This window comes from Apium graveolens, unplaced genomic scaffold, assembly GCF_009905375.1.
Source record: "Apium graveolens cultivar Ventura unplaced genomic scaffold, ASM990537v1 ctg3009, whole genome shotgun sequence".
Taxonomy (NCBI): Eukaryota; Viridiplantae; Streptophyta; class Magnoliopsida; order Apiales; family Apiaceae; genus Apium; species Apium graveolens.
In genome coordinates this window covers 72,410-144,498 of record NW_027417900.1, presented here as the reverse complement: position 1 = coordinate 144,498, position 72,089 = coordinate 72,410, and the positions used below count along the sequence as shown (strand labels likewise).

At 34.4% G+C, this 72,089-nt stretch overlaps 1 protein-coding gene and 1 non-coding gene across 11 annotated transcripts; both read right to left on the bottom strand.

Moving 5' to 3' along the window:
- Positions 1 to 11,089: 11,089 nt before the first annotated feature.
- Positions 11,090 to 11,196, bottom strand: LOC141700872 (small nucleolar RNA R71). Its single transcript, XR_012566563.1, has one exon. It is a non-coding gene; the product is annotated as a small nucleolar RNA R71 (small nucleolar RNA).
- A 16,675-nt stretch (positions 11,197 to 27,871) lies between these two features.
- Positions 27,872 to 32,916, bottom strand: LOC141700871 (uncharacterized). Of its 10 annotated transcripts, none has more exons than XR_012566562.1 (7): positions 32,756 to 32,916; positions 32,546 to 32,611; positions 31,781 to 32,140; positions 31,210 to 31,670; positions 30,929 to 31,011; positions 30,264 to 30,465; positions 27,872 to 30,068 (listed from the first exon to the last, which is right to left on the bottom strand). XR_012566562.1 is itself a non-coding variant. In XM_074504547.1 (6 exons), the coding sequence occupies exons 4-6, from the start codon at positions 30,988 to 30,990 to the stop codon at positions 29,928 to 29,930; spliced, it is 405 nt and encodes a 134-aa protein (XP_074360648.1). In that variant the 5' UTR covers positions 30,991 to 31,002; positions 31,210 to 32,140; positions 32,546 to 32,611; positions 32,756 to 32,913; the 3' UTR covers positions 27,872 to 29,927. The 10 variants fall into 10 exon arrangements, 2 of the variants coding, with proteins under 2 accessions (XP_074360648.1, XP_074360647.1); XR_012566555.1 differs by having other exon boundaries at positions 27,872 to 28,230; positions 29,051 to 30,068; positions 31,210 to 32,140; positions 32,756 to 32,912; XR_012566556.1 differs by having other exon boundaries at positions 27,872 to 28,230; positions 29,394 to 30,068; positions 31,210 to 32,140; positions 32,756 to 32,912.
- Positions 32,917 to 72,089: the final 39,173 nt, after the last annotated feature.

Sequence of the window (72,089 nt, the reverse complement as noted above, 5' to 3'; positions counted from 1 at the left end):
TCAATCTCTCAATTTTCTATCTTTCTATTTCTTACTTCTAGTCCCAACCCTCACCCATTCCTGAAAATCTAGGCTTGTGTCAGTGACTTATAACTTATAACTCTGATACTAAACATGTGACATCCTCCAAACCCGGCTAGAAGTTTGGGGTTCATAACACACACACACAACATATAAACCTGCTTATGACACTAAAATATATGCAATGACCCTACTTACCATATTCCACGGATCACAACAAGTTAAAGTATGCACACAAGCCACAACTTACTTATATTATAAATGTTCCAAAACTTATCTAGTTTAACTTACATCTGAAAATAAAACATTTTTACAAACTTTCAAACTTAAATTATAACAAAAGTCTTCAGCTATCCTATTCCATCTCAACCTGGAATCCTAGCTCGCACACTTGGTTGGGGATCCTCTCTACCAGCGGCTCCTTCTTAACTGGAAAAGAACATAAACAGATTCACAAGAGTGAGCTAACTAGCTCAGCAGTAATAGTTAAATATTGAGATTAAACAATGATAAAATGAAATGATTTAGGGTAATAAGTTTCTTGTTAAGCAAATATTAGAATCGGATATTCAAATTTTTATTTTAAAAAACAAGGTTAGACTGCTGATCAGTCACGCACTAACCCCGAGCAAGGCACACAGCTCTGCTCTATATACTGGATCTAAGGCACACATTGGCCTAATACACCACGAGTCTGGTCTGACCACGAATCTTGTCCATATTTATAAGACAATCCAATTCTATAAAATATCAGAATAAATAATATAATCAATAAAAAGATTCATAAACAACATTTGTCTCCAAGTATAAGGTGATTACAATCAAACAGGATATAACAAGGTGAGTGCAAAGATTGGTTATTAGCTGGTAACAGAATCAGATATTATAAGAATCAAGATCTTGTGGTTATAAGGATTAACTTTTTATGTATAAGGTATGAAGGTTTGTATGTTAAATAATTCCAGTTCAGTGATCAGTGTATAGTTTGTATATATTTGTGGAGTAGTATCGTATAAATGTGGTTCGTATTAGGTTTCAATAATTAATGGTTTACAAAGAATAAGGCTTACAGCTCAAAATCAATAACTGGAATCATAGTTTAAGGTTAAATACTTTAAAGCACTTGCAATATAAAACAAACTATTCCAAACACATATCAAGATAGTTTAGGAATCACTTGCCTTTTCTCACTCTGTTTACGCTTCACTTGCTCTCGTTCACGACTCCTAATCCCTAACTATCTGCTTTCCCTTTCTATTCCTCGCTTCCTCTGCTAAATATCATAAGTATCTATCAATACTCATTCTTACTTTATTATATTCGATACAAGCTTCTAACTACCCTTCATTTTACCCAAATCTGACTTACGGACAGGAAGTTATGATTAAAATAGTTAAAAATATGCATATAAGCATATCGTACACCAATTGGATCATATATAGCACAGAGCACATAAGATATTCGATATAAATAGTTTTTCAAAGAAGATTCGGGGTTAAAATGATTTTTAGATATTTAATACGAATTTTTAAATATTTTTTGGAATTAAAACAGGTAGTTGAATCATTTATAAGCAACTGACAGGGTTCGAATACCCGAGTCTGAATTTAAAATCACTTTATAATAATTATCGAGCCTTGAAAACAATTTAAAATAATATTTTTTGGCTCGAAACTATTTTTCGGAATTTTTAAATCAAAAAAATAATTAAATCTAATTAAATAATCAATTAAAATTAATTAATAATCATTTAAATCAATTAATATTCAAATTAATTGATCAATTAAATAATTAATTATTAACTAAAATTAATTAAATAAATAATTCAGATTTATTTTTGAATTAAAAATAATTTTTAGAATTAAAATAATAATTTTTAGAATTTTTAATTATTAAAAATGAATTTCTGAAATTAAAATAAAGAAAATATGATTTTAAGTAATTTTAAAACAGAATCCTATTTTTGAAAGATTTTGAAACTACAGGGACCTAAATGTTTCTTTTCCTCGAAACTATAGAGACCAAAGTGCAATTTTTGCACCCTATCGCGGGAAAATACCCTGTCTCGCCGGAGAAGCGATTCAGTACGCTCAGGCCATGAAAGCTCCATATCACATCTTATAATCACCAGGAATTCAACCACGCAATCACTTTTAACCGATAACCCTGGAATTGGCCGAAAAAGCTTGAAGAAATCTCGTCGGCCGGTGAGATTTTCTTTGCTCCGGTCAGCCCAACTCCAGTATCGTTTGTTCACGAGACCACTACCAATCGATTCCTCTTTTCAAGCTCTACACATTCATACCAACCAATCATGCTAATAAACCTAGATCAAAAACCTCTAATTTCAATTGAAAACATTCATACGAATTAAGAACCCTAATTTTGAAATTCGAAGATTATACCTACTTTTGAGCATGTTATTGAACTCCAAATGACTATTAGACATACCAAAATGATTTGAATCAAATTATCTACAACATGCAATCATTAAATCATACAAACAACATCAAAACAAAAATTCATAATTAAACCCAAAAAAATTAAAATTAATAAAAATTATAGAAATATACAAATGAATTCTGCAGTATTATGGATGATAGATTTTGAAAGTACTCTTCAAGGCCTTTGTTTTGGTTAGTTGAATTCCAAAATCTGATATCGATAACACCTTCAAAGATAGGTTTGATTCTTTAGAACTATTATGAATATTATGATTTTCTCTGAAAATTATATATTTTACTCTTTGCAAATGATTATATGTACAAAATGAAATACGGTAAAGGCTATTTATATTTACGGAATATTGGTACCCCGGTGGATCATATCGGATATAAAATAGAATACTTAATTGAATAAACAGATTCATTTCGGTACCGATTTTGGGATAATTATCAAAATTAAGCTTTTTGTACATACGGTCTTCAACTCAGCGCTTTGGTTACACGAATTACGAGAAGATAATATAATATTTTATTCAAAATATCCTGTTTCTCGAAGATACGGGTTTTATCGATTTACCGAAACGAATATCGTATCGAAAATTTTGCACCGGACCGCAGGGGTAAAATCGTACTCCGGATCGAAAAAGTCAAAAAATGGATATTGCTTGGTATATTCCAATTAGGTCAGAATGGAGTTTTTTCGAGACTTCCGAATTGTACAAAAGTAAAAACAATTGAAGTCGGTCGATTCCCGATTATACAAAATAATTTATAAATACTCAGAAAAATAATTTATTAAATCCATAAATCATTTATAAGATCATATAACAACGTAAAAATTAATAGATAAATATCACAATTATCTATACTTTATTTTGGACATATAAAAATTAGAATACTCAAATTTTATCACATTTAAACATCCAAACACAGATACCACTTAACAAATAATTCACCAAAATTCATATATAGACATAAAATATTTATTTATTGATAAAAAAAATTACACGATATATCCCGGATATACAGTCCTTGAGGAACGATATATGGTATTTACTACTATATTACTTGTTTGCGATTGTGTACACTTGCACATCAATATTTTACGCAACAAGGTTTTAGTGTCACTGCCGGGGATTGTTATTTTGTTTATTACAAAGTTAATTATATTGCAGTTTGGTTTGATTTGTGTGCTAAAGTGACTATATCTTGTTGTTTATTGGGTTCAATAACATAGAGTTATGTATTCTTGATATGAGATGGATATGATGTATGAAAAAGAGAGTGACACTATGTACTTGATGGTTAATGAGTTATGCACGGGAACAAATCAATCTATGTGGCAACCATCGATTCCACCATGAAGCCAAGATGACAATATTTCATGTTTATTATTGTGGTGCTCATACATGTGACTACTGTCCTTCTAATCTAGATTCAATTTGCTTTGATGTCAATAAGCCATTGGTGCAACCTCCCAATTATTCATGGATCAATCAAGGAGTTTATCTTGGAACTTCACCAACGGACTCTAACTATTCATGTTTTCAACAATCTCAACAACAAGAGTTTGATGATGGGAGGGAAAATTTGAAACATGTGTTAGTTGAAAGCGAACAAGAGGTGGAGGTCTGTCGGATGACATCTAATCTTGAAGGATATGTTCATAAATTTTCAACAAACTCTATTGATGTTCTAGTTTATAATAAATTAGAGCATGTTTCAGATGAAGATCTATGGGAGCAACATATAAATATTCTCAATTCTAGACATGAAGATAAAAAAGAGGAGGAACATGTAATCTTGGTGGAGGTTGATTCACGAGGCACGAAAATAGTGCATTATTTTGAGTCATTGAAAGTGCTACCTACAGAAGTCAATCCTCCAAAAGCATCTATTAAAGAACCACGTGATTTGATATTGAAGATGCTTTCTTATTCTAAAGGGGTTTATTCGAGCTCTTCTCCGAATTTGTCTATCATCATCTCAGCTATTTTACCTCCTGATAAAGAAGAATTATTTTTGGAGGTTCTACCAAATCACAAGTCAGGCAATGGATGGATGATGACTTTTCGAGATATTCTTAATTCTTTGAGTATGCATGTATGGCGTGAGGATAATATCAAAGACTCTTTTGATAAACGGAGAAAGCTACCACTTGTTATTAAAGACGTGATCCCAAGGAAGATAATTAAATGGCCATTAGGAGATGCGATGCGGAATTTTACACCACGTTGTGAAATTGTCAAGTAAAGATTGGTTTTATGTCTAGCCAAAGACATTAAAGAAAAGTGCTTCTTGGGAGGCAACCCAATATTATATTATTAGTTAGAGTTTATTTTGTTTTACTTTCACAAGTTACCTTGATGTGTTTGTTTGAAGTGGTAGTTATAGGCGCTGAAGATGAAATATTCGCAGGAAATTTTTTGGTCGAGTTAGCTGCCTTATTTTTGCATTTTCCAGAGTTTCAACGGTCGGATCGTCCTCAATTTTGGAAAACATCTTCCTTACTCTAATATCTAACTTTTTAACGGTGGAGATCGGATTTGGAGGTCTAGAAGATCAATTTATTAAGTCCAGAACAGAAGACATGCACACCACGGTGAGGGTTAGACTCCCCATGCTGAGGCGACTTGGATTGGATGGACTACCCATGGGAAGAGTATGGCTACCCATGGTGCAAAAAATTGCTGTTTTGTACGCATTTGACTACTCAAAGCAGCATTCATCTTTAATATTGGGGAGTTCTCTGTCTTTTCTCTTAGTGTAGTTTTATGATGTGTTCACAATTGTGTATTATAGAGATAAATTTAGGAAAAAATAGAAATTTTAAAAAATTGATTGCCTTGTCAACATAGCATGTTAATAAGGATAAGTAAATACCTTGTAGACTTATTTTTCATGTGTCGTATGTATGTCTCCTTAGCGTAAAATACCTTATGCATGATGATATCTTGTACGTGCTTGCGAAAATTCAAAACTTGAATGTACGTCATTGTCAATTTTGACGAGTATAGCATGCTATTACCCTATGAGATCTTAAGCTTTATGTGATTGATTCATCCTTTTATCAATCTATTTTTTGTGGTGAGCTATTTGTCATTGTGAATGTTGCTCTAGAACTTGCTTAAAACCCGGTCGTGCACATATTGTTATTATGTATGTGTAAAAGTGTTAAAGGCACTAGGATTAACCATATTATCCTAAATAGTACCATGAAAAATAATCCTTAGTGAGCCCACTTGAGCCCATATCCTTTTTCTTCGCATATCACCAAATAAATCTTGAGCTTAAATGTTATTTATTTTCTTGATTGACTAGTAGAGCATGGTGATTTATATTTGGGATGGTAAAATTTTATGTGTAGGGATTTCTTTGTTCAAGTGGGATATTTTGGTGGCAATCAAGATAATGCATATACTTGATCTTTGAAAAGAAGAATGAAAAAAAACTTCAATGTATTGCAACAAAGTATTCAGTACTCCTTTGATATCAATGGTGGCAAGTGCAATGTCAAATGAAAAGGACGATCTATAGATTGTGTTGGTATTAAGTGCAATATCCTGGTGACTTTTCACTGCTCTTGATTACCGGAGAATGACTTGACTTTGAAAAAAATAAACAAGAAGAAGATTAAGTCAAGGTTTTGTTCATTAGTTTGTACAATGTGAAAGTGTGAAAGTGCACAATAATATGTACTTTCGTGTAAAATGCCTGTGAGAGTCTGGCCAACTTTTACATGATCTACTTTTCATGTTGGGTGCTATAATTAAAAGTGAACATTATGCTCTGCTAGTTAGCAAGTTTGGCCACTTGTTAGCCTATTTATTGATAACCTTCCCTTCACCTAAGCCTCATTATAACCTTTGACAAAAACCTTTTGATCTATACATGCGCGAAGTCTAGAGATTTTGGTAGACAAGCAACTTATGGTAGCACATGTGTATTTGACTGAACTTGAGTGATACAGTTAAACCTAAACACTTGTGTGATTTGAGTGTTTGTGAGGTTGTTTCTATCCAAAGCATGTTATTTCTTGTTGATTGAGACTTTGATGTTATTCATGATTATTTTAGTCTTTTTAGACTATGTGTGCATGCTTGAATAATTGTGTTGGTATGTAAAGTTGAGGAACTGTATTATATGGCACCTATGATCTATTACATCACTAAGTTTGCATGTGTAGAGTGCTATGATATGTTTCATATTTGAGACTTGGCAGTCAGAAAAAAAAAGGGAATTTTGTGAGTAGATTCACTATAGGCCCTCACGAGACCTTACTCGTCCACTGGGGCTAACTTGGGTTTTAAAGGGCTTGTTGCATATGCCAAATGCAACCGTGATCACCTACGGAAGTGGTACTAGGAGTTTAGGACTTAGACTTTTTCTTTATTCTTTGCCCGAGGACGTGCAAGATGCTAAGTGTGGGGATGTGATGAGCGTGCGCTTTATCTTAATATTATCTCTATATTTCAGTTATTTTGTATTGATTTGGATTTTTATGTAACAAATATTAATGTTTTATTTTAGGTATCAAGGAGTTATGATAAAGAAAGGCTTGGAGTTTATAAAATCATATTTGAAGTTTAATTTGATTTAAAATCGGATTTTATGTGCCATATGCGCAGTCTAAACTGTTTGGGCCATATCTGGAGTTCTAGAAGTTCGATTCTGATGATTGCACAGCCCACGGAAAGCTTATGAGAAGAGATTTATTTCAGAAGTGGTCTTGAATTAATTATGCAGCCGAATCATCAAAGAATAAGAGCCCAAAAGTAAACTACGAATTTCCACTTTCTCGAAATTCAATTCTAACCGGGAAATCTCCTTATATTTGCTTTAATTAATTAAAAAGAAATTTATTAGATATTAGGTTAGATTAGACCAGACCAGACCTAATACATAAAGAGGAGGAAAGAGACAAGGAGCCACAAAAGGAAGAAGGAGAAGAAGCCATCAACAGAGAAGAATTCAGCCACTGAAGACATTCAATTGGCTTTATTTTCTCTTATCTTTTTATATCTCTACTTATGAACATGTGTTGATTACCTTGGGATTATTTTGATACATTGATTGCGAACTAAATTTATATGAGTAAGGATTTTTATGGAACCCTAGTATGCGATTGTTGGTGTTTTGATAAGAAGTACTATATGTAGTTGCAGTTTATTCATTCAAGTAGATATCTTGATACATGCTTGCTATTTTATGATCAACTCTAGTAAATTAACGAGTTAATTATAATACTGAGAGAGTTATAGTTAATTGACACAATACTTGAATGGTGCATGCTTATATCTTTTGATTATAATATTGTTATGGTATAGACATATATTGTGACCATGGATAGCTTTGTGAATTGGTGCTTAGTTAAATTCTGAAGAGTAAATTGGTATAGACATATGTTAGTTTATTTTATAGGAATTATACCGTAGTGATTTCGAGAGGAACCTACGACCATTGCATTCTAGCTAGTTAGTTGTGATCTTGCTTTAGTATTATACTGCTTTATTGCCGACATGAACATATTAGGGGGAAGTAATATCCTGACTCAACTTTTCATATCTGAAACATATCCAAACCTCTTTGCTAGTATATTATTTGTTAATTAATTTAGTTATTAATTAGTTTAATTAGATAAATAAAAAACTCATTCTTGTGTTCTATAACTAAATTGTTTGATATTAATTGTAATTTACACAAAGATATAGTCTTTGAGGAACGATATCTTGTATTTACTACTATATTACTTGTTTGCAATTGTGTACACTTGCACATTAATATTTTATGCAACAATATCTCAAAGACACCATGAATCTTGGATTGTGGTATCCTAGAGATTTAGAATTAAGATAACTGGAAATTCAGATGTTGATTTTTCATGATGCAAAATAGAGAGGAAAAGCACCTTGGGAAGCTGTCAATTTATTGGTGGAAGATTGGTTTCTTGGTTTAGCAAGAAATTAAAGTCAATTTCCACATCAACTGTTGAAACTGAATACACATCTGCAGGAAGCTGTTGTGCTCAAATACTTTGGATGAAGAATCAGTTACTGGATTATGGGTTAGAGTATTCTAAAATTCCTATATATTGTGATAATCAAATATCTATTGCAATGACAGGAAATCCAGTACAGCATTTAATGACTAAATACATCAGTATAAGGTACCATTTCATGAGGGGACGTGTAATGAAATATACAGTGTAATTGCATTTTGTTTCAACAGATCAGCAATTAGCATATATCTTCACCAAACTACTCTGTGAAGCCACCTTTACCAGATTGGTGAAAGATTTGGGAATGATCTCAAGACAAATCTCAAACTCTGATGAAATATTGTGATCTATAATTAATAATTAGAGGGTTGGTATCTTTATCTTATGTATCAGTATTTGTTAAAATATAATAATAGTGTTAAACTCTGATGCCATGAAATCATGTTAATTATTGTGTACAAGTTGATCTGAGTTTAAATACTGATATTTAATCTCATCCAGTTGCTACATGATAAACTCTAATTATCTGAATAATCTGTGATATTGGTTGATAAGTGGCATTTTGTACCACTTAGAGTGTCTCATAACGGCTTGAATTGGTGTCTTGAACTCGAGTATTTTATGTATTTGACGCATTTTCGAGTATTTTTGCATTTCAGGGTATAACTTGCTTAGATAGGTGGATTTCATCAAAATAAGCTAAGGAAAGTGCTTGGGATCAGTCTCGGGGAGATGATTGAAGAATTCAGCAAAAACAGAAGCAAACCAAGGATTTTTCCAGAAGGGTTGCAGGCGCCCGCCTGATGGGAGCAGGCGACCGCCTGGTAGCAGGCGCCCGCCTGGAAGAAGGAGGCGGCCGCCTGGGTGCGGAAAATCAGAATCTGGAATTTGTAATTCGAGTGCGATTGGGCTTCTGTTAGCGCTGGTTCTTGTGGGTTGTTATATAAACAATCTTGGAAGACGTTTTCAACAACAAGTTAGTGGAGAGCGAAGGCAAGAAGATCGAGAAGACCGTTTTAGCACACAACAACGAAGAAGAGGAAGCATTCGTTTATCTTGTGATTCTTTAAATTCGTTGTAACTGTGGATACTAGTTTTCTTTATACTTTGAACCTTAATACTCTTGTGATGTACTTCATTATTTATTAAGTATTTTTATTAGTTTATATCATTGTGTTATTATCAGGCTTTTATATGAACCCATGGTGACAATAAGTTCTATTATGTGCTAATTATGATCATGGGATTCTAGCGGATTTACTATGGATTTCTTTAGTTAATTATTTAATACCTTGTTATGTGGTGATTGTATGATATCTAGCATAGGTTGTGCTTATTCGTCTTATGTGCGTCACGAACATGTAAGATAGCCTGTTAATCACTCGTGAAGCGACAGTGAATTTTGGGATTTAGAACTTGCCATGCTAGCATAGGTTCATGTATTGTATGCATGATTAGTGGGTAACTCTAACAGTTTTACTTGCCCTGTGTAATCATCATGAATAACTTGTGCTTAATTCGGTATGTTGTCAAATTCTATAGACATATAGGGTCTCAACATAATTGATACCTATTCAGCTTCTATCTTAATTGTGGATGCTTGGTAGAATGGTATTCGCACAACGAAAGTTGGCGTTTATCAGTTTCATGTTATTCGATTAATATCATCACCATTACATGCTAAGGGTAATAAAAATAACTATTGAATGAAGTAGTAATGAAGTTAGGATCTCATTTGTGTTTAATATTGTTAATTCAAGTGTTTAATTCTAGTAGTTAATATTAGTTAATCAACCTTAATTGTAATTGTCTTGATATTGAAGAATAATCATACATTGGTGAGTAAGTGTTAATTAAATATAATTAATCAGAGTCTCTGTGGGAACAAACTAGAAATCATTCTATATTACTTGCAAAGGCGTATACATGCGTGAATTATTAGCTTATGCTTTCTTCCTAACAAGTTTTTGGCGCCGCTGTCGGGGACTCGGTGTTAATTTGTTTAGTTTATATACTTGCCATCAGTGGTCATTAGGATTCAGTGATTAAAACTTGTTACTTACCACTTTCAGTTTTTTTTCAGGTACTGTAGCGAGCGTTTATGCAAACACGTTCTCGCACTTGCAAGAGAAATCTGGATAAAGCTGAGGAAACAGATAAAGCTCTTAATTCTCCGGAGAAGATAGTTTTTGAAGATTCGGATAAAGAGAGTGACAAGAAAGAACCTGAACCAATGGGTAATCCTCTAGCTCAAGCTGATCCAGCTCTTATGGACTTTTCTCGGCCTAAAATTGATGACATTCAGTCAAGCATCATCCATCCGGCTATTGAGGTCAATAATTTTGAAATCAAGCCGGGCACTATTCAGATGGTGCAGAATTCTGTTTCTTTCGAAGGGGCTGCGACTGAAGATCCCAATATGCATATCAGGAATTTTGTCGAGATCTGTAGTAATTTCAAATATAATGGTGTTACTGATGAGGCTATCAAGCTGAGGCTTTTCCGATTCTCTCTGAGGGACAAAACTAAGGACTGGTTACATTCTTTACCAGCTGGGTCCATCACTACTTAACAAGATCTTGCACAAAAGTTTCTGGTGAAGTTCTATCCAATGGAAAAAACTGCAGCTATGAGGAGTGCTCTTACTTAGTTTGCGCAGCAACCAGGAGAAACTATGTGCGAATCTTGGGAGCGCTATAAGGAGATGTTGAGAAAGTGTCCACATCATGATATGCCTGACTAGATGGTGATCACTTGTTTCTACAATGGTTTGGGGGTCTTGACCCATGCTCGATGCAGCTTCTGGAGGCGCCTTGTGGGCCAAAAGCTATACTGAGGCCTATAATCTCATTGAAACTATGGATGCAAATGAGTATCAAAACCCAACTCAAAGGATGATGCCTGGGAAGGTAGCAGGTATTTTGGAAGTCGATGCAGCTACAGCTATTGCAACGCAGCTCAAGGCGCTGTCTATGAAGGTCGATTCTTTGACCAACTATGGGGTAAATCAATTATCAATTGTCTATGAGCTATGTGCCGGCTCTCATGCTACGGATCAGTGTTCTCTTATTAATGAATCCGTTCAGTATGTGAAAAATTTTCAGCGACCGCAGCAGCCTGTGCCCGCTACTTATCATCCTAATAACAGAAATCATCCCAATTTTAGCTGGAGCAATAATCAGAATATTGTTCAGCAACCATATTAGGAAGATGCAAGTAAATAGTTTAATCCACCTGGATTCTAGCAACCTCAGCAATTTGCTCAAAGACAATCATATCCTCAACAAGGGGGTACTGCTCCACCTTCTAGTGCTAATTTTGAGGAGTTAAAGCTGTTGTGCAAAAGTCAGGCTGTTTCTATCAAGACCTTGGAAAATCAAATTGGACAAATAGCCAATATCTTGCTCAATCGTCAACCTGGCACACTTCCCTGCAATACTAAAGTGCCAGGCAGGAAGGAAGCTAAAAAGTAAGTCAAAGCTGTCACCTTAAGGTCTGGAAAAGTTGCCGATGCTGAAAAACAAAAGATGGAGAAGTTGAAGTTGTAGATGAAGAAGAAAAGCAAAAGGATAAAGAGGGGGAACCAAGGAAGACTACTGTTGAACACACTCTGCCTGAGGGTAATACAGGGGAGAAACATCTCTATCCTGCACCACCTTTTTCTAAGCGATTACAAAAACAAAAGATGGAAAAGCAATTTGGTAAGTTTCTGGAGGTGTTCAAGAAACTTCACATTAACATACCTTTCGCGATGGCTCTTGAGCAAATGCCTAGTTATGCAAAATTCATGAAAGGTATTCTTTCAAGGAAGGTGAAACTGGATGATCTTGATACCGTTGCTTTAACGGAAGAGTGGAGTACCGTGCTGCAACAAAAGTTACCTCCAAAGCTTAAGGATCCAGGTAGCTTCACCATTCCTTGCACCATTGGCAAGTTGTCATTCGACAAGTGCCTTTGTGCTTTGGGAGCAAGCATCAATCTGATGCCGTTGTCTATCTTCAAAAAGCTGAATTTTCCTAATCCGAAGCCCACCTACATGTCTCTACAATTGGCTGATCGTTCGATTACATACCCACGAGGGATCATGGAGGACGTGCTAGTAAAGGTGGACAAGCTCATCTTTCCTGCAGATTTTGTCATTTTAGATTTGGAGAAAGATAAGAAGATTCTCATAATCTTGGGAAGACCTTTCTTGGCTACAGGCCGTACCTTGATAGATATGCAAAAAGGTGAACTCACTATGAGGGTGCAAGATCAAGATGTGACATTCAATGTATTCAATGCAATGAAATTCCCTACGGAAGATGAGAAGTGCTTCAAGGTGGATTTGGTCGATTCTGTAGTTACTTCAGAACTTGATCATGTGCTAAGGTCTGACGCCTTAGAAAAATCCTTATTGGGGGATTTTGACAGTGAAGATGATGAAGGCAATGAGCAGTTACAATATCTGAATGCTTCTCCTTGGTAACGAAAGCTAGACATGCCATTTGAATCTCTTAGAAATACTGATCTCAAGAATGCTGAGGGAAAGCTCAAACCATCTATTGAGGAAGCACCTACTTTGGAGCTTAAGCCTTTTCCTGAACACTTGAGGTATACTTTTTAAGGTGAAGCATCTACTTTGTCTGTTATTATTTTAGATGACCTTTCAGGTAGTGATGAGGACAAGCTTTTGATAATTCTGAGAGAATTCAAATTGGCCATCAGATGGACTATAGCAGATATAAAAGGGATCAGCCCTTCGTATTGTATGCATAAAATTCTGCTAGAGGAAGGTAGCAAGCTGACTGTTGAGCAATAGCGAAGGCTTAATCCTATTATGAAAGAAGTGGTGAAGAAAGAAATTCTAAAGTGGCTGGATGCAGGAATCATATACCCTATCTCTGAAAGTTCTTGGGTGAGCCCCGTGCAATGTGTACCTAAGAAAGGAGGTATTACTGTGATAGAAAATGAGAAGAATGAGCTCATCCCCACTCGAATAGTCACAGGATGGAGGGTATGCATGGAATATAGAAATTTGAATAAAGCCACGAGGAAGGATCACTTCCCTCTTCCATTTATTGATCAGATGCTTGACAGGTTGGCTGGTCATGAGTATTATTGTCTTATGGTTGGCTATTCGGGCTACATTCAGATATGAATTGCACCAGAAGATCAAGAGAAGACTACTTTCACTTGTCCATTTGGCACGTCTGCTTTTCGTAGAGTTTTGTTTGGCTTATGTGGTGCACTTGCCACTTTTCATAGATGCATGATGGTCATATTCTTTGATATGATTGGAAATAATGTCGAAGTGTTCATGGATGACTTCTCCATCTTTGGACATTCTTATGACGAATGCTTGAATAATCTCCGTTTGGTGCTCAAAAAGTGTGTTGAGACCAATCTGGTGCTCAATTGGGAAAAATGTCACTTCATGGTGCGACAAGGCATCATTCTTGGGCATAAGGTCTCTAGTAAAGGTCTTGGGGTGGATAAAGCCAAGGTGGGCGTCATTAAAATTCTTCCGCCACCTATTTCTGTGAAAGGAATCGTAGTTTTCTTGGTCATGCGGGTTTTTATCGGCATTTCATTAAGGACTTCTCTAAGATATCTAAGTCGTTGTGCAACTTGCTCGAGAAAGATGTGCCTTTCAAATTTGATGATGAATGCTTGGCAGCATTCGAGACTCTCAAGAAGAGTTTAATCACCACACCAGTTATTACGACATCTGATTGGAGAGAACCTTTTGAGATGATGTGTGATGCAAGTGATTATGCAGTGGGAGCAGTTCTTGGGCAGCAAAAGACTAATATTTTTTAGGTGGTCTATTATGCTAGTAAGACGTTAAATGGGGCTCAACTGAACTACACCACTACTGAGAAAGAGCTCTTGGCTATAGTTTTTGGTTTCGAAAAATTTCGATCTTATCTACTTGGGACAAAGGTGACAGTGTTCACTGATCATGCTGCCATCCGCTATCTGGTCTCAAAGAAGGATTCGAAGCCTAGACTTATTCGTTAGGTTCTCTTGCTACAGGAATTCGAGTTAGAGATCAAGAATCGAAAAGGTACTGAAAATCAAGTAGTTGACCATCTCTCTAGATTGGAGAATCCCGATTCTATTTCACATGATAAGACATTGATCAACGAATCTTTTCCTGATGAGCAGTTGTTCGTAATTCAAGACGAAGAGCCATAGTTCGCAGACATTGTGAACTATCTTGTTAGCAATATAATGCCTCATAATATGAATGTGGCTCAAAAGAAGAAGTTTCTGTATGAGGTGAAGTGGTACATGTGGGATGAACCATATTTGTTTAGACAAGGAGCTGACCAGATCATCAGGAGATATATTCCATTCTGTAAGACGGAGGGGATATTACGAGACTATCATTCCACAGTTTATGGTGGACATTATGGTGGTGAAAAGACAGCAGCTCATATTCTTCAAGCAGGTTTTTTCTTGACTACGTTGTTTAAGGATTCTTATCAGTTCATTTTAAGGTGTGATCGTTGCCAAAGAGTTGGGAATCTTACCAGAAAGGATGAGATGCCTTTAAATGTGATGCTTGAATTGAGGTCTTCGATGTTTGGGGAATCGATTTCATGGGACCATTTATCTCATCCTGCAATAATCAGTACATCTTATTGGCAGTCGATTATGTCTCAAAATGGGTAGAAGTCAAGGCCCTACCGACTAATGATGTAAAGGTAGTGTTGAGTTTTCTTCATAAGCATATATTCACAAGGTTTCGAATGCTACGAGTTATCATAAGTGATGAAGGGTCGCATTTTTGCAATCGTAAGTTCACTTCTATGATGCAACGCCACAATGTGAATCATCGCATTGCTACTACCTATCATCCGCAAACTAATGGTCAAGCTAAAGTTTCTAATAGAGAGATTAAGTGCATTCTAGAGAATGTCAATTATCCGTCAAGGAAAGATTGGTCTTTGAAGTTCGATGAAGCTGTTTGGTCTTATAGAACAGCATACAAGACTCCACTTGGGATGTCCCCGTTTCAACTTGTCTATGGTAAGTGATGTCATTTACCTCCTGAGCTTGAGCATAAGGCTTATTGGGCATTGAAGAAGTTAAACCTTGATCTAGATGTAGCTGGGAAGAAACAACTGCTTCAGTTAAATGAACTTGATAAATTTCGACTTCAAGCGTACGAAAACAACAAAATATACAAGGAAAAGGTAAAAAGGTGGCATGACAGGAAGCTATCTCCTAAGTCATTTGTGCCTGGGCAACAAGTTCTTCTATTCAACTCTCGTCTCCGACTTTTTTCTGGAAAGTTGAAATCAAGGTGGTCTGGACCATTTATCGTCAAAATTGTGTTTTCACATGGAGCGGTGGAGATTTTTGAGAACGATCTAGGCCAAGCATTCAAAGTAAATGGTTAGAGATTGAAGCACTATTATGGGGATATGGAAAACCGTGAAGTGGTTAGTGTCGTTTTATTGTCAACTTGATCGCATTACTCTACGTCAAGCTAATGACGTAAAAGAAGCGCTTCTTGGGAGGCAACCCAAGATATGAGTCTATGGGAACCCTTAGAATTTAGTACTTTATCCAAAAACCCAAAAAAATCAGAAAAATGTTGGCAGAAAAAAAATTCCAGAAGCCTTGCAGGCGCCCGCCTGCTAGGACCAGGAGGTCGCGCGCTAGCAGGCGCCCGCTTGCCATAGGTGATCGCCTGCGGACCTGATTTTTGAAAAAAATGGTTTTCAGCCTATAAAAAAAACACAAAACAAAAACCACAGCAACATATCACCACTAAGCCACGAGTTTACCCCCATACTTAGCCACAATCCCCACTTCTAATCAATTTCTAACCCTAATCTTGCCCTATTTATACATACAACCTCTCATACACATCCCATACACTTTCAAATCTACAAAATCTCTCCTACATACCAAACACAAACTCTCTAACCCTTATTTTCAGTTTTCAAGGCCCCAAAGAGATCATGAACGGTGGGCAGCAGCAGCACCAATCCGACTGCTACTGATTCTTCGAGGACTGCTGCGAGGCCCCGATTGTTGGATAAGGCTGCTGAAGAGGAGTACGCCAAGCTTTTAACTAAGCCGATTACGAAAGAGAGGGGGTTTTTCCATCAGGGAGATGGTGAGTTGTTACCGATGATTGCCGAGATTGGATGGATTACATTCTGCGAGTCACCTGAGGCGGTTCTGATGAGTGTTGTTCACGAGTTCTATGCGAACGCCAAGGCCGACAAGAATGAGTTTTTTGTTGTTCGTGGGCTTACACTGTTGATTATCAGCCCGTGGCGATACGCCGTGTTATTGGGCAGCGATAAAGGAAACCACAGGAGGAGAATTGGAATGAAAAGGCCCCTGAGGATTTTGATTCGGACTTGATTATTGCTACTCTCTGTCAGCCAGGCACAGTGTGGAAGTTTAAAAGGGGAACCAACGATTATAGTTCTTTCCCTGTTGTCGCGATGAACAGGTATGCTCGTGCATGGAATGCATTCATATGTGCTAATATTCTTCCTTCTTCGCATGCACATGAGGTTACAGTGGAGAGAGCGAGGTTGTTATGGGGGATTCTGAATGAGGAATATTATGTGGACCTTGGTGAGTTCATCTACCAAGGGATTTTAAAGTTTTTAAGGGGGAAGTCGCAGTACTCTATCTCGTATGCCTCTATTGTCACAAAGCTTTGCAAGGCAGTTGGAGTCCAGTGGCCTTCTTATGAGCAGCTGCAGATGACGGTCGCTCCTATTGATTCATCGACATTGAATGCAATGCAGAAGTGGACGGGTGGAGAGCCTGAGTTACATGGTTTGGGATATCGCCTCCCAGGAGGAGTTCCAGCAACTGGTGCTACCATGGCTAGGTCCGGTCAGGCTCAGGGAGAGGCAGGTTCTTCGAGAGCCCAGGGAGGAGATGGTTCAGGATTAGCTGATGTCCAGTACAGGAGGCTTTCCAAGGGGATGGATGCGATGTATGAGTCGCAGAGTCGGTTTGCGCAGGAGCTCACCCAAGCACTTGGGACTGCATTTAGAGGCCTTGGAGCTGACATTCAGTGGCCCATTTTTGGTGAGGATTCTGCTTATCCACCTCCTGATACTCCACCCTCTGAGGGTGATGATGATGATGATGATTCATCTGAGTAGGTATACCATGTGTTCCTTTCTATTATCTTCACTGGGGACAGTAAAAAATTAAGTTTGGAGGCGGTAGTTAAGGAACATATTTATGTGTGTGTCATGTATTTGCATTTTCATGTTAGTTTAGTTCATATAGTTGCATATTTTTTGCCATATTTTTTTTATTTTATATAGTTTTTTTTATTATTTTATAGCTTTATTTATCATGTCATATAGCTCATGCATATACCATGATCCCTTTGTGTTGCTTTATCGATTAATATGTGATATCGATGTGAATGTAGTGATAGCGTTAGAGTGATGTTGAATCTTGTTAGGTTGGCATGTATGCTAGAAACACTTGTAATTCCACTAAGACTTAGAGTATGCGTAAGGACTAGATGGTTGTCATGGTTTGATGGTTTTTGAGGTTAATCTATTGTTTATGCTTAGAATGCATGATATGCTCTTAATGATAAAAGGCATGAAAAGATGAAATTGGAGATAAAAATTGGAATTCATTGCTAGTTGTGGCTAGGCGTCAAATGGCTAGTAGCCGACTCGTATTGTATACGAGTAGTCTAGGGTTGAGCAAGATGGAGCGAAACGCACTTGCTCGGAAATTGAAAAAAAAAAGAAAGAAAGAAAGAAAAAAAAGGAAAAAAAGGAAAAAAAAAAGGAAAAAAAATATGGTTTAATGCACAATTGATCACGAGTGAGCTCTTTGGTATTCGAGTTATTAAGTTCTTAGGGGACTTTGTACCTAGTGACCTAAGGCTTTTATAGTCTGGGATCCGCTAACCTAACGCTCGCTAAATGGGTACCATTGCATAAGTCTTTTGTGGACCTCACTCATTGCACGATCAAATAAGCATTTGTTTATGTGTTGAATAAAAGCATGATTCCGTAATAAACTCCAAAAATCTTGTAGTGTTATAAGTCATTTTGTGTCTAGAATATATTCTTCCTATAAGCTTGTGATTGACTTAAGAATAATTAAGTTATGATGATTGATCTAGTTCTGAAGCATATATGTTAAGCATTCGCACACACCACGTTTCTAGTTGAATGTTAGCTTGCATGATTTGATTGATCTTTAGTCGCCTAATTGCATTTGTTGATATGTCATGTGTTGGTTGGTTTAGTCATCGCGATGGGGATCGCTGCATTCATATAGTTGCATTCATGCATGTTTTATTCTGAGTTTGAGTTTGTGCTGCTTGAGGACAAGCATCGATTTAAGTTTGGGGGTGTGATAAGTGGCATTTTATATCACTTAGAGCGGCTCATAACGGCTTGAATTGGTGTCTTGAACTCGAGTATTTTGTGTATTTGACGCGTTTTCAAGTATTTTTGCATTTCAGGGTATAACTTGCTTAGATAGGTGGATTTCATCAAAATAAGCTAAGGGAAGTGTTTGGGATCAGTCTCGGGGAGATGAGTGAAGAACTCAGCAAAAACAGAAGCAAACCAAGGATTTTTCCAGAAGGGTTGCACGCGCCCGCCTGATGGGAGCAGGCGACCTCCTGGTAGCAGGCGCCCGCCTGGAAGAAGGAGGCGGACGCCTGGGTGCGGAAAATTAGAATCTGGAATTTATAATTCGAGTGCGATTGGGCTTCTGTTAGCGCTGGTTCTTGTGGGTTATTATATAAACAATCTTGGAAGACGTTTTCAACAACAAGTTAGTGGAGAGCGAAGGCAGGAAGATCGAGAAGACTATTTTAGCACGCAACAACGAAGAAGAGGAAACATTTATCTTGTGATTCTTTAAATTCGTTGTAACTTTGGATGCTAGTTTTCTTTATACTTTTAACCTTAATACTCTTGTGACGTACTTCATTATTTATTAAGTATTTTTATTAGTTTCTATCGTTGTGTTATTATCATGCTTTCATATGAACCCATGGTGACAATGAGTTCTATTATGGGCTAATTGTGATCATGGGATTCTAGCGGATTTACTATGAATTTCTTTAGTTAATTGTTTAATACCTTGGTATGTGGTGATTGTATGATATCTAGCATTGATTGTGCTTATTCGTCTTATGTGCATCGCGAACATGTAAGATAGCCTGTTAATCTCTTGTGAAGCGACAATGAATCTTGAGATTTAGAACTTGCCATGCTAGCATAGGTTCATGTATTGTATGCATGATTAGTGGGTAACTCTAACAGTTTTACTTGCCCTGTGTCATCATCGTGAATAACTTGTGCTTAAATCGTTATGTTGTCAAATTATGTAGACATATAGGGTCTCAACATAATTGATGCCTATTCAACTTCTATCTTAATTGTGTATGCTTGATAGAATGGTACTCGCACAACGAAAGTTGGCGTTTATCAGTTTCGTATTATTCAATTAATATCATCACCATTACATGCTAAGGGTAATAACAATAACTTTTAAATGAAGTAGTAATGAAGTTAGGATCTCATGTGTGTTTAGTGTTGTTAATTCAAGTGTTTAATTCTCATAGTTAATATTAGTTAATCATCCTTAATTGTTATTGTCTTGACATTGAAGAATAATCATACATTGGTGAGTAAGTGTTAATTAAATATAAGTAATCAGAGTCTCTGTGGGAATGAACTAGAAATCATTCTATATTACTTGCGAACGCGTATACTTGCGTGAATTATTAGCGCATGCTTTGAGCCTAACATTGGTCAAACTTGAGTTGACTAACAAGTCCTGACAGTAGTTAATTAAACACTAATAATGGTCAAACCCTGATTGACTATTATATTCTGATAATATTTTGAATTTATTCAAAATATGTTTTTGGTCAGTATTTTAATTATAGTATTGAAGTAGTAATTTAGTGGGTAAATGTAAGTGCTTACAATTGTTAAAATTTAAGTGAGTTCTCTATAGGTATATTTGACTTGTCGATCTGTCTGAGATCTCTACATGTATAAATGACTTGTCGATATCTCTAAGATCTCTATATACACAATTTGACTTATCGATATCTCTGAGATCTCTATATGAGAAATTGACTTGTCGCTATCTCTGAGATCTCTATATGCAGAAATGACTTGTCGAAATCTCCAGTTTTCTACATCTTCATTTGACTTGTCGATATCTCTGAGATCTCTACATGCAAAAATGACTTGTCGATATCTCAAGTTCTCTGCATCTTCATTTGATTTGTCGATATCTCTTAGATCTCTACATGCAGAAATGACTTATCGATATCTCCAGTTCTCTACATCTTCATTTGACTTGTCGATATCTCTGAGAGTTCTCTATAAGTCATTTTGGACTTCTCTATAAGTCACTTTGAACTTCTCGAATGACTTCTCGATATACTTTGATATGTGACTTGTCGATATCTTGACTTAAAACATTTTTCATAGAACAACATTATTCAACTCCAGGCTTCTACATCTTTTCTCTGCGGCATGATCATGACTTGATCTTCTTCCAGAGTTTATTCCTTAGCTTCAAACTGTTCACTGAAAAATCCCCCAGTCTAATCTACTAAACATTTTTAAAGACTCAAGGAATACAATTGCAGAATAAAAATATTGATTTTCATACAACTTAATCTTAGGGCTGTCAGTTTGACCTAGTCTTGTTAATATATGGGCATGTTTTGCACAACGACCTCGTACTTGGGTTTTATTCGTAGGATTTTAAATTCTTGATCGCAATGTAATTTTCATATTTCTCGATAGTTTATAAAATAAGGTCGTTTTGCAATATTGATTTTCTTCAAAAATCAACGATTTTTATATACACTCATTTGGTATGTATACCCTGGATATTAACTCAGAAACTTAATATACATACTATAATATAGTGTGAGCTAAAACGGTTTTCTTCCATCGTCCCAAAAATTCGGATTATAACACCAACTGATGTGTTAGTTTATAGCTGCAATGTAGGAATACATAATTATGTTGATCTAACGTGAATTTCTCATTTGAGTGGATTCGAAAATGGGCTGTCGCAAGGGTTGGCTCAGTTGATTAAAAGGGGATAACTATTCTCTTAGTCACAAGTTCGAATCCCACAGGTGGAGAATTTATGACTATGCCTCCTGAGTCAGAGCATGTCGCTTAAATGCGGTTTACATTGGTTCATGTGGTTTGGAATCTATTGTGTGAGCCCGTTGAGTTTACCCAGTGCGCAGAGCCATGCCTGAGGGTGTGCGATTGGTGTGGGTGCCACCGCACAGGGTCCTTCGATATGAGGGGGCACATTTTTCTATATACAGGTGTATATTATGTATACTAAAGTAGAAAAAAAAATGTTTAGGTAAAAAAATAAATTTTTTTAATGTTAAAAATTTGTAAATGAAAAATAATTGAAAAATATTATACATTTAAATAATTTTAAATTATTATCTTGAATAAGTCACATTAATTTTAAAAAGACTAATATAAAAATTATTTAAAAACAAAAATTGCATTGTAAATCACTGTCAGTGTTCTCGTTTGACGAGGTAAACTACTAGTTTTAATAAAAAAATTAAAGTTAACTAATATAATTATATACACTTATTTTTTATTGGTGACAATATATATATATATATTATGTCATTTAAATAATGATTCAAATTTCAGGTATATTATTCATCTTAAATATATCAATTTTTAAAGTATATATTATATGAAACAAATCAATTTAATTTAAACTAATTTAATAAATGGTAGAACAAATCTACATTAAGTTTATGTATAAATTAGTTTTTATTTGACTATTTTTTTACAAATATTTTATATTATTTTTTTATAAAATAATATATCATAAGTCACGTGTATAACTTATCTTTTTAAGATAAATATTTAATTTCTAAAATATTGCATAACATATTAAAATTTACATGTATAACTGTTTTATTGAGTTCATTTTATCATGTAATAAAATTATTTTTGTACTTTAATTATTATATTTTATTTATAATTTTTTTTATTATTTCATGTAAAAAAATTAAAAATTTAGTAAGTTTCTTTTTTAGATTTTGATCAGGGCACTTGAATCTCAAGTAGGAGTGCGTACCGAAGATAGTGCTGAAGGTTAAGTACGATAAAAAAATGGGTTGTTGTAGTTGGCTAAGAGCATCTCCAACCACACTCATCTGTTAGGTATATTTGTCAACGTGACATCTATTTTAGCTATTATCTTAATTTTAAGCCCTCCAACCGTAGCCACCTGTTAGGTAAAATTATAGCTATCTGGCTTTGGTCTTCTATATTTGTTGATCTTTTTCACGTCCTCTATATTATTCCACGTCATTTTCCTTATTTTTTTAATTTGCTCAAACCCTAGATGTGTATATGTAACTCTTTTTTCATCAACCATATCTTTATATATTATTATTTTTATTTTTATGTAATGTCAATGGTGTGTGAAAAATAAGTTTATAATAAGTAGGTGTGTACATGTAAATATTATATAATATTATATATAAAAATTATTTATATATTTTCATCATTATTTAAAACATAATAAATATTATATGTATAGATGCACTATTTATGTTTGTATTTAAAACATAATAAATATTATGCAATGTTAAGTATAAAAATGTTATTTTATTGTTAACTAAATTTATAAAAATTCTAATATAAAAGATATGTTTTAGTCATCATATATTTTATTTATATGTAGTAATGTTTTATAATCATTTTTTCATTTATTTTTAAGTATGTTATTATATTTTCAATCAATCTTAATAATTATCTATTTTTATTTTATAAAGTTTACTTTAAAATATTGACATAAATATAAAAATGTTCTACTATTAAAATTAAATATATTTTATTAAATATTATAATTTTATTTTAACTAATATATATTTGAATTTAATAAAAAAAATTGAATATAACTAATGATTATAGCTAATACCACTGAAGTAAAAGTGCTTACAGGTTCAATAAAATTTTAGCTAATCTTATTTTACCTAATAGTACAGTTGGAGATGCTCTGAGGAGGTACAAAAGCCTGAGACAAGATCGGGCGTGCAAAAATAATTAACATGTTCAGGCCGTTTTCTTTTTACATATTTGAATTTCTAATTTCTGATGCTGTTGAGTTTTTAGCCGAATGCAAAATATCATTAATACAAATATTATGACTTTTTCTGGAACTTGTGTTTTTTTACTAATAAAAAAGAATAGAATAAATAGAGAGTATACGGTTAATCTAATAAATTTTTTGAAATGAACCCGAAGGTTTAGTTAGCCTAATAATGAGTTGTGAACTTTATTAGTAAGAGGTTAAGAGTTGATTAATTCCAGATTCTTTCAATTTTTTTTAAAGGTGATTCTTCCTATTTTTATTTTTAATATAAATTATAAAGGGGTGATATTTTCATAATTCGATTCCCAATGTTAGAAAATTCTAACTATTTCTAATAGTCCCATATACACGTTCATTTTGACTTTGATTAGTGAAATTTACTTTATATTAAGTGAAATTTGTAGATATTATATAATTGAGAAATAAAATAGATATATATTATATAATCGAAAAAATAAAAACAATTTGTATTATTGAAAAGTACATTTGATCTATTTAAAATGTAACTTTTAATTTTTTAAATAATTATTTAATAATTTTAAATTTTCAATCAAAAGATTCTCTAGAAACAAAACGGATATATAACTAGAATATAAGGGTGACAATTTGGAATTTTTTTATATAAAAGGGTAAAATTATAACTACAAAATCGTTAAATATAAATTATGTAAGGGTGACATTTTTATAAAAGCACAAATTTATAAACAGCCATTAAAATGGTTGCCAAGTAGATCGGTGAATTTGCTCAATATCTCTTTTGTTTGTAATTAATGTACTAATTTGATTCTTTTTCCAAATAACTTCTATACTATCTATATTTATATTATGATATCCGGATTAGGACATAATTTGATTTATCTTCTTTGGTTGGTTTGCTTATTCCCATTTATGACCGTCACATCTTTTTAATCAAGTTATCCGGACGGTTAGATTCAAATCGTGAAACAATATACACTACTTAAACTCCCAGATTCGAACCCCGTCAACATCAAATACTTATATTATTATTTATATAATACTAAAACTCCCCGGTTCCAATCTCACCACCAACAAATATTTATATTATTATTTATAAACTATCCAAGATTTAGGTTCGAATCCGCCAATAATAAAAATTCATTTTATTATTTATAAATAAATATACTAATTATGTAATGATCCAAAAAGAAATTTATTATAATTTTAAATAATATAAAAATATTAATGAAATCCTTTGAATCGCACGTGTTGTAAAACTAGTCTATACTATATTATAATACACGAAATATTAAAATTTTGATCCTCGATCAGTCAGTATTTACTGAAATTACATAATTACCCATAATTAAAATCTATAGTTTTGCTATATTATTTTTACATAATTACCCTTCCCCGACCTTTGATTTTCGATAAAACAGTTATATGTATTGCCAGCTACTAACCAAGCTACACGAGGCACTTAGATTAGTTGGTTCTTAAAATTTACTCCCTCCTTTTCATGGGATTATCTACGTTTGCTTTTTATACGTATTTTGAAACTTCTATAAAGTATAGTTTCGTAATATTTTTTTCTAATTTTTTTTAATAAAAGTTTGAACATAAAATTTTATACAGATTTTTTAAAAAAAAAAATTTAACAAAATTATACTTTAAACGAATATTAAAAAGCATGCTCAAAAAGTAATATAGAGAATTGAATGAGATTGAGGGAATAACAACGGACATTGGAGAAACTAAACATATTGCTAATCTTCCCCGTTGTGTGTCTGCTTGAATGAAAGGAGTAAGCTAAAAAACTTATGATCAAGAGAAAGAACTTGAAACATTAATTTGGGTTGAACTTCTAAAATTCAATCTAGACTTGATTAAAGATTAAAATTTAGACCTTATAAATAAGAATAAAATTTTGTGACTTTTTGTTCTACATTTTAATATTATTTAATCAATTTATACTAATGATGTATCAATTACTTTCGGTTAAAAGTTTTGTTTTGCAGTTTTCAGTCATAATAATTTAATAATATTTTTATTACTAATGATGTATCAATTAATTTATTCAATTAAAACACCAATTGTCGTTTTCAAGTAAAAAAATGTTATATTCTCTATATTTCTAAGTAAAACATCTCTGTTCAAAAAATATTACAAGCAATAATAACTAATCAATTAATTTTTAAAACTATAATATCAAGATCGTTTTCATAAACACCCAAGTTTTAATTATTATTTTTTTGCGAAAATATTATCATTTTTTAAAAATATTTGCAAAAATAAGCTTTGCAATTTAGGAACCGTTTTGCAACTACGTTTGCAACTTATAAATATTTATGAAATTAAGTTCTGCAATTTTATAACCATATTTGTAACATAATTTGCAACATAAAATGTAACATAGAATGCAATCTAAAATGCTAACTTAGAAAAATTACACAATTCAAACTAAATGCAACCTATTAGGCAATATCATATTTTTGCAAATATTTTCGGCATAACATAATGGTTTTGCAAATCTTTTAATAAGTTGGTAAATTCCCAAATAATTTTACAAAAAAATGTGTTTTTAATTAAATCTCAAATATATATAAATCACCTTTTAAACTAAATCACAATATATTTTCTATTTTTACGATTAAAACATCTAATTCTCCAAAAATATCACGTGCAAGTTTATTTTCTAGAATAGAGTAATAATAATGTAATTATTAATAACCAACCAATTAACTTCTTGAGATAAAACACTTAACATTTTCTATTTTTTCAATTTAACCTCACTTATATTTCAAAAATAACATGCACAATTCTATATAATAAAATAAAATAAAAAATTTTAATTATTATTATCAACCAATAACCATTTTCAACTAAAACACACTATCAATTTAATTCAAATTTAGAATATAATGTTAAAAAATTAACAATATTAAAATAAGCCGGTGCATCGCACGGGTTTTAAACTACTATATTATAATAACCGGAATGATATATAATTTTGTTCAACGGTTTTTCTCTAATTTTGATTATTAAAAAAATAAATAAATAATGTTATATATTTGTTAAACTACTAAATTATTAAAATACTACACACCGTGGCTTTTTCTATTATTAAAAAAATAAAAAAATAGTATTATATATCCGCTAAACTACTAAATTGTTAAACTACTAGAAATAATATACTTATCCTACTAAATTACAATCACAGTTTATCCTATTATTATTTTTTTTAATTTATTATTATTATAATATATTTATATAAATAATTTTGAAACTCTAATGTGATAAGATAAATAAAAAATTTAAATATTAACGGGAACCCGTGCACTAGAAGGGATTTAAACTAGTATACTATAATAACCAAAATGATGTATAATTTGATTCAATGGTTATCCCATAATTTTGGTTATTAAAAAATAAATAAATAGTCTTATATATCCACTAAACTACTAAATTAATAAATTAGTACACACATAATTTACTTATCCTACTAAATTAGAACCACTGCTTATTCAATTATTAAAAAACTAAATAAATAGTGTTATATATCCGCTAAACTACTAAATTGTTAAACTACTATATACAATATTTTTATCCTCCTCCTAACTACGATCACATGTTATCCTATTATTTTTATTATATATTTATATAAATATTTTAAATTATAATATAACGAGATAAATAAAAAATTTAAATATTAACAAAAATCCGTGCATCGCACGAAATTTAAGTTAGTATTATTAAAAAGACAACTTTAATTTTGAAACTACTCCCTCTGTATTTATATATTTGTCGTTCGTCTTTTGTGCACGTAATTTAAAGTGATTTAATTGTGTAGTTAAAATAATTATTTCTAAAAATTTATTTTTGTGAATTTTAGTATAAGTTATGTATTTTTATGCAGAAAAATAAAATTTTAAAAATAATTATTTTTACTATCCGGTCAAAGGACCTTAAAATGTGTGCAGAAAAATTAAACGACCAATATATAAAAACCGAGTACAATATTAGAAAATGTTATGTAAGCTAAAACTACCATAGTTAAATTTAAGGTCAAGATATTTATTTTATTTGACAATGTCTTCATCTAGATTATAATTACAAGTAATGTTTATTAATTATGTATGGTTATATTTAAATATATTATTATATTTCAATAGTAATATATACATATATTAAAATGCTATTATATTTAATATATTTTCATTGTATATCATATTTTCACTTGTATTTAACTAAATATTTACTAAATTTATTTTAACATATAAAATTTTCATATATATGTAAAATTTTAATATATATGTAAAAATAATAATAACATAATTTTATTAAATGTAGCTAACCTTTATAGCTATTACCCAGTTAACATAGATATTACATATAGTCATCAAGTCATCTAAATTACCGAGGTAAGAACACAAATAATTCTTTCCGCGCTATCTCTATTTTGACAATAATAACAAACCCCTCTCTGCTGTTGTCAACAGGAGCAATTCTCTGCGGTTGTCCACCTGATCAGTTCTCTGTTGTTCTCAATCGTATAATTCTGCAAAACACCTGTTAGTTCTTCTTTCTTGATCGTCTTTATCTTGGTTCTTTCTTGCAAAATGCATCTGTACCCATTGGTTCTTTCTTGTAAAATGGTACCCATTCTTGAATAGTCTGCACATAATGTGAGTAAATTTTGAATTTTAAGTGTTTTATATCATGTGTTTATATATGTATGTGTGTATCTCCAGTAAGTACCCACACAGATAATTCATTATTAGAATCTTGATGCATGCCCTATACACCAATTCTTCTTACTCTGCAATCTTTTTGTGTTTTTTGTATCTTTATGCATCTTTAAGTATCAGCATGTATAAAGTGTGTGTTTGTATGTGTGTATGTATTCAGTACGTGTGCTTCAATATATGTGTGTATGTGGTTGTGTGTGTGTTTCTATATGTGATATGTGTGTGTTTCTGTGTATGAGTGTGTGTGTTTCTGTGTTTGTGTGTGTGTTTCTATACGGTAATCAATGTTGTTGGAAATCAGTATGTGTGCTTCAATATGTGTGTATGTGGTTGTGTGTGTGTTTCTATATGTGATGTGTATGTGTTTCTCTGTGTGTGTGTGTTTCTGTGTGTGTGTGCGCGCACTTATATACAGTAATCAATGTTGTTGTAAATCAGTATGTGTGCTTCAATATATGTGTGTATGTGGTTGTGTGTGTGTTTTTATATGTGTATGTGTTTGTGTGTGTGTGTTTCTGTGTTTGTGTGTGTGTGTGTTTCTGTGTTTGTGTGTGTGTGTTTCTATACGGTAATCAATGTTGTTGTAAATCAGTATGTGTGCTTCAATATATGTGTGTATGTGGCTGTGTGTGTGTTTCTATATGTGATATGTGTGTTTCTGTGTGTGTGTTTCTCTACTGTAATCAATGTTGTAAATATGTGTGCAGAGATAAATACGTATAAAGTATCATGGAAAAGCACAACACTTTTTCTCCTAGACTTCGCGAGCTAACTAGCTTCTTCAGTGAAGTCCACCGGAACCAATTTCTTATAATATCCAACACCTCTGCTTGCCTCTCCGAGTCCATAGATATTGGCAAATTTATTCGCCGGGCTAGACTCCCTTCCGATGGCCTCAATATGGCCATCGTACAGCCCGACGACCTCTCTCTTTCCCCTGCCCCCGTCACTTCATCACTTTTCATCAGAGCTAATACAAAATCTTTCACGAACGAGGCTCTGTTAAGAGAGATCATAGCTAACAAACAGCTGATAGGCTTCCAGATTGTCGTCATCAATTCCTATCATAAAAGGAACTTCTCTACTAACCTGGTCATCTCAATATTGAAACTCGTATGCACCAGTCGTCGAGATTTAAAACTTCTGGTCATCACTTCCCCTGCTTTCACCAGCCACCTTGCCCAGTATCTCCCGGGCTCTTCAGTTCACGAAGTTCCCAGAGCCATGCTCGAAAAACCCCCAACATCAGTACGTCCAGTCGCCCAATTTGAAAAGCCCCTTACCTACTATCTCTTACTCCTGAAAAGTTACGGCATTGTTGATATCGTGAACTTCAGCTTTCTAACCCCACCGCCAATCAAGAAGGTGCTAAACGCGATTGATGACATTTACTACTTGAAAGCCCTGGATAAGGAAGCTGTGCTTACCATGCTGGGCAGCTGTATGGCGGAATTACCTTTCGACCCGATGCTGTCCAAATCCATAATTGCCTCAGAGGATTATGGTTGCAGTCTGCAAATGTCAACCATAGCTTCCATGTTATGTGTTCATCGGTTTCTCTTCAAAGATCCAAACAGAAGAAATGTTAAGACTGTAAGCCATTGTGGAGACCACATCGATATTCTAAGACTGTATGAAGGATGGAGAAACGCTGTGACCAGTCAGAAAGCTGTGCCCAGTCCCAGTCCCAGTTCCAGTTCCAGTTCCAGTTCCAGTTCCAGTTCCAGTTCCAGTTCCAGTTCCGACTGGTGCAATGCCAATAATCTGAACGAGAAAGCAATGCAAAAGGCACACCAATTAAGAGATCACTTTCAGGGTATCATGGAGAATATCGGTATTACTGTGCAATCAGATTACGGAAAGAAAGGCAGAGAAGAGGAGGAAGTCTGTGCAATTATGAAGTCTTTAAATTCAGGGTTCTTTCTGAACTGTGCTAGGTACAGAGGGGGGAACTCCTACCTCACAGCCAGAAATTTGGAGGTCGTGCAACTCCACGAGAGCTCTCTCTGCTTCGAGAAACCACCAAGGTGGGTACTTTTCAATGATCTCCAAGATGGTGTAATGACAGTGGTTAGTAAAGTCGACCCCGGGCAACTTGCAAAGCTGGCCCCACAATTTTACACAATGAAAAGATTGCAAAGCATAGGTGCACTGCACCTCCCTGTTGGAACGGGGTATTCACGCAAGTGAAGTATAACAACAAAGATCGTATGACCACTTCATACTGTATGATGCTACTTTACAGATGAACATCTGTACTCGTGTAAACAATGTTGATTAAGCTCGTCTCTACATATGTAGTCGATTTTAGTGGTTATAGTAAAACAGGAGTATTAGTATTGTTACTGTGTTTCCAGTTGTAACTCTATGTCTGCTTATGCTGGTGTAAACTGTTGTGAATCTCTGTTTTGGTAAAGTGACCTGTTGTTGATTAAGCATCTACTGAAGAAAGGAAGAGATCTGTGGTGTGAAGTTTTGAAGGAATGCAGATTGCTTTCTAGTGTTTGTAATGTATTTGTTAGTGTTATATTATGTACAAAATGCTATAAACTTAAACTAAACAATGCATATGCATAAAACGACCTTACAACTATAACAGTAGAAATAACTTCTTAAAATCCTACCTGTTTATCACACTCTCGATGAACTCCGGAATATTGCCAAGGGTTTCGATTTTACTAAGCATCTTGAGCGCAGCCTGTATTTCCTAGCACAAGAGATTTAAGTAAAGGATTTAGAATACTTAATCACCGAGTCACCACATTTGATTTTTTAAAGAACTTGGTGAAAATTCAATGTGACTATGGTATTTTCATTGGTATGAAATTTCATTGATGTGCTGAGCTAAATTAAAATGAAGACTGTAATTAGAACTTGTCCAAAAATTCGGCAATGGAGAACATACCCTTTAAAACCATTACTTTCTTCAATATGACTCCTGTTGGCTGGTGGGAATTTTCTACTGCCTTTGATATTTCTTGCCACTTCTCCCCATGTTTTGGTACTGCAGCAATGTATCTTTTCAAAACATCCTTACAAGCCCCGAAATCCCCAAATATCTGGTGCAAGCGTCACTGCCGGACTGGCCTAATAAGCCAAGTACTGGCCTTCTCTACCTTCCTGCATGCCAAAACAGCTTATAGCTAAAATGAGGGAGCATCTGAGCTCTTGGTTTTTCGTTGAGGACGTGGAACCATCTCGATTGAAGAAGCCCATAGAGTTCCCCTATTAAGACATTCCTGCAAAGCCTTTGCCATCAGAATCTCAGCTTCCTTCTTGTTGTCGTGCCTGGATTCGGCTTGCACAGCCGCATGCCCGAGTTCAGGGCTCTGAGGACCCTTTATCCTTGCCATGGTGAGAAGAGCCCTAGATTTGCTCGATCAATTCATTTTCTCTTCAAGGTTTGCTAGTGAAAGCCAGAGTGAGTGCAACACAATTCGGACATCTGTTTAAACCTGACTCATACACTTCCTTACCTTGATCCAAACGATTGAGTCGGTATTCTAGATGTCCAAGCATCAGCCACGGTCTGGAAAATGTAGGGAAGTATTTCAGCCCTTCATCAAGTAACCTTCTTTGTTCAGATATATTTGCCAACTCCCACTCAACTATGGCAGATTTCATATGCACGCATGCTGTGACTTCCGTCTCTCCTGTTGCCTTGGCAAGAAGCGTTCTAGCTCTTTCGAACTCCAACTTATCAAATTCCAGCTTAAAAGCAGCAAGCCAAGTTTCCTCTGAATTTGGGATGGCTACAACTGCCTGCCAAAAAATTGATCTAGCAGAAGGCACATCACAAGCAAGCCACGTCTATCTTGTACCCATTAACCATAGTGCTAAATGAAAATGAAGAGTAATTAGAACTTGACAGTCCAAAAATTAGGCAATTGAGAACATAATGTTAAAACAAGACGAGAACTTTAATAAAAAATAGCTATATGAATAACTGTAACAGCAGCGAATACACATCAAGGTAGTTTCAAATATTGATCAAAGTTATAGGTAATTAAAAAAAATCATCAACAGAAGAAGTTCTCAATTAATTTTACGTTTTCCTTGAATGTTGCAACATAACAATGCTTTCAATTAAGTTGACCATTATTCATAAAAAGTTTCCAGAGCTAGGTGGTGAAATATGAAATCAAGTATAGAACCTAAATACATCATATAGCCATCATATTACTCAATAGGTATATAAAGAAGAAATAAAACAATTAAAAACTTAAAAATTAAACCCCCACAGGATAAAAGCTTCCGATAGAAATTCCCGCTTGGTCAGCATTTACCCTGAGCACTGCACAGCCAATCTACAAATGAAAAAGCACAAATCAAAATTAAAACAAATAAATAGATTTGAGCATCTATCATTTAAAAAACAAAGCTTCTCTGCTCAACTGGTATAAGAATTAACGATAAAAATTTAAAAGTATTTGGTCAGCTTAGAGATTTACCTCCCCCAAATCAAATCCATCAACTAATTGTTCATACTCATCCCAAACATAAGTACGTATGTATGTGTAATCTCTCTCTCTCTCTCTCTCTCTCTCTCTCTCTCTCTCTCTCTCTCCTGTTCTTATCCTACCTACAAAGATCATCGGCCTTTCCGCCTCCTTGTCTCCTTTTATACACTTCCTCACATTTGTTTATTTCCCTGTAAACGCTAAACATTTATTTATAATAATTTTTTTAAATAAATTAAACTCTTTAAGTTAAATAAATTTCTGTTTTAACCATGTAATTCCTCATCCTAATTTTTAAATTTTTATAATAATAATAATAATAATAATAATAGTAATATTAATATTTTGATGTGTGAATCCTAAGAGTAGATTATTTATTTTTTATATTATATTTAGTTACTTGACGGAACTAGATTTTAAATTAGATTAATTATTTAACGTTAACTCCGAAATATTTAATTTGACAACCTAAGTTCGTATCAAGATATTAATTTTTTAAGTTTAAGGTCGGTGGCTAGGTATATAAATTTTTGGCCTCCTAAACTAGATGTACATGGCCCACATAACTGATTTTTAAGTCATGAAATATGGTATATGTCGAATCAAGAGGTATTACTATTAATTAATAATATGGTTCGCGTTCGACTTGACTTGAAATATCAGTGATCAAACTCGTATTTAGCTTGTTAATCAAGGAGTTGATCTTGAGTATCACTTGTCGTTCAATTATAAAGCTCGACCTGACTCAATTCATTTAAAAAAAAGTCCAGCTTACCTCGACTTGCATAAAACTCGGCTCAATTCTATTTTTTTACTTCAAGTTAATGCAACAATAAAAGAAGTGAACTCTAATCTTCTTCACATTTTTCTTCAGTATCATGAGCTTGAACTACTGTATAGATTGGATCTATCAGAGTTTGAGATTTAGATTTCTTAGATACTGACTTCTTCTTTGTAACAGCTTTGGCTTTAGGCTTTGAAATCTTTGACTTTTCTTCTATCTTCTCTTTTCCTTTAAACTTGTTGTCAGCAGTTCCAATAGCTTGTGATCTGAGAGATCTTTCATCTTCTGCCTGACTGATTTCCCTTATAAATATACCTTTGGTTGATCTGTTAGAAGGATCGTCTTCATAAAGTATTTGAGAAATAACAGCAATATCAGCATTTGTTGTCTTCATAAAATTTTTGAAGTGTTCCTCTATCTGCCTTACCTGTTCAAGATCAACTCCATGATTTTATTTTGCAAATATTCTTCTACTCACCTCAGAGTCAAATAATTGAATCTTTGGATCCTTGTAGAACAGAGTTGCCTTTATTTCTTTAAGTTTCAGAGTTTGAAGATATTGACTTGCTTCGGCACCAGCTTCTCTCTCCAGAATACCAGGATCTTCATCAGCAGCAGTTGTGACTTGTGAAGATTGTTGCATTTTGCTAGTCACAGTCAAATCTTCGACTCTTCTTTCATTCCTCTAACTTTCTCCTCATTGTCTAGACTGAAATCTAGTGATTGCTTTTGATAAACCACCAACTCCAACCAGCTCTTCACCTCTTCTCCTTTTGCTTTCCTTATGTCCCCCTTATTACCTCCATCAGGATTTTCATCATCAGTACCTGTCAATGTCAGCCGCTTGTATTTAGATTTAATAATTTTCTCCCCTTTTTGGCATCATCACCAAGAAGTAGAAAAAGAATCAACTCCATTGAATTCTGTACTTCTGTAAGTTGATCAGACATTTGAACTTGTTTAGCTTCCAATCTAGCTTGACTTGCTTCAGTTGCAGTTTGTCTGACAACTATTGGTGAAATTTGTTTCTGAATTTCGTGATGAGTAAGTAGCTTTGAAGCAATCAATAAATCTTTGATCTGATTTATTTGAGTAGTAATTGCTTCATGAGGTGTGTGTAAGAATCTGACAAATAAAGTTGATGCTTTCAGATGATTCAGTACATCAGGATTTATAATCTTCTGTTCAGTTGTTTCCAGATGTGCAACAACTTGTGTTTAAGAAATAGGATATGTATCATCTTTCCAATGAGCATTCCATAGATTATCAGAATAATCATACTTCTTCTTAGCATCTAACTCTTTTATTTTCTGTTGTCTCACATGCATAAGCATATCTTCAAGAAAGAAAAGATCATCCTCAAGATCTAAAATAACATTAGATATATGAATTTTTTTACCATCATTAGATTCTTTAATAGCAGCTGGATCTTTGCACCAATTGCTGAACTTTATCGCCAGCTTCAGCATGTAGAATAGAATGAGAAATTGGTGCAGTATATGATCCAGTAGCTTCAGAAGCTTCCACACCTTCAACAATTAACTCAATATCTTTAAGTATTGTAGATAAATGAATTGGAGCTTCAAGATTAACTTCCAGGAGCTCAGTTCCTGTAGAATACTGTGGTGGTCTGAAATGGATGAAACTTTATGAATGGACTGTTGTGCTACTATATCTTCAGCAACAACAGGGATTTCCTCAGGTGATGGAAAAGTAGAGTAAATGGATTTTCTTTTAACAAAAACAGGGATTGTCTCATGTGGTGGAATAGTAGAATGTATGGACTGCAAGAAAGTATCAGTACTTAGACTTGCAAGGAGATTAATAGCCTTTGTTACATCAGAGTTTTCATGAGATTCAACAGACCGTTGTTCAGCATCTGTTCCTTTAGTACCCTGAGCACCTGCAAACAATAGCAAATAAAACTTAATCTCTCTATTCTTTTACAGTAGTCTCACTACTCTTCACACCATACATCTCATGACTTTTAATAGTCAAAACTTCTTCACAAGGATTACTAAATCCTATCTCTCATCTACCTCTCCTTTTTCCAGGAAGGATCTTCCTCTCTTAAATTATGTTTTTCTCTCAATCATTTCACACATATCACAGAAAAAGGCTCAAAAAGATTGTACTACAGAAATAAGAGGTGACTAAAGAAGGGTAATATGTGATCATACAACTAGAGGTAGTCCTTAAATAAGGTCTAGAATTAATCATGTCAACATGATTTATATCATGAAAAATATATAATAAATGCTAAAGAACTAAATCGGTATTTAAAATAAATGCAGATAAAATAATAACAGTGTTTATACCTTGTGAATCTGAAGATGCAGATTCCATGCGAACATTCAGTTATGGTACTGATAAAATATCAGTAGACAGTTGAGACGGATGAACTCTGCCTTCAACATCAATAATAAGAGTCACTACAACAAGAGTAAGGCTTGCATTGCAATTTTAATGCAATGGTTCTTATGTAGTTGAAGAATCAGAAGTTTCTGGATGACTTTGACAACCAGGTTCTTGTGTACTCTTCTCCCAATTGCAGTAATAGACTCCTGAGCAGTTTCATCAGAGGCTCTTGTTCTTCAATATCTGCTGCACCACATTGAGGTGCAGGTTCTTGTGGGATTGGATCAGAAGATGTAGCTGTTGTACCCCTTTGAGATACATGTTCTTGTGTTCTTGATCCAGGAAAAAGTTCTTTTCCTTGCAGTATCTTGACACTAGCTTCTACTTTCTCATGAGAGACTTCCTCGCTCTCTTGTGATATTGCATGACTGGAGTTTCAGACAGCTCTACAAGTGCCTAACAGTAGACTGGATGTCAGAATTTAGATCTGATAAACTCTTTGTCTCCTCAGCAATTTTCTATTTAAGCTTGAGCAAATGCTGATTGTAATAGGCTTTGACCAATCTTCTTCTCTTTGGTATGGGATTTGCATTAGTATCAACAGCTGTGTCTCTTTCAGTTAATGGAACAACTAGTTTTAGGGAAAAATCAGATGAAAGGTTTGGAAATATGGAAGATAAGGTAGCATTGTCCTCATCTAAATCTGATTCTAATCCAGCAAGTACAAGTTTCCTCTTTACAATTTCTGAAGGTTTTGAAGAATGAGGAACTTGAGATGCTTAGTCTTTTGACTTAGCTACAATAGGATTTGTAGCTCTTTTTACCAAGTCTTTCTTTCTTTTTACAACAAGTGTCTTTTGAGAGACACCTGAGGTGGCTTCTGTTTGAGATTGTGGATGAGTTTGTGTTTGAGTTTTTGTGCTAAGGTGAGCTACAGGGGGGTTTCCAATAGTGATTTCCTGCAGCGTAGCACTTTGACTATTAAGCAAACCATAAGTCTCAGGAAGCCTTGCTAAAAGTAAGTTTTTTGCAACTAAAGGTAATCTCAAAGGAGCTAAATTCAACCGCTTTTCATCTTGTGAAATTAAGTCGGAAAAAGCCCTTTTTGTCAACTTAAACACTGACACTATCTGATTAGAGGGAATGGGGGTATTAGGAAAACAAGCACTGAAAATTAACTAACAGAATCTAGCATAATATACTATATTTATGTCAGCATTTATCCTATTACCAATAAAAGACAGAATTACTCGACCAAAATCATAATGTGAACCATAAATTAGAGAGTACCCTATATGTTGTGTCATAATGGGCAAGGCATCAAAATTTGAAGATTTGTTGTTGAAAGCCTTTATGATACAATCAAAGAAAAAAATTTTATTCCTTCCTTAGCCCATTCCTTTTTAATTGACCAAGGTTCTTCAAATCCTTGTCATAGCCAATCTCAGTAAATAATCTCCTCATCTCAATATCACCTACCAAACTTGAGTAGGAGGTATGAGTAGGCAACTGCCATGCATCCCTTACAGTTTGAGGAGTTACTATTCTTGTTGTATTATCAAATTCATATACAAGGCTTGGAGATCTATTAGCTCCTCCATCATCAAATACTCCCGTCCTCCAGATAGCAACCATCCGGTCACCAGAGATTGTGAGTGGAGCTGTGAGAGCAAACCCAATCTCACTGGATCTAAGAAAGTCCTGAAAAATTTGAAAATCAACTTTCATGCTGTTGTTAGATAGGATAGCTGAATAGTTGTTAGTCACAAACTTTGCACCACCATAATCAAATGGTTTAAAAGCAGCAGGTGAAGTCATGGTAAATTTTCCAAGAAAGATTTACGAACACTATTTAGGGTTTCAGAGTTTATGATTTTCAGAAGGGTAAAGTAGCGGAGAGAGGATAACACAGATAAGTAAAGTATCATCTAAAATCAAAAATTGATTTTATACAACAATTTTCTCCACTAATTTAGTCACGTGCAGTTTAATAGGATACGTGGCGATATACGATTGACTTAAAAAGTAATCATGTAAATGTGTATTACTATATGCACAGTTCTCGAGAATAAAGTTATGCATTAAACGAACATGTTCAAAATCCGTACTCAACGGTAAACACCTGTAACCATGAAAAATTTCCATCTGAGGCGAACTCCAACCTTGTAATTACAATGCTGATTTAAACAGTATTTTTATCAAAATAGTCAATCAAAATTTGACCATTAACAGCATGTAATCATAACTATCAGGATTTATCAACTACTGAAATAAACTATTAGTCAAAGCAAGTTTAACTAATAATAGAGTTTATAAGCATAATCAGTAGTTCAACATGCAATTTTCACATAAGATCGTTTAGCACAATTTGCATGTTATCATGGCATCAAACATTTAGTACAATAATCAGTATCTAGCAAGTATTGACACATAATAAGATACCATGCTTCAAAAATATCAGCAGACTTAATTATAAGAGTTTGAAAATTGTACTTATATCATTCCCAATTCATTCACCAATCTTCTGAATGTGGATTCACAGAGAGGCTTGGTGAATATATATGCTACTTGCTGACCTGTTGGAATAAAGACTAATTTTACTGTACCAGCTTCCACATGTTCCCTTATGAAATGGTATATGATGCTGATGTGCTTATTCATTGAATGCTACACTGGATTTTCTATCATTGCAATATCACTTTGATTATCACAATATATAGGAATAGAAGAATAGTCTAACCCATAATCCAGCAGCCGATTCTTCATCCATAGAATCTGGGCACAACAGCTTCCTGCAGCAATGTATTCTGCTTCTGCAGTTGATGTGGAAATTGAATTTTGTTTCTTTCTATACCAAGAAACCAATCTGCTACCAAGGAATTGGCAGCTTCCAGAAGTGCTTTTCCAGTCTATTTTGCATCCTGCAAAATCAGCATCTGAATATCCAGTTAGCTTAAAGTCTAAATCTCTAGGATACCATAATCCCAGAATTATGGCGTCTTTGAGATACATAAAAATTATTTCCACAGCTAATAAATGAGGTTCTCTAGGATCAGCTTGGAACCTTGCACAGAGACAGGTAGCATACATGATATCAGGTCTACTAGCAGTCAGATATAGGAGTGAGCTAATCATACCTCTGTATTTAGTTATATCTACTGAAAAACCAGTATTTAAACCTAACTTGGTTGCAGTGGCCATGAGAGTTGATGCAGTTGAGCAGTCTTGCATTCCAAATCTTTTGAGTAAATTCTTGGTGTATTTGGATTGATTTATGAAGATTCCTTCATCAGTCTGGTTAACTTATAACCCCAGAAAATAACTCAGTTCTTCCATCTTACTCATTTGATATCTGGACTACATTAGCATTACAAATCTCTCAATGAGTTTATCATTAGTAGATCCAAGAATGGTATCATCAACATATATTTGTATTACTAAAAAGTCCTTACCATGGTATTTATAAAAGAGAGTTTTATCTATTATACCTCTTGTGAAACCACTATTTAGAAGAAATATAGCAAGTGTTTCATGCCAGGCCCTTGCAGCTTGCTTCAGTCCATAGAGTGTTTTATCCAGTAAGTAGACATGATCAGGATACTTTGGATCAATGAACCCTGGAGGTTGTTCAACATAAACTTCCTCTTCAAGTTCTATATTTAGAAATGCACTCTTCACATCCATTTGGAACATTTTAAACTTCTTGTGAGCAGCATAGAAAAGAAAGATTCTTATTGCTTCTAACCTTGCAACTGGAGCAAATGTCTCATCATAATCAATGCCTTCTTGTTGTGAGTAACCCTTTGCAACCAGTCTTGCTTTATTCCTTGTGATAATGCCCTCACTGTTAGTTTTGTTTCTAAACACCCACTTTGTGCCAACTATAGATCTGTTTTTTGTTCTTGGCACAAGAGTCCGGACTTTGTTCCTTTCAAATTCATTGAGTTCCTCTTGCATTGTTGTGACCCGGTCAGCATCTTGCAGAGCTTCTTCAACCTTCGTAGGTTCAGTTTGAGATAGAAAAGAATGGTAGAGACATTCATTCTGAGTGGGTTTTCTTGTTTTTACACCACTTTCAGGGTTTCCAATGATTAAGTCAGGTGTGTGTGACTTAGACCATTTTCTTACAGATGGAAGTTGACTCCTAGAAGATGAATCTCCCCCTTGATCCATGAATTATCTGTAATACCCTTGATTAGTACCACTATTGTTTCCTGATGCTCCCCCTGAATCAGTGTTCCCATTGTTATCAGTATTTGACTCATCAGAATTTGAGGAATATGAGTCTGATGATATTTATATTATTGTTTCCTAAGTTGAATCACTTGTATTAGTCTCTGGATTTGAGTCATGTTGCTCCCCCTCAACATATGTTTCAGTATCAGAAGAATTTCCACTGTTTTGTGGAACCTCGGAGCTTTGAGTGATATCAGGATTTAATGTATTAGAGTCAGGACTTAAAAGTTCAGCATAAGATACTTCATTTTCAAATCTCAATTTTTCATGGTCATTTGCATCTTCTAGACCTGTTATCTTTTTGTCATCAAAAGATACATGAATAGATTGCATGACTGTCCTTGTTCTTAGATTGTAAACTCCGAAGGCTTTTATAGACAATGGATATCCCACAAAAATTCCTTTATCAGCTTTCAAATCAAACTTGGTAAGCTGTCCCAGATGAGTTTTGAGAACAAAACACTTATAACCAAATATATGAAAATATTTCAAATTTGGCTTCTTTCCTTTCACCATCTCAAATGGTGTTTTTCCATGCTTGTTGATCAATGTTTCAATTTGTGTAAAGCAAGCAGTTTGCATAGCCTCATCCCAGAAGTAGGTAGGCAATCTTGCTTCCTCTAGTATGGTTCTTGCAGCTTCTATTAGAGTTCTGTTCTTTCTTTCAACAACTCCATTTTGTTGTGGAGTTCCAGGAGCAGAAAACTCTTGTTTTATCCCCTTGAGTTTGCAGAACTCTTCCATAGAGCTATTCTTGAATTCAGTTCCATTATCACTTATGTGGCGCCCTCCAAACCCGGGTCAGAGGTTTGGGGTCCACAACATATACTCAATATATAAACCTGTATAGAAAATATTATTTGCAATGACCCTGCTTTACATAACCATGGATCGCAACAGGTTAAAGTATGAAAACAAGCCACAACCTTAACTTTTATCACAACACACCAAATTCCCAACTAATTAAATTTACAACTGATATGAAATTATTCTTACAACCTTACTATCTCACTACTGCAATAAGCTCCTGCTAGCTCGATCAATCATAATCTGGAATCCTAGCTCGAACATTGAACTGGGAAACCTCGCTATCAACCGTATCCTTCTTAACTGTAGAATACATAAAAAGATTCGTAAAAGTGAGCTAACTAGCTCAGCAAGTCATATTATCAATAACTGAGGTTAAACAATAATAAACGAGGTGATTCAAAGGAATCAAGTTTCTCGTTAAACAACCAATAAAATTGGATATTCATTTAAAGTTTTTAAAACCAAGGTTAGGCTGCTGATCAGTCACGCGCTAACCCCGAGCAAAGCACACATCACTGCTCTAACTACTGGATCCAAGGCACACATTGGCCTAACTTGACCATCGATATGGTCCGACCACGAATCTGGTCCACACAAAGAAAACTATCCAATTCTAAAGCATTTCAATATGATCAACAATAGAGTTCAATAAAAACAGATCATAATTAATAACAATAAAATATTTGTAAAAGAGCATGGTAAAAATTCATGGTTACCGAAAGCGTATGTCAAAGTACATAAAAGAAGTGGCGTTCAGCCGGTAGGATAATCAGGTATTAGATGAATAATATTTCTTCAAGGTTTTAATACTTTGATATCACAAGGTATGGTTGAGTATAAAAGTTTCTGTATGTTTAAACAATTATGTTTCAGTGTTTGGTATATGATGGATATATATTTGTGGAGTAGTATTGTATTTGTGTGGTTTAATATCTGGTAAATCAACAAGAAATGGTTCACAAAGAACAAGGCTTACGGCTCAAAGATCAAATGATATGGCTCAGGATCAAGGCTGAAGGATTCAAAATATTTACAGTATAAAACAGAGCTATTTTGGGTATTAACAGTATTGCACAAGAGCATTTAGAAATATTTGCATTATATCTTGATAAAGGTTTAGAAATACTTGCCTTATCATAATCGATTTCAACTTCACTTGTACTTGTCTAATGACTTCATTCAACAACCACTCGTCTGCTTCTCCTATGCCTCGCTTCTATCCTCTGATTACTTGCTGTATTTTCTACATATCAATTCTATTTTCTGATCACCTGCTTCTCTTTCCTACGCCTTGCTTACTCTGCTATGCATCATAAGTATCTATCAATATTTAACTCATATGATTCTATTCGACATACACTTCAATCTACCCTTCGTTTCACCCAAATCCGATTAACGGATTGAAAGTTACGCTATAAACAAGTAAACACCGAACATATAGACCGACAGTCAACCAACAGGTCACATATAACACATAACACATTAAATAATCAATGACATATCATTTTTAAAGGAGTTTCGGGTCGTAAACAGGCTTTCAGGTATTTAAAATTATTTTTAAAACATTTTTCGGAATTAAAACGGGTCGTTGGATCAATTTCAGAATATTAAACAGGGTTCGGTTGGCCAATTCTGGCTTCAAAACAATTTTATAATAATTATCGAGTCTTGAAAATAATTTAGAATAATATTTTAAAGCTCAAAACTATTTTTCAGAATTTTTTTAAATCATTTTTAAATAATTAAATCTAATTAAATAATTAAATAAAATCAATTAATAATTAATTAAATCAATTAATCAATTAATTTTCGAATTAATTGACCAATTAATCAATTAAAAATTAACTGAAATTAATTAACTAATTAATTTAGATTTGTTTTTGAATTAAAAATAATTTTTGGAATTAAAATAATAATTTTTAGAATTTTTAGAAATTAAAAACAAATTTTGGAAATGAATTTATAAAAGAAATCTTATGTTTAAAAGTTTTTGAAACAGAAATCTAATTTCTGCAAAGCTGGGAAACCTTGGGGGGTTAAACTGTAAAAACATAAGTTAGAAATTCATTTTACAGAATTTTAGATCAAAACCGGGTCAAACCGGGTCGGAACTCCGGGTCACCAAGAACAGAAACGTGTTGCGAAGAACCCAGTTTCCGGTGACCGGAATACGGCTCCGGTGAGCCCTGATTCAGGCGAAAACAGAATGGTTTGACACGATTCAAGTGGGGTTTTCATTCTAAACCATTTCAGGAGTTCAAATCAGTTAACAAATGGACCAAACGACATCTGGAAACGAAAATCCGGCCAAAACACGAAGAACTACGACGAGAACTTCAAAATACAACTCCGAGCTTATCAGAAATCGTTTGTGACATATGAATATATGATTCGATTGCAAATTTGATAAGGAACACGATGCACCCATCAAGATCGACTGAAAACCCCTAACCAAGATTCCCCCAAATCGAATTGAAAACATTCAAACCATATAAACCCTAATTCCTTCAATCAGAGAATTAAACTTAAAATTGAACATGTTATTGAACTCCAAATCAAGAGTATAATATACCAAAATCATCAGGAAGAAAAGATCTTTAATATGCAAGCATCAAATCATACAAACAATCTTCCGTACAAAAATTCATCATTTAATTATCAAGAAATTCGAATATAAATAATTAAATAGAAAATCACCTGATATTTCTGGGTTGAAATTGATGGAAGATTTGGATTCTAGATTTCAGTAGCTTCGTTTTGAGTATATGTACGCCAAAATCGGATATCGATAACGCCTCCGAATTTGTGTGTAATTACGAAGAACATAATATAATTATAGTATTTTCTCTGTAGAAATTCTGTAAATACTGTTTGCAAATGATTTCCGGTATAAAATAAAATACGGTAGAGGCTATTTATAATTATGGGAAATTAGTATTCGTTGGATCATTTCGGATATAAAACGGTACGTTTATTTATAAAAACTGATCCAAACGGTATCGGTTTTCGGGATAATTATCCAAATCAGTACAATTTGTACTGCGGTCTTGGTCTCAGCGCCTGGTTACACGTATCACGAGGTGATAATTGTGATTGTTTAATAAAAAAGCTCTCGTTTATCGAAAATACGAGTTTTATTGATTTACCGATACGAATAATGTATCGAAAATATTGCGCCGGGACCAGCACCGGACAAACCGTACGCCGGATCGAAAAAGTCAAAACATGGAAAATGCTCGGAATATTACAATTAGGTTAGGAAGGAGTTCTCGGAAGAGTTTCGGGTTCTAAAAACGTAAAAACGGATAACGGTGATTGGTTCCCGTTTTTATAAAATAGATTTTAAATACCCGGAAAAAAATTGTATAAAATCCATATGATTCCTATAAATTCATAAATCAACATAAAAATAATTAGGAAGATATGACAATTATCTATATTTTATTTTGGACATATAAAAATTAAAATACTCAATTAATAATATTTTTAAACATCCAAACACATTTAACACTTAACAAATAACTCACAGAATAGATACTGAACACATATAATAATAATTTAATAACAAAAATAATTTCACGATATATCCCAGATATTACATCCTTCCTCCCTTAAAAGGATTCTGTCCTCAGAATCTCCTAAGAAAATAAATGAGGGTATTTTCCTTCATATTACTTTCTAACTCCCAGGTTGACTCTTCAACCTTTGGGTTTTTCCATAATACTCTTACTAACTTTACCACTTTATTATTATTATTATTTTTTAATACTTTCTCTCTTTCTTTCAGAATCTCTATCGGACTCTCTACATATGGCAAATCTGTCTGAAGCTCTATTAGCTCCTATCTATTACATGCTTGGAGTCTGGATTATACTTCCTAATCGTCGATACGTGAAAAACATTGTGAATGTGTTCCATGTGCGAAGGTAACGATAACTCGTGGGCTACTTTGCCAACGTGCTTTAACATTTTGAAAGGTCCAACATATCTTGGGCTCGGTTTTCCTTTCTTTTCAAACCTCGTTAATCCCTTCCACGGTGATAACAAATTCCCTTCTTCGAATTCCATATATTTCCTTGATTAGTCTGCATATTTCCTTTGGCGATCTTGTGCTGCTATCAATCTTTTCTGGATAACTTTAATAACTTCTCTTTGTCTGCTGCACTAATTTAGGTTCAAGTAATTTGCGTTCTCCTACTTCGTCCCAATACACTGGAGATCTGCCTTTGCGTCCCTAAAGGGCTTCATAGGATGGCATCCCAATACTGGCGTGATAACTGTTGTTGTAAGCAAATTCTACCAGAGGTAAATGCTCGTTCCAATTTCCTTTAAAATCAATAGTACACGCATGTAACATGTCCTCGATTGTCTATATCGTTCCTTTACTCTGGCCGTCTATCTGCGGGTTGTAAGACGTACTAATATTCGGTCTCGTTCCCAAACATTTTTGAAATTTTTCCAAAAATCTTGAATTAAATCTTGAATCTCGATCGGATATGATGGACACAGGAATTCCATGACGAACTACAATTTCTTTTAAGTACATATGAACTGACTTGTCCCTTGAAAATCTTCCATTTATAGACAGAAAATGAGCTGACTTGATAAATCTATCCATTATAATCCAAATGGTATCATGATTAGCTCTTGTGCTTGGTAACCCAACTATGAAATCCATGGCGATATGCTCCCACTTTCACTCTGGACCTCCGATAGCTGTAGCAATCCACTTGGTCTCTGATGTTCTACTTTAACTCTTTGACATATGTAACATCTGCTAATCCATTCCGTAATTTCCCTCTTCGTATCTGGCCACCAATAATTTTCCTTTAAATCTCTATACATCTTGGTACTTCCTGAATGGATTGAATACCTTGAATTATGAGCTTTCTGTAAAGTTTCATTCTTCAATTCCGTCACTGGTGGAATCCGATTTCTAGAAGAAAACCTAAGAATACCTTGATCGTCCTTTTTGGATCATGAACCCTGACTTCCTATTCCAACTTCTAGAATTCCATAGATAATTCTTCTGGTATAGTCTCTAAGTTCATTCTCTCTCCTTCTTACTCATCTCTTGCCACTACATTTGCTATTTTCTCGGGAGTTCATAATTCAAACTTTTATGGTCCGTATATATCTCATATATTTCTCTATACTTATAATATTTCCCAATCCTTCAAAATGAATACTATTATTGCTTTTAAATTCCCAGTTATGAGTAGGGTACTTCTGCTAATAAGGTTTCGGTTGTCTGGATGCATATGCAATAACTGTATTGCTTTGCGTCAACACACATCCTATTCCCTTACGAGAAGTATCACTATAAACTACCAAATATCCCTGATACATTCAAAGTGATAAAATAGGTGTTGTAATCATTCTTTCATTTAACTCCGCAAAACTCTCTTCACCCTTCTCCATTTCATATAACCTTCTTGCTTTTCCTTGTTAGCCTCATCCAAAATATTGCAACTTTCAAGAAAACTTGCACAATTTCTGATAATAACTGGTCCACGATAAAACTTCTTACTTTTATTGGTGCTTCTGGTCTTTCTTCATTCATATTATCTTTAAACTCCTCTGCTGAATCCCCTTTTTGTCTCCTCCTTACTGACGGTCTATACTAAGAATTACACTTCCTGGCATTAAAGTTTTCACCTGGTAACCTTTGTATACCGCTTCCTTTTCCTTTGACTCCTCGGCTATCATTGTATATGTTGCATGATTCTTCTTAAGTAACACAAGTACGTCTTATCCAGATTCCTCCTTTTAGATTCTACTTATCAAATTTAAATATCATTGGTATATCAGTTCATCCCACTAACATTTCTAGAATTTTATAACAACAGTACTGAGTTCTGAAAATTATCTTTGATATGTTCATAAGTTCAATCTTCACTTGGTAATATGCCCAGTCTTAAGTCAATCTTATAAAAATATCTTGCTTCATTCAAATCATTGGTTCGTGGTAACAGATATCTGCTCTTTAGAGTAAACTTGTTGAGCTTTCGCTAACACATCTTCTCACATTTCCATCTTTTTTATTAACACATCGTGTCGGTGCACTTTAGGGGGTATGCTAGGTCCAGTTGCTTTTTCTTCTAATTATCTCCTACGTTTGCTCTGGTAACTCCTTTATTTTATCTGGTGCCATTCTGTGTGGCGATTTGGACACTGGCTTCATTTCAGGTACTAAATTAATCATAGACGCATTTTCTTTATCTAAAGGAAATATTGGTAACTCATCTGGAAACATGTCTTGAGACTGTAAAATCTTCAAGTTCGGTTTGCTCCGGACTCTTAGTTATAATCGCCATAGCACTTATATTTTGGTCATTGTAATCTTAAATCACTCTTAACAAGTTCTTTACTTTCCTTTGTCCTCTAAACTTCTTCATGTTCTCATTTGGCGTCTTCAGAACTATCTTCCAGCACGACGGTCTACCTGGACATCACACTTGAATAGTTAATCCATTCCTTAGAATAATGTCAAATCCTCTTATCTCAAATGATATCAATTCTTCACAACTTATTTCCAGAAATATCAATTCCGCCATTGGTACTTACTTATTCAATAACTATACGTTCTTAACTTGCTAGTCCTTTAGTTATAAACCTATTGATTAGACAGGATAATTCATCTTATCAATAAAACCTTGAGAGATATATGATCAATTTGCTCCCATGTCTTTCAATACTTTAACGTATAAGGTATCCACAATAATCTTCCATGTCATAACCTCCATATTCTAAATAATATATTGCAAATTCTTGTTCTCGAAGACATATTCCGTATTGAAGTAGATTCCCTTGACTCACAATGCATCCCTGGCTAGGGCCAGTGATTTGTAATTCTCACTATATGCCCTTGTTTCCTTTCTATGCATGAGAGGTAGATGAGACTTTGCCCGCTGAGTGTATAATACATTGACTTTTGTTTGAGAAGCTCTCGCAAAGAACAACGGTACAACAAAACAATTAGAAGGATTCATAATTTTAATAAACTTAGAGTTGAAAAGAAAGAAGAAGTAATGTTTTGAATATTAATGAGACAACCACATTGGTACTTAAGATGGCCAGTCTTTCATACCGTATGGCATCCAGCACATGATTAGGTGGCGTCCCACCCGACTCTTTGTTATTTCGACAAAGTGTCTCATCATAACACTGTTTGTCCCAATCAGAAAACAAAACTTGAGGGGAACAATTGAATTTGAAAGGAATACAAAATCTTCCATTTTGATATCATCAGAAAGAATTTATTAAGAAAAAGGAGTTCATACATTGTTAGGAATTAAAAAGGAATATACGCTGTAATGTTGAGGACGAGAATGATACCATTGATCACCATCCACATTTCACTTGTATTCATCTTTCGAGCTTGCTCAATCATTTCCCAATTGTATCACATAACAACTTTAGAAGTAGGCTAAAATGCCTTCGCAACTAAGCATTATTATAGATTCTTACTTGTTAAGTCTCGCGTTTGTACCGTCGCACCTACACGTATAATACTTTAACAATTCGATCATAATGGCGTTCTTATCAGATAACCTTGAGTTTTCTCTTTTTAATTTGGAATAACCATGAATCATTCAACATAACGATCATTTTGTTAATAATATTCTTCCTTTAGAAAAGTCTGGAAATTTTCCCAATCTTCTTCAGTCATGCTCAGGCTTCCGTTTAATCAATGAATTCTTCGAACTCTGATAATCCCAGTTATTGGATGAATAGTTACCCCGTACGCTGGTTCTGTTGTTAATCCTATCAGACAATACTTGCACCAACTTCTTCATAATCGCAGGTTACCTCGTTCTCCGAATTAACAATACTGAGTCTGAAACAACATCCTTCCAGATAATCCAAGTCTTCTGACAAACAAGAAACTCAAGTAGTAACTTGACAACCGATGTTTAAAACTTATTTTATTCAAAAAGGCTTTTAGAAATTTTGTAAGGAAAATCTTTTTCAAAAACTTGTTAAAATTTTTGAAAATTTTGAAAATCACGCCTCCGGTTGTCCTTACTGTATGAGTTGGTTGTTGTCCTTCTTATGACCAAATACCAAGTTAAAGAACGATCACTCAAAGGTCCATTCACTTCTATTTATCTCCTTTCCTTCATTGGGTCTATTACTTTCCGTAATTAATGAAAAATTCCGCTGTCATTGCACGTTATCTTATTCGTAGCTTCACATTAAGGCTCCCATACTGGTAGTACTCCCGTTATCCACTTTGCAATCATTAAGTGGAACAGACTATCCAATAGTCAATAAGTCAGCTAATATCACATCATCTTGTTAAAACATATATCACATCATTACAACACTATTTTTCTAATTTTAAGAAATCTTCAGATCCCTAATCTCCTCTAACTCTCTCTCTTCAACACTTATCTACCCCATTCCACAAGCTAGTCATGAGTGGCCTAATTACTAATAGCTTCTTGTAACCTGATAACAGCCATCCTTTAGAATACTTGAATCTTCTTTCTAAACTCCTTCTCACCTTAATTTGTATTTCAATACTCACCATTTATTGCAGCTCCCGAATCCATCTTTATAAATACAATTGTTTCATAGAACAGATTTTAAACTGGGGTGTAGAACAAGGTGTAGGGTAAATTGAAAGGGCACACTCACAATCGATGTCTAGTAAAACAAGAATAAACAGATAGAAGTTTCTTAAATAGGTCGCCTCATATCAAGAGGTAATAGAATAGCGTTAAATAACTTGGAGAGACGCAACAGTCATAATAAAAAGGTAATACCATTACTACTGATGGAGGAACAAGGCGCAAATCGAATCTGGGAGAAGATGACGATCCTTAGACGGAAAGCTCCAAACGATCAGTTGATGCAGGGAAATCAGGATCTGCCATTGCCGTTACCTGGATATCACGTCGCTAGTTAAGAATCCCGAATCGCAACACGAACCATGCCGAAGACCTACTATACAGTCGCACTCAACCTCACGATGACCTATCTTTCGATTTCTTATTCCTAATCCTAACCCTCTACCCAATCCCGACAATCTAGGCTTGTTTCAGTGACTTATAACCTGTAGCTCTGATACCAACCTGTGGCGCCCTCCAAACCCGTGTCAGAGGTTTGGGGTCCACAACATATACTCAATATATAAACCTGTATAGAAAATATTATTTGCAATGACCCTGCTATACATAACCACGGATCGCAATAGGTTAAAGTATGAAAACAAGCCACAACCTTAACTTTTATTACAACACACCAAATTCCCAACTAATTAAATTTACAAATGATATGAAATTATTCTTACAACCTTACTATCTCACTACTGCAATAAGCTCCTGCTAGCTCGATCAATCATAATCTGGAATCCTAGCTCGAACATTGAACTGGGAAACCTCGCTATCAACCGTATCCTTCTTAACTGTAGAATACATAAAAAGATTCGCAAAAGTGAGCTAACTAGCTCAGCAAGTCATATTATCAATAACTGAGGTTAAACAATAATAAACGAGGTGATTCAAATGAATCAAGTTTCTTGTTAAACAACCAATAGAATTGGATATTCATTTAAAGTTTTTAAAACCAAGGTTAGGCTGCTGATCAGTCACGCGCTAACCCCGAGCAAAGCACACAACACTGCTCTAACTACTGGATCCAAGGCACACATTGGCCTAACTTGACCATCGATATGGTCCGACCACGAATCTGGTCCACACAAAGAAAACTATCAAATTCTAAAGCATTTCAATATGATCAACAATAGAGTTCAATAAAAACAGATCATAATTAATAACAATAAAATATTTGTAAAAGAGCATGGTAAAAATTCATGGTTACCGAAAGGGTATGTCAAAGTACATAAAAGAAGTGGCCTTCAGCCGGTAGGATAATCAGGTATTAGATGAATAGTGTTTCTTCAAGGTTTTAATACTTTGATATCACAAGGTATGGTTGAGTATAAAAGTTTTCGTATGTTCAAACAATTCTGTTTCAGTGTTTGGTATATGATGGATATATATTTGTGGAGTAGTATTGTATTTATGTGGTTTAATATCTGGTAAATCAACAAGAAATGGTTCACAAAGAACAAGGCTTACGGCTCAAAGATCAAATGATATGGCTCAGGATCAAGGCTGAAGGATTCAAAATATTTACAGTATAAAACAGAGCTATTTTGGGTATTAACAGTATGTCACAAGAGCATTTAGAAATATTTGCATTATATCTCGATAAAGGTTTAGAAATACTTGCCTTATCATAATCGATTTCAACTTCACTTGTACTTGTCTAATGACTTCATTCAACAATCACTCGTCTGCTTCTCCTATGCCTCGCTTCTATCCTCTGATTACTTGCTGTATTTTCTACATGTCAATTCTATTTTCTGATCACCTGCTTTTCTTTCCTATGCCTTGCTTACTCTGTTAGGCATCATAACTATCTATCAATATTTAACTCATATGATTCTATTCGACATACATTTCTATCTACCCTTCGTTTCACCCAAATCCGATTAACGGATTGAAAGTTACGCTATAAACAAGTAAACACCGAACATATAGACTGACAGTCAACCAACATGTCACATATAACACATAACACGTTAAATAATCAATGACATATCATTTTTAAAGGAGTCTCGGGTCGTAAACAGGCTTTCAGGTATTTAAAATGATTTTTAAAACATTTTTCGGAATTAAAACGGGTCGTTGGATCAATTTCGGAATTTTAAATCATTTTTAAATAATTAAATCTAATTAAATAATTAATTAAAATCAATTAATAATTAATTAAATCAATTAATCAATTAATTTTCGAATTAATTGACCAATTAATCAATTAAAAATTAACTGAAATTAATTAACTAATTAATTTAGATTTGTTTTTGAATTAAAAATAATTTTTGGAATTAAAATAATAATTTTTAGAATTTTTAGAAATTAAAAACAAATTTTGGAAATGAATTTATAAAAGAAATCTTATTTTTAAAAGTTTTTGAAACAGAAATCTAATTTCTGCAAAGCTGGGAAACCTTGGGGGGCTAAACTAGAGATGCACAAAAGGCCCACCGGGTCGGGCCTTGACCGGGCCTTAAAAAGCCCGGGCTTTGACCGGGCCGGGTCACCAAGAACAGAAACGGGTGCGAAGAACCTAGTTTCCGGTGACCGGAATACGGCTCCGGTGAGCCCCGATTCAGGCGAAAACAGAATGGTTTGACACGATTCAAGTTGGGTTTTCATTCTAAACCATTTCAGGAGTTCAAATCAGTTAACAAATGGATCAAACGTTATCTGGAAACGAAAATCCGGTCAAAACACGAAGAACTCCGACGAGAACTTCAAAATACAACTCCGAGCTTATCAGAAATCGTTTGTGACATATGAATATATGATTCGATTGCAAATTTGATAAGAAACACGATGCACCCATCAAGATCGACTGAAAACCCCTAACCAAGATTCCCCCAAATCGAATTGAAAACATTCAAACCATATAAACCCTAATTCCTTCAATCAGAGAATTAAACTTAAAATTGAACGTGTTATTGAACTCCAAATCAAGAGTATAATATACCAAAATCATCAGGAAGAAAAGATCTTTAATATGCAAGCATCAAATCATACAAACAATCTTCCGTACAAAAATTCATCATTTAATTATCAAGAAATTCGAATATAAATAATTAAATAGAAAATCACCTGATGTTTCTGGGTTGAAATTGATGGAAGATTTGGATTCTAGATTCCAGTAGCTTCGTTTTGAGTATATGTACGCCAAAATCGGATATCGATAACGCCTCCGAATTTGTGTTTGATTACGAAGAATATAATATAATTATAGTATTTTCTCTGTAGAAATTCTGTAAATACTGTTTGCAAATGATTTCTGGTACAAAATAAAATACGGTAGAGGCTATTTATAATTATGGGAAATTAGTATCCCGTTGGATCATTCCGGATATAAAACGGTACGTTTATTTATAAAAACTGATCCAAACGGTATCGGTTTTCGGGATAATTATCCAAATCAGTACAATTTGTACTGCGGTCTTTGTCTCAGCGCCTGGTTACACGTATTACGAGGTGATAATTGTGATAGTTTAATAAAAAAGCTCTCGTTTATCGAAAATACGAGTTTTATTGATTTACCGACACGAATAATGTATTGAAAATATTGCGCCAGTACCAGCACAGGACAAATCGTACTTCGGATCGAAAAAGTTAAAACATGGAAAATGCTCGGAATATTACAATTAGGTTAGGAAGGAGTTCTCGGAAGAGTTTCGGGTTCTAAAAACGTAAAAACGGATAACAGTAATTGGTTCCCGTTTTTATAAAATAGATTTTAAATACCCGGAAAAAGATTGTATAAAATCCATATGATTCCTATAAATTCATAAATCAACATAAAAATAATTAGGAAGATATGGCAATTATCTATATTTTATTTTAGACATATAAAAATTAAAATACTCAATTAATAATATTTTTAAACATCCAAACACATTTAACACTTAACAAATAACTCACAGAATAGATATTGAACACATATAATAATTATTTAATAACAAAAATAATTTCACGATATACCCCAGATATTACAACTTATGTTGATCTTTACTTTGTATGTTGATCCTTTTTCCAGCTCCCTCACATGATCAAAAAGAATGGATGGAGATTCATCCTTGGTGTGCAGAAAATACACCCATGTGTATCTTGTATATTCATCAATAATTACGAGTGCATACCTCTTCTTGGAAATTGACATAACATTCACTGGACTAAAGAGATCAACATGAAGTAGATGATATGGTTCAAGAATGGAGGATTCAGTTTTACTCTTAAAAGATGTCTTCCTTTGTTTGGCTTTCTCGCATGAATTACATAAGCCATCAGGAGTAAACACTACATTGGGAAATCCTCTTACAAGATCTTTCCTCACAAGTTCATTGATATTGTTAAAGTTAAGGTAAGAAAGTCTTTTATGCCAGTTCCAGCTGTCTTCCATAGATACTCTACTCAGTAGACAAACTTCTGAATTATCCATCCTTGTGGAGACCCTGACTTCATATAAACATCCATGTCTTACAATAGTCAATGTGATCTTTCCATCAAACTTACCGACAATTTCACAATGCTCCTCATAAAAATTGACATGGTAACCTCTATCACAGATTTGACTCTCACTGATCAGATTATGCTTGCGTTCTGCAATTAGAGCTATATTTTCAATGATGACATTTCCAATTTTGATTTTTCCATATCCCAAAATTTTTCCTAAGTTTCCATCTCCATAAGAAACACTTGGGCCAGCCTTGTCCTTAAATTCTGATAGCATGGATTTATAACCAGTCATATGTCCTAAGCATCCACTGTCCAAGACTATAGCATTCCTCCTGTCACCCTGCAATCAGTAATTTGAATCAGTTAGTATTTTTAAGGACCCGGACTTGCTTGGATCCTTTGGCCTTTTTAAGTTTATTAACATATGTAGCAGAAGACATCATATCAGAATTTATGTTAACATTCTTACTATCAGTATTTATACACGTAGAAACAGATTTTACTTTAACTAAAGAGGGTTTCAGTTTATAAAAATAATAATACAAACTGTGATACTCTTTACATGTATAAATAGAGTGCCAAACACTACCATAATGAAAACAAGGATTCTGTGGTTTATATCTAACTATTCTATTCCTAAACTCTGATTTAGAAAGAACAACTTTTATCTTTTTCTTCTTCCTGCAAGAATTAGAAAGATGATTAGTGCTACCACAGTTTGAACAGGTCTTTCTAGGTGTATTAGGAGGAGTATAATTTCAACTCTTATTAACACCTACCTTGCCATTCCTATTTTACCTAAACCTTTTCCTCTTGTCCTTCATGTGTAAGTCCTTCAGCTTTTGCTTAAGCTGATCTGAGTCATTGAACCAATATTTACTGAATTTGTGTGAACTTGTTCACTCTTTTCAGTAATTAAGTTAGATCTAGGTGCTGAGGTAGTACCTTCCTCATGGATTGATTTAACAGTATTAACACTTGGATTAAACTTAATGGTCTTTATTTAAACCTTGTTCAATTTGACCTGACTATCACTTTTTTTTGGTTTTGTTTTCTCAGTTTCTTCTCCACTTTTCTTATCAGAATTAGATCTAGCTGAATATCCTAATCCTAATCCCCAATAGCCATTCTCTAAAATTTCCTGAGTTGACTATCCTGAGTTAGTCCAAAGTTTAATGACTTCTCTTTCTTTAGCTAGCTCCTTCTCTAGATAAGCATGCTTTTTTATCAATTTTTTTAACAAAGCATTATCTCTTTCTTTTTGAATTTCTAGAATGGAAAGCAACTCAGTTTCTAGGTGATCATTGCTTTTCTTTAACACATAGTTTTCCCTCTTGATTATATTATTCTCTAAGGTTTGATCCCTAAAACTAACATGTAGAGGCTTAAGAAATAATCTTAATTCATAGATATCATCAGTATCAAACGCAAGAGTAGTCTGAGGTACCTTTAATTCAGTATTGTTAGCCTTAGCATTAGCATTTGCCATGAGAGCATAATTGATCCCATCATCTGAATCTGATGAATCATCCCAGTTTCTCTTCTTTGAGATCAAAGCTTGTTTCTTCTAAGTGTTAGGGCGAAAACACGTGCTAAAATTACCCGCAAGTATACGCGTTCGCAAGTAGTATAAGATATAAATCAGATTCGTACCCAAAGAGACTCTTTTTAGTTAACTTAAGATTATGCACCTATGCAACAATGGTATGACTATCGCTCAATGCTAAGACAATAACAAGTTGAGATGTTTATAACTAAGATTAAACTAACATGCAATTAACTAAAAATAAAAGTGATTGAATTAACTATATAGGAAAAACATAGGTTCTAACTTTATTAAATATTTCATTCAAAGTCATTGTTCTTAACCTTAGCATGCAATGGTGATGACAACTAATCAGATAATACGAAACTAGTAAACGCCAACTTTCGTTGCACGAATACCCTACTACTAGACATCCATAAAAAAGATAGAAGCTGAATATACACCATTTATGTTGAGACCCTAGATGTATATAGAATTTGAAAACATGAAGATTTAATGAACAAGTTATCTATCGTGATTACATAGGGAAAGTAAAATGGTTAAAATTACCTACGAATAATGCATAATAAATACATGAACCTATGCTAGCATGGCAAATTCTAAACCTCTATATTCACTTTCGCTTCAATAGAGATTAACACGCTATCTTATATGTTAGCTACACACATATGAAGAATAAGCACAACCAATACCGGGATATCAATCAATCACCACACACCAAGATATTGAACAAATTAACTATAGAAATCCATAAGTAAATCCGTTAAAACCCCACGATAACGATTAGTTCATAACCGAACTCATCGTCACCATGGGTTCCAATGAAAGCATGACAATAAACAATATAAAAGTACTACGGTTCAAAGACAAATAAAAAACAAGCATCCAAGTATCAACTATACCAAAAAAACTAAAGTCTTCATCTCTGTCGCCATCTTGTGCTCTCTAGGTCTTCTCAATGCTCTCCCTTGGCTCCTTGTTGTTAAAAACATCTTTTTATGGATATATATAGGCTCCAGGATGACCAGGACTCTCAAAATCTTCAATTTCGACTAAAATCAAGATTCTAGTGCAGAAACAGGGCGCAGGCGTGCTACTTTCGGGCGCGGCCGTGCTGGAATAGTGATTTCTGGAGCACGGGCGCGCTGGTTCTGGCGCGGCCGTGCTGGCCTTCTGGAAATTTTCTGACAATTCTTCTTTTAGCCATATCTTGAGTTCTACTCGTCAGAATTAGGCAATTCAACTTCCCACGCGAAGCTAACGTGATTCTATACAATTTGGGAATGGCATTGACTTCCTATTATTAGATATTTTTGGAATATTTCCTTGAAAATCTCCTTTCTTCTTTTAACTCACGCCTGAAATGCAATAACACAAAAACATATAAAAAATACCAACAACTTGATTCTAAAACACCAACTTAAGCTTGTAATGAAGCGTTCCAAGTAGATATAAATTTTACTTATCACACCTCCAAACTTGAATCGATGTTTGTCCTCAAGCATAAACAGACTCAAATCTATAAAACAAACCTAATGCATGAATGCAACTACGTGAATGCGACAAAATGATAATACAATCGATCCCCTAAAAATAACCATAACCAACCAATAAGCTAATGCCTCTAAGAATGCAATCACTTTTAACAGAGTTTGAAAGGCATATGTCATAGCCTATTTGTTTATTCGAGGATTTAACTCAACTCAAATAAGAATGTAATAAGTAAATAGTGGATCTATCATCAAAGAGATCTCTCAAAGTAACATCTGTCAAATGATTCGGAAACAATGTTCATTTACAGACTTGAGAAATTACTTCACTGAAAGAAGTTCAAGAAATTGATCAAGCCTCAGTGATATAAATCAAGATTGTGGATTTAATCTAAAGAAAATCAAGATTATCAAAGTCAAGACATGAAGAAACGTCACGGAAGTTAGTCACTCATCAACCAGACAGTACATCGAGTGTCAACATTGAAGTAGTGGAATTGATTCATAATTTTCAGTGATGTTCAGAAGATTTTCAGAAGAATGGTTGATGTTCAAGAGTAGTATTAATTCTCTATTAATTAATTAAGTCATATAATTTAATTAAGAAAATAAATTATATCTGCAAAGATTAATTTATTGATTAATTGAATTAATTGATTAATTAATTCTGAATTAATATTATGAATTTTCAGAATTGTTTTTGAATTTATATTCAATATTAATTCCGCATGACAATCAATTGAACTGGTATGACAATCAGATTGTCATACCGATTATCATGCTAGTTCAGGAGATAGTCATACCGATTGTCATGGTAGTACAACAGATTGTCTCACCGAAAGTTCTACCAGCTATGGGATTGTCTTGCTAGTTCAATCAATTGTCATGCCGATTGTCTTACTAGTTCAATCAATTGTCATGCCGATTTTCTTACTAGTTCAACGGATTATCTCACCGATTGTCTTGCCACAATTGATTTGTGTTGATTGATTTATTAAAGAAAACAACAGCAAACATTTAAATCATCTATTAGACATTCAACATACTTCAACAACTCAAGAACAAAAGCACAGCAGCCGAAACAAACATTACATCTCTCACTGCTGAAAGTAGATCATTAATTTCTAGCAATTAAAGTTAAATCCAAACCACTAGAAATCATTCTCTTGTTCTTGTGTAACTATCTAGCGGATCAAAATCCCTAGAACTTAATCTCAAATTGCTTGTAGCATTTGATATTTTTATTGCAAAAATAGAAAAAGTTCATGTCGAATTTATTCTAGATTTGTGATAATTTATTTGAGATTAATCCCTTGTAAACGATACTGTTGTTGTAACACCTTTCAAGTTTAATAATAGTTTTATTTAACTTAAATTTTGTTTCAATTTTTTTATTCCGCATTAAATTTTATTAAACGGTATAGTTTGTATTCAACCCCCCCTTCTACAAACATATTGGGACTTAACAATTGATATCAGAGCCTTCTGATTAACGAACAAATCAAAATCCTAGACTTTTGTGATTTTTCAACTCCTTGAATTTTTATATATTCAAAAATTCATAATGACTTCACAAAAAGTTGGAACCGTTAAAATTCCACTATTTGATAAAGAAAATTATATTATGTGGAAGAAGAAGATGCTCTTGTTTTTACAAGTTACAAATCCCAAATATCTGAACTTGTTAAAGAAGGGTCCAAAAATTCCGATGGTTAGTGAACCAGAGGTTATTGAAGATAATGTTGTAATTACCAAAGCTAGAACCTATGCAAAAGAGCCTGAGGATTTTACTCATACTGAAAAGGAAGAAGCCTCCTTGGATGCCAGCCTTCAATTAATTTTAGTTGATTCTCTTGATTCCTTGATGAATAGACATGTGATGAACTGTAAAAATTCCAAACACATCTGGGAAACTATTGAGGTGATTACTGAAGGCATAGAGGAAGTTAAGGTGTGACGCCCTCCAAACCCGGGGTCTAGATTTGGGGGTCACTCGCCAATAAACCAAAATAAAATAATCACAGCGGAATAATTTAATAAACATGACCCCTTGCAAACAACTGGATCGATCACAGGTTATAGTATGGAACAGGCACTTATTACAAACCAACTGTTATTACAAACCATAGTCTACTTAATTTTACAACTTATTCAAATTTTATTACAAACCTCTAGACTAATTAAGCGTCCCAAACTGTCTACCTGGAAACACCAACTATCTACAAGCACACAACTTCTAGTCCGACCTGGAACTCAAGCTTGCCCTGGTCTAGCTGGAAGAATCAAGATATAAAACAAGTATGAGCGAAAGAAATGCTCAGCAAGCAGTAATTAGCTTATGATTTGGAATAATAACAACAGTATATCTGATGAACAAAATCAACTACAATAACTGAACAATATCAAAACTGATATAAATTTGATAATAAACAATATTTGTAATATATTATGTTTTGAGATTGGAATCCTCGAACGATGGTGTGTTGCCGCCGGTGATCAGCCGCGGAGCAACACCGGTATGCCGAAGCATATCCAACTAAACAAAGGTACCCAAGGCACATATTGGCCTAGCAAGGTGTTATATCCTGTATAACACATAGCTCACACTGGACCGCCGCCACGGCCTCTTACGCAACCATCCATCCCATAAAAAAAAACAATTTTTCGTCAAAGGAGTCGAATCAAATGACATCCTTGACCACATAACTCCCCATTTCTCATGGTCCGGAGTTTTATCAACAACCAATGGCGAAATAACCAGAACAATTAGTTATTCGCTAATCTCAATTGAAAACTTTGCCGTATAGAGTAAGTTGTAGCGAAATGTAAAAATATTTAACTATTCTGAACTTAGAATAGTAGAGAAATTGAAAAGATAAGTTCAGAGTCAATACCACTTGAATAATATGTGATAATATAAATAATTGCATAATATGATGCGAAATAAACGTCACTTGAACAATAAGTGAAGTTAGGGTACTTGCGTGGTATGCTCAATAACCTTTCTCTATAACTCTGCTTATAGCTGCTGGCTACTATCTCCGTCTAACACTTGACCGCACTCCTTGCTACTCGATTCTATAAACAAAAGGACTATCTTAAATGACAGAACCAAACTCAATCGACGTAACTATACGTCTTGACATCTACCCGATCGTTTATAACTGAGCATGGCATTTTAAACTGTAAACAAATAGCATACATATCACATAACACATAATCATGGCATTCATATAACACGTAATCACATATTTCATGTAACACATAAGTCAGATCATTAAAAGGTACGTCTCAGTGCGTTCAGAATGAAAATCAGTTCAACAATAATATTTACCGATCAGATACAGACTCAAACTGATACACAAATCAAATGACATTGCAATCTAAAAGAAATTAGGTCTCAAAAGTATTTTTATTGGAAGCGCAAGATTTTTCTGAGTCTGTACGCGTTCGTTTCGTATTAAACGGATGAACGGTTTAATTATTATGAATAAAATAAGAAATAAATAGATTTAAATCAATTAATAATAATATTAATTGATTTTTAAATACCAAAATATAATTTTTAAAACCTTAACATAATATTTTTTAGGAATTATGTGAATTAATTATAAATAATTTACATTTATTTAACTATTTATAAATAAAATCAATTGATTATTTGATTTTTAATCAATTAATTAAATTCATAAATAATTAATTAAAATGAATTATAAATAATTAAATCAAATTGTATTTTTGAAAATAATAAAAGAAAATAATTTTAGGAATTTAAAATAATTCAGAAAATAATTTTAGAATTTAAAAATAATAAGTAAATGATTTTTAAATATAAAATAAATGATTTTGTTTTTAGAAAAACAAAATGAATTTTGAATTATTTTAAAAATCAGAATTCTGGAAACACAATTTAAATTGGAAATTAGGGTTTAGGAGAATCAAAAGCGGGTCAGAATAAAAGAAAACGGGTCGGGCAATTGGGTATTGAAACGGGTCTGGGTCACCAAGAACGAATCCGGGTCGGGTTGAACACCCACCGGATTCTGGTAAATTACCCAGTTTCCGGCGGAGCTGACCAACTCCGGTGAGTCGTTTCCCGGCCAAAATCAACCTCGTTTTGCCCTGTTCTTCAGTGTAACATGTCCCCTATCAATTCGTATCTACAAATCATACAATAATCACAGTCGGTCTCGTCGGAATCATCACCGACACCATGAATATCGGCAAGCATCGAAGCTTTCCGGCGAACCTCAACGATGGCCAAATCTCAACCAAATTTCACACTTAATACACGAAAATGATGCTGATAACACGTACAACCTATTCCCGTATTCATAATCAACAACCAAGTCAAGAATAATTCGTAAAATCAAAAGAAAATAATCGAATTAACCCAAGAACCGATTCGGCTATTCTGTACATACACAACTCGAACCTATACATAAATTGATTAAAACCAAGCTTAGGAATCTAGTAAAATCGTCAAAATCAACCAACAATCAATCAACAGTCCAGAAATTAAGAAATTAAAATGAAGAATTTAAAACTTCGATTTTTATCAATACGCAACGATAGATCAAGATATTAGTACCAAAAGATCGGCCCTGAGATGCTTGTTGATTTGATATCAGTTTTGTCAACAAACGATCACTGCAAAAGGATCAATCAATTGAATTTGTTTAAGGACGAACCCTAACCCCCAAATTAAATTTCTGGATTTTTTTTTGTTTTATTTTTAATAATTTCTGAAATAAAAATAAACTAAAATACAATAAATCTGCTATTTATACTTATAACAAATTATATCCCCTAAATTATTTAAGGGTGTTTTTATCCCTAAATTACAATTATTAAGGCCCCAAAATAATAATTACGGGGAATAATTTTAAAAACAATAAAATACAAAATTAATGTCAAAATTCCCCGAAAATTGCAAATAATTCAAAAATACAAAAATAAAGGGTATTTGAAGGATGAATGATTTTATAAAAATAAAAACATCGATTTTGTGGGGTTTGTCGTCCCGGTGGGTTCCCGGTCCGTTGGTTTTTGAAAAACGGAAACGATCCCTAAATTACTAGAAAAACCCGAAAACACCTAAAATACATTGAAACAAGCGTAAAATGAAATAAAGCGAGTACCTTAATAAATATGCAAGTAAATACGAGTTCGAATTGCATATCGATTCATATAATTGCAGTTTAAACATATATTAATCAACCGAAAAATTTTCTAGCCCGAACAGAAACACACATAACAGTTATAACATCTCATATCATAGCAACAATTACTTTAAATTTATAAAACACATAATATGTATTTATTAAGCATATCATATTCACATAATTTTCCCAGATATTACATCCTTCCCCCCTTAACAGGATTCTGTCCTCAGAATCAGCCTAGGAAAACAAATGAGGATACTTGGATTGCATTTCGCTTTCCAACTCCCAGGTCGACTCTTCAACCTTGGGATTCCTCCACAAGACTCGCACTAAAGATACAGACTTATTCCTACGTACTCTTTCTTTCTTATCTAAAATCTGCACTGGTTGCTCTACAAAAGACAAATCTGGCTGAATCTCGATTGGCTCGTATTCTATCACATGGTTCGAATCAGGAAAATAATGCTTCAACATTGACACGTGGAACACGTTGTGAATATGCTGCATGTGAGGTAGTAACGCTAATTCGTAAGCAACCCTTCCCACACGCTTCAAAATCTCAAAAGGGCCAACATAACGTGGACTCAGCTTTCCTTTCTTCCCAAATCTTGATAGACCTTTCCAAGGAGAAACTTTTAATAGCACTGCTTCACCAACTTCAAATTCCATATCCTTTCTAACAGGATCAGCATATTTGCGTTGACGATCTTGAGCTGCTATCAATCGTTTCCGAATAAGTTCTATTTTCTCTTTCGTCTGCTGGATCAATTCTGGACCCAAAATCTTTCTCTCACCAACTTCTTCCCAACATATTGGAGATCTGCATCTTCTCCCGTACAAGGCTTCGTAAGGCGGCATCCCAATACTGGCATAATAGCTGTTGTTGTAGGAGAATTCAACTAATGGCAAATGCTCGTCCCAACTCCCTTCAAAATCTAGTGCACATACCCTCAGCATATCTTCAATAGTCTGAATCGTCCTTTCACTTTGACCATCTGTCTACGGATGATACGCAGTACTCATGTTCAGCTTCGTTCCGAGACAATCTTGAAAACTTCTCCAAAATCTTGAGTTAAATCGAGGATCTCTGTCTGAAACTATGGATACTGGAACTCCATGTCGGGTCACAATTTCCTTAAGATATAACCGTACCAATTTATCCATGGAGAATCTCTCATTGATAGGAAGAAAATGCGCTGACTTCGTCAATCTGTCGATAATAACCCAAATAGCGTCATGATTCGCCCTGGTCCTCGGTAATCCAACTACGAAATCCATCGCGATATGCTCCCACTTCCATTCTGGAATGTCCAATGGCTGTATCAGTCCACTGGGCCTTTGATGTTCCGCTTTGACTCGCTGGCAAGTATAACACTTACTTACCCATTCTGCAATTTCCTTCTTCATGCTTGGCCACCAAAAGTTTTCTCTTAAATCTCGGTACATTTTCGTACTCCCGGGGTGAATTGAGTATCTGGAGTTGTGAGTGTCTCGAAGAATTTCATCTTTTAGCTCGGCTACGTTGGGTATCCATATTCTAGAAGAAAATCTTAATATCCCTTTATCATCCTTTTGACTCCCTAATTCTTCTCCTGTCAAACTGTCTCGTTCATGGCTCATAACTTCCTCCTGACATCTTCTTATTTTCTCTAATAGTTCTGGTTGAAAAGACATTGCACATAACACCTCTGTAGATATACTTGGGATACTGACCTCTATTTCTAGCTTCTCAAATTCCTTGATCAACGCCTCTGATGAAATTATCATATTTAACCTTTCTTTTCTGCTCAGAACGTCGGCCACCACATTTGCTTTGCCTGGATGATAGTTGATAGTACAGTCATAGTCCTTGATTAGTTCTAGCCATCTTCTATGCCTCATGTTCAACTCCTTCTGGGTGAAGATATACTTTAAACTCTGGTGGTCCGTGTAGATCTCGCACTTTTCCCCATAAAGATAATGCCTCCAAATCTTCAATGCAAACACTATAGCTGCCAATTCCAGATCATGCGTTGGATACTTTTCTTCATGTAGTTTCAACTGTCTTGAAGCGTAGGCTATCACCTTGTCATGCTGCATCAAAACACATCCCAATCCTTTGTACGATGCGTCACTGTAAATTACAAAATTTCCTCGATCATCTGGCAAGACTAGCACTGGAGAAGATACTAATCTATTCTTTAATTCCTGGAAACTTTCTTCGCATTTCTCATCCCATTCAAATTTCTGATTCTTCCTGGTGAGCTTTGTCAATGGCGTAGCTACCTTTGCAAAATCTTGCACAAATCTCCTATAGTAACCTGCCAGTCCCATAAAACTTCGCACTTCTGTTGGTGTCTTTGGCCTCTCCCAGTTGATTATGGTTTCAATCTTTGTCGGATCCACTTCCACTCTTTTTTTGCTAATCACGTGCCCAAGAAATCGTACTTCTTTTAACCAAAATTCACACTTGGAGAACTTTGCGTACAATTTCTCCTGTCGCAGTATTTCCAGAACTATCCCCAAATGCTCTGCATGCTCCTCTTCTGTTTTAGAATAGATCAAGATGTCGTCTATAAACACGATCACGAATTTATCCAAATACTTCTTAAATACTCGATTCATCAGATCCATGAAAGCTGCTGGTGCGTTGGTTAATCCAAATGCCATCACTAGAAACTCATAATGCCCATATCTGGTTCTGAACGCGGTCTTTGGAATGTCTTCAGGCTTGATCTTCAGTTGATGATATCCGGATCTTAAATCAATTTTAGAGAACCACACAGCGCCTCGCAACTGGTCAAACAAATCATCGATCCTTGGCAACGGGTACTTGTTTTTAATGGTTAGCTTATTCAGTTCTCGATAGTCGATACACAGTCGCATACTCCCGTCCTTCTTCTTGACAAACATACTGGTGCGCCCCATGGGGATACACTGGGTCTTATAACTCCTTTCTCTAGAAGATCTTGCAACTGAGTTGCCAATTCTTTCATCTCCACTGGTGCCATCTGGTACGGAGCTTTCGAAACTGGTTCTGTTCCGGGTGTTAGATCAATTGCAAATTCAATTTCTCTATCGGGAGGTAATCCTGGCAGATCGTCTGGAAAGACATCTGAAAATTCGTTGACAACTGGGATCGCTTCTAGTGTTGGAACTTCTTTGCTGGTGTCTACCACATGGGCCAAATACGCCTCACAATTCTGACGCAATAACTTCTTTACTTGAGCGATCGTTAAGAACTTCTTCTCTTGCTTATTTCCTCGAAATATCACCTTCTTCTTATTCTCCAAGGTCTGAAGTCCTACTTTCCTATTCTTACAATCAATCTGAGCATTATTTTCTGACAACCAATCCATTCCTAAAATAACATCAAATTCTCCTAACTTAAAAGGTATCAAGTTGGCATAGAAATGATGTCCTCCTATCTCAACATCACACCTCGGGCATACTCGGTCGACAAAAACTTGGTCCTTATTAGCTAACTCTATCATTAATGCTTGTTCTAACAATTTAACTTCACAATGCAGTTTATCGACAAAATCTTGAGAAATAAATGACCTCGTAGCTCCAGAATCAAATAAAACTTTAGCATCTACGGAGTTGACTGGAAGCGTACCTGCAACCACGTCTGAACTCTGAACAGCATCCTTCATAGTCATGTTAAATGTCCTGGCCTTTGGTTGGTCCTTTGCTGGTGGTCCTTCAATTCTTGGCACATTAGCTGCTGGTTCAGTTATCTGGAAGTCCCTGGCAATATGCCCCATCTTTCCACATTTAAAGCACACTGTCCCTAATTTCTGAGCTATAGTCTGACTTCGACATTCATTAGCATAATGTCCCTTCTGATTGCACTTGTAACACAATACATTAGCCTTACAAATCCCAAAATGCCTTCTACCACAAAATTTGCATTCTGACACAGGTGAACGATTGGGTCTCTGCTGATTTGAATTCTGAAAACGGTTCACATTTCCTGGCTGTGGTTTCTTAAATCCCACACTCTTATTATCTTGAAACTCTGGCCTTTTATTGAAACGGCCCTGGAAGTTACCTTGTTGCTGGCCTCCTCCTGAGGTTTCTATTTTCCTTTTCTTCCCATCCTTCCCTTTCTGATACATATCACTCCTACTTTCGATCACCATTGCTTTCTGAACCACTACCACATATGAAGTCAACTCAAACATGGCCACCCTATTCTGAATCCAAAATCTCAATCCCTGTTCAAACCTTCTTGCTTTCTTTTCATCCGTATCAACCTGGTCTGGCACGAACCTCCCTAATTCAGTAAACTTAGCTTCGTACTCAGCTACAGTAAGATCTCCCTGGGTCAAGTTCAAGAATTGGATCTCTATTTGATTCTTCATATACCTCGGAAAATACTTCTCTAGAAACAGCTCTGTGAATCTCTCCCAAGTTATAAACTCACCTCCTTCCAATGCTCGCGCGGATTCCCACCAATAGTTCGCCTCACTCTTCAAAAAGTAACTTGCAAACTTGGTCTTCTGCTCAGCTCCTGCTCCGACCAATTCAAAAGCCTTTTCCATTTCCTTGAGCCATGCATTGGCTTCCACAGGATCAGCACTTCCCTTGAACTCAGGTGGCTTCACTGCTTGAAACTGCTTAAAAGTCACTACAGGTGGTGCTGCTCGCTGCTGCTGTTGCTGCTGCGTAAGATGTAACATCTTCTGCTGCATCAGTCCCAACATCTGGATAATCGCTGGATCTGTACGGCTCTCGGTACTACCCTCTCCTGAATTATTCCTTCTCTTTGGTGCCATTATTCTGGTAAGAAACAAGCAACATATATAATAATCTGTCAAGCATTGTGTCAAATATGTAGCAATTCCTTAGCATATCAAAATTTGCAAACAGTATCTTTTCCCTGAATATCATAAACTTGCTACCTTATTAACACAAGCGACATGATTATCACATAATCCTGCTTATTATCTCAAGAATAATAACACAAAGAAAATTTACTCCGAATTATCCAAACTTTTTAAATCCTTCCTCAAAATCTTAACTAAACCAACAAAATAGCAGGGCAATGACACAAGGCCTAAAGCTAAACGTAAAACAAGAAACCTAAAAACCTTAACTACAACCTAACCCAATAACCTAAATTTAATCCTATGAAAACTAAACTACATGCGCCTATCTTATGTGATCTTCCTATGACTCATCTATGACAATCCTACGCCTGTTTCAGTGACCATAACCTGACGCTCTGATACCAACCTGTGACGCCCTCCAAACCCGGGGTCTAGATTTGGGGGTCACTCGCCAATAAACCAAAATAAAATAATCACAGCGGAATAATTTAATAAACATGACCCCTTGAAAACAACTGGATCGATCACAGGTTATAGTATGGAACAAGCACTTATTACAAACCAACTGTTATTACAAACCATAGTCTACTTAATTTTATAACTTATTCAAATTTTATTACAAACCTCTAGACTAATTAAGCGTCCCAAACTGTCTACCTGGAAACACCAACTATCTATAAGCACACAACTTCTAGTCTGACCTGGAACTCAAGCTTGCCCTGGTCTAGCTGGAAGAATCAAGATATAAAACAAGTATGAGCGAAAGAAATGCTCAGCAAGCAGTAATTAGCTTATGATTTGGAATAATAACAACAGTATATCTGATGAACAAAATCAACTACAATAACTGAACAATATCAAAACTGATATAAATTTGATAATAAACAATATTTGCAATATATTATGTTTTGAGATTGGAATCCTCGAACGACGGTGTGTTGCCGCCGGTGATCAGCCGCGGAGCAACACCGGTATGCCGAAGCATATCCAAATAAACAAAGGTACCCAAGGCACATATTGGCCTAGCAAGGTGTTATATCCTGTATAACACATAGCTCACACTGGACCGCCGCCACGGCCTCTTACGCAACCATCCATCCCATAAAAAAACAATTTTCCGTCAAAGGAGTCGAATCAAATGACATCCTTAACCACATAACTCCCCATTTCTCATGGTCCGGAATTTTATCAACAACCAATGGCGAAATAACCTGAACAATTAGTTATTCGCTAATCTCAATTCAAAACTTTGCCGTATAGAGTAAGTTGTAGCGAAATGTAAAAATATTTAACTATTCTGAACTTAGAATAGTAGAGAAATTGAAAAGATAAGTTCAGAGTCAATACCACTTGAATAATAAGTGATGATATAAATAATTACATAATATGATGCGAAATAAACGTCACTTGAACAATAAGTGAAGTTAGGGTACTTGCCTGGTATGCTCAATAACCTTTCTCTATAACTCTGCTTATAGCTGCTGGCTACTATCTCCGTCTAACACTTGACCGCACTCCTTGCTACTCGATTCTATAAACAAAAGGACTATCTTAAAAGACAGAACCAAACTCAATCGACGTAACTATACGTCTTGACATCTACCCGATCGTTTATAACTGAGCATGGCATTTTAAACTGTAAACAAATAACATACATATCACGTAACACATAATCATGGCATTCATATAACACGTAATCACATATTTCATGTAACACATAAGTCAGATCATTAAAAGGTACGTCTCACTGCGTTCAGAATGAAAATCAGTTCAACAATAATATTTACCGATCAGATACAGACTCAAACTGATACACAAATCAAATGACATTGCAATCTAAAAGAAATTAGGTCTCAAAAGTATTTTTATTGGAAGCGCAAGATTTTTCTGAGTCTGTACGCGTTCGTTTCGTATTAAACGGACGAACGGTTTAATTATTATGAATAAAATAAGAAATAAATAGATTTAAATCAATTAATAATAATATTAATTGATTTTTAAATACCAAAATATAATTTTTAAAACCTTAACATAATATTTTTTTAGGAATTATGTGAATTAATTATAAATAATTTACATTTATTTAACTATTTATAAATAAAATTAATTGATTATTTGATTTTTAATCAATTAATCAAATTCATAAATAATTAACTAAAATGAATTATAAATAATTAAATCAAATTGTATTTTTGAAAATAATAAAAGAAAATAATTTTAGGAATTTAAAATAATTCAGAAAATAATTTTAGAATTTAAAAATAATAAGTAAATGATTTTTAAATATAAAATAAATGATTTTGTTTTTAGAAAAACAAAATGAATTTTGAATTATTTTAAAAATCAGAATTCTGGAAACACAATTTAAATTGGAAATTAGGGTTTATGAGAATCAAAAGCGGGTCAGAATAAAAGAAAACGGGTCGGGCAATTGGGTATTGAAACGGGTCTGGGTCACCAAGAACGAATCCGGGTCGGCTTAAACACCCACCAGATTCTGGTAAATTACCCAGTTTCCGGCGGAGCTGACCAACTCCGGTGAGTCGTTTCCCGGCCAAAATCAACCTCGTTTTGCCCTGTTCTTCAGTGTAACATGTCCCCTATCAATTCGTATCTACAAATCATACAATAATCACAGTCGGTCTCGTCGGAATCATCACCGACACCATGAATATCGGCAAGCTTCGAAGCTTTCCGGCGAACCTCAACGACGGCCAAATCTCAACCAAATTTCACACTTAATACACGAAAATGATTCTGATAACACGTACAACCTATTCCCGTATTCATAATCAACAACCAAGTCAAGAATAATTCGTAAAATCAAAAGAAAATAATCGAATTAACCCAAGAACCGATTAGGCTATTCTGTACATACACAACTCGAACCTATACATAAATTGATTAAAACCAAGCTTAGGAATCTAGTAAAATCGTCAAAATCAACCAACAATCAATCAACAGTCCAGAAATTAAGAAATTAAAATGAAGAACTTAAAACTTCGATTTTTATCAATACGCAACGATAGATCAAGATATTAGTACCAAAAGATCGGCCCTGAGATGCTTGTTGATTTGGTATCAGTTTCGTCAACAAACGATCACTGCAAAAGGATCAATCAATTGAATTTGTTTAAGAACGAACCCTAACCCCCAAATTAAATTTCTGGATTTTTTTTGTTTTATTTTTAATAATTTCTGAAATAAAAATAAACTAAAATACAATAAATCTGCTATTTATACTTATAACAAATTATATCCCCTAAATTATTTAAGGGTGTTTTTATCCCTAAATTACAATAATTAAGGCCCCAAAATAATAATTACGGGGAATAATTTTAAAAACAATAAAATACAAAATTAATGTCAAAATTCCCGAAAATTGTGAATAATTCAAAAATACAAAAATAAAGGGTATTTGAAGGACGAATGATTTTATAAAAATAAAAACATCGATTTTGTGGGGTTTGTCGTCCCGGTGGGGTCCCGGTCCGTTGGTTTTTGAAAAACTGAAACGATCCCTAAATTACTAGAAAAACCCGAAAACACCTAAAATACATTGAAACAAGCGTAAAATGAAATAAAGCGAGTACCTTAATAAATATGCAAGTAAATACGAGTTCGAATTGCATATCGATTCATATAATTGCAGTTTAAACATATATTAATCAACCGAAAAATTTTCTGGCCCGAATAGAAACACACATAACAGTTATAACATCTCATATCATAGCAACAATTACTTTAAATTTATAAAACACATAATATGTATTTATTAAGCATATCATATTCACATAATTTTCCCGGATATTACATAAGGAGAACAAGTTAGAGATCCTAACCTCTGAGTATGAACATTTTAAATCCAATCCAGGAGAAGGAATTACTGAAGTGTTCAAGAGGTACAATGCATTGATCGACAACCTGAACATAAATGGAAAATATTATTCAATCAGGGAGATCAACAAAAAGTTCCTTTTAACACTGCCAACTCATCTTGAACATAGAATCACTGCCATAAGAGAAGCGAGAGATCTGAGTGAGATTTCTTTGGAAATGCTCTATGGTGTGTTAAAAACGTATGAGTTGGAGCAGATTCAGCAGAAGGAAGTCTAAGGGAAAGGTAGAGTGGTCAGCACGTCTACTGCTCTAGTAGCTGAAGGTCAACAACAACAACAACAATCTCAACAGTCAGAGAGAATGGTACAGTCTTCCAAGGCTGAGGAAAATGTGATCGTAGCAGAATATGGTCCTTCTACTACAAATCAATCCGGTGATGATTTTTACTCCTTGGAAGAGCTGAAGCAATTGGAAGATGAGTCAATGACCCAGATTATCAAGAGATTCTCCAATGTCAGATTCAAGAGAAATCCCAAGTTCAAGTACAAGTCCAACTACAATAGATTCCAGAAAGGTGGATCTTCATCCTCTAACACCAGCAGTGGTGGATACAAAACAGGGATGGTTGATCAGAGCACCATTCGATGCTTTAACTATAATGAGTTTGGACACTTTGCCACAGAATGCAGGAAGCCAAAGCAAGTAAGGAAGAACTCTTATGATTCAAATCAGAAGAGTGACTCTGAAAGGGCTTATTTGGCAAAGGGAAGAAGTTGGGATGATACTGATAGTGAAGATGAAGAATATGGGAATCTTGCTCTTATGGCTATTGATGGAATTACTTCATCATCAAGAAAAGAGGTAAAATTTACTGATGCTGAATTAGTTTATCATCTAGGAGGTTCCTTAGATTGTGCTCGTCGTGATAATGAACTGTTAAGTCAACAGATCAAAGACATTGAGAAAGAGGTCAATGAATTAAGACTTGTGCACATTAATCAAGAAAAGTTAAAATAAAAAGTATATATTCTAGAGAATAGAGTTAACTGTTATAGACAACTCGAAACTATTCTCAAAGACAAGATCACCGGTCTTGAGACTAAGGTTAAAGCTTACTTTAATTTTTGTTCGAAGGCTAAAGAGTTCTACAGTAAGCAAGCTGTTAATCAAACATCTGGAATATGTTTTGATTACAATGCTGCTATTGGAAAATTAGGCATAAACTCC

Bases quoted from the DNA above. Each gene is read 5' to 3' on its own strand.
- LOC141700871 (XM_074504547.1), bottom strand. From the start codon at position 30,990: ATGCTTAGTAAAATCGAAACCCTTGGCAATATTCCGGAGTTCATCGAG. The intron at 30,466-30,928 runs GTAGGATTTTAA...CCGTTCCAACAG, and splicing joins ATCGAGAGTGTGATAAACAG to GGAGGTGCAGTGCACCTATG. The intron at 30,069-30,263 runs GTAGGAGTTCCC...TTTCTCGTTCAG, and splicing joins TCCAAATTTCTGGCTGTGAG to ATTATTGGCATTGCACCAGT.